Genomic DNA, 71421 nt, shown 5'->3' with positions numbered 1-71421 from the left:
ATAGACATTAAATGAGACACCGAAACATATATAATACTCCGTATCTACGGAGTACTCCATAAACGTCTAGATATTATTTCGGTCAATACCGAGTAGGTTATATTCAATAAGGAGTCCTTCACTTAATAAATCTCTATTAGGGATAAGTGATTTAGATGATGAATGGTCCAAGTTAATATATCTGAATTTTGATATAACAACCTGGATAAAACTTGCTCCGTATTAGTTATTGCTCCCTCCAATATATGTAACAATATGTGCACAATCACATAGTAACACAAAGTATATAAAGTGTACTCGTATGTGATTAGTTGTCAAAAAAAAAAATGAGGCATGAAGAGACATATTTGAAGAATCTTTTTAATTGAACGACAAAAGTAATTCTATGATTTACTCCGTAGTAAGGGTCACTATAATTTGTAACTAAAGACTACTCAATGGATGATCCAATAATTCGGTTATCTGTTATCATTAAACAGATAAAAATTCGAATTAAATGGGTAAAATCAGGTGATGGATGAAGCGGGTTATATTTTTTGGTCCATCACACCACCCATCAGTCGTTTACTATCTGATTCATCACCCATTTATTTTATATGTTATGATAATGAGAAGTAGCTATATGTACTGGAAATAAATGTTGGAATATAAGCTTCTTTTTTTGTTAAGTATTATGCATATTATTACGTGGTCACTTTTTAATAATTATAATACTTCACCCGAATATCACCTGATTAACACGTTGAATCGTTGATGATGGACAAGTTGGGTGATGGATAGAGGTAAATCAGGTGGATGTGAATGCTGCTTCACCCCACCCAAATCCGACCCATTTCCACCCTACTAAAGAATTTTTCCCATCATTGATTATGACATTTACGAGTAGGCGTAGCTTATGGAATGGAGACACAAAGCGTTGCAAGATGCATTCCTGCCTTCCTGGGTTCTTGAGCTAGGTTGATAGTGTAATTATTGGATAAGTGATGGGCTAAAATGGCCGGCCTTGATCATGCATTTTTTACAGCCAAGAATCTGTCCCATACTCTGTTCTTTTTTGTTTGATCATAAATCTGAGTCTGTTTTCTCATTTAAATATTTATGTACATGAAAAACTTTGGAACTCAGTAAATTCTCTACTTCCTAAAACCGGTATTCATATAAACATATTACATATTCCTCCAATAATAACACCCAAAAATGAACTGTATCATTTTTCTCAAGTACTCCTTATTTTTCAAGTTTTGTATTACGGGTTATTATGTTGTACTCTGTACTACTTTTCATTTAAGATATAACTCAGCTCCTATAAAATTATATTTGTCTGTCGCCTAAGTACGAAATGACTAACAACCTTACATAGAGTATGGATAAAACAGACTAAAATATTCTTTTACAAGAATCATGTGTTCGAAAACACAAATTCTTAAATGGACTTGGTCCACACTAAATTTATTGTGGACCATGCCTTAAAATAAATTCAACAACTTGTTCTTATTTTATTTTGGCATTTTATTAAGATTGTAATGAAAAAAAATATCAAATTAGTGGCGTTGATACATGTTGTGCTTGAATAATTTAATTTTAAGTCACAATTCGCGTTTAGAAACATAGGGTTACTATGCTTCAAAAAATGGTTACTATGTTTAAGAATTTTGGTGTTTAATTTATTATAGTTACTATATGAACAATAAATGTCATTATGAGTGTAAAAAAAGGTCTAGAGAAAACTATTATTTTTAAGTTCACACTAATATTATTGTGGACCAGGTCCACACAAGAATAATGCGTTCGAAAAATGGTATTTCTCCGTATTTTTTTCTTCCAAAAAAGAGTATTAGTCTTTATTTCTTTTTCTTAAGAAAATTGACTTGAGAGAAAAGAGGCAACTTAATTCGGGGTGATCACATTAGTGTTCTTGGGACTGCCAAATTGGGGACTTATGCTGACAAGGCAACATGAGAAGTCCACGTGGTGTCGCTTAGTCAAGACAGTTCACACTAGCCAAAACAAACTTGTACAATCTTTATTTTGTTGCCATATTTTTGCCAAAATTTGTCAGTAGTACGGAATATTTACGACGGAGTAATTCTTTTGAATTTTAACAATATTCATAAATTTCAATTTGTTTATCATTTGTGATTTATATGCAAGGAATAATATTGTCGCATTGGATCTTATTTAATTCGCTTGATATCTAATTTCATAATATTAACTTTTTATAATTTTTACGAACATAAAATTAAAGTTATTAATCTTCATACATTTTACATTGACAAGCGTGAAAAAAGTAAAGTGTAACCATTAAATCGAACGCGAGGTGGGAAACTACTAAGTATGATGTTGTATTGCCTTATTTGCACTAAAGAAAAAAATACGCAGTATGAAGTGATTAATGAAATATTCGGTTTGTTTCAGAATAGTTGCAACAATTTAATTTTTACACTATTTGACTATTTGTACATAACTTTGACCACATTTTCTTACTATATATAAAAATAAAATGTTATTGTATATTTTTCAAACATCAATTTTTAAAAAAGGTTTTACAATTGCCTAAATTTACGATCAAACTAGTGCATTAACAAATATATCGGTCAAACTATTGAAATTATTCTGAAACGGAGGGAATATTTCATAATATTAATAAGTAAAATAGGTCTCACTTAAGGCTCAACTTCGCAATAGCTCACCCCCAAGAGCTTAACTTTAGCCCATCATATAGCTTGATGAATAAAAAGAAGTTACAATCTTGTCAAAATGCTCCTATTTTTTTTCTTCTAAATATCGATCCGAAGTAATTGACAAATATCTTTAGAAAGATTATGGAGGAGTACTAATAATTGAAGGAATTTGAAAAACGAAACAAAATCAAAGAGAATCCAAAAGTCTTATCCAACACGTATTTACAATCTGTTGGTGGGCCTAATGTCTAGACCCAAAAGGACATGAGGGGCTAATCAAAGCTTTTCATATGATATACGAATAGCCCAAACCCATAAACAGGGGCCTCCTTGTTTGGTCAATGGTCACATCATGTGTATGTCCCACCTAACCTCATTCTTGGCCCCACCTCACTCTCCACCACCACCATTACCCGTGTATTTTTTTTTTTACCATAATAGTGGACGACTTACCAACATCTCTATTATACACTCGGATACTCCCTCCGTCTCTTAATACTCGCACTGGTTTGAATTGATTTATTAATTTAATGGATGTTTGTTGTTAGTGGGGTATTTTTTTGAGGGCGTCAAAATCGCAGCCAGGCATGTATTATGAAATACATGGCATGTGCTTGTTTGTAATTTCCCAGCCATTTTGAAATTGTTGAATAGTCAACCCCGTTTGCCAACTTGGATCCCGTTACTGAGGTGTGTTTGCCAACGTGCCATCAATAATCATTAAAATGAATACCATATAGAAAAATTGAGTATCAATTTTGTAATATGAATACCATTTTAAAATATTTAGCACCATTTTTGTGATATTAATACCACTTTATAAAATTTAGTACAAAACGAGTACCATTTAAGGAAAATGAATTTCATTTAGAAAAAGTTTAGTACCATTTTTGTAATACCAATACCATTTTACAAGGGGTTAAATGATTTGCCAAGTCAGCACCCCGTTTTACAAGTGTACAATACCGTTTTACATTTCCCCCCAAAAATCCCCAAATATATTTACCATTTATATTTACCTTTTTATTTGGGGTTGGCATGTTTTTGCAAATACATGCCTGATATGTATTTGGAATTCCTCTATTTTTTTGATATAGTTAGTGGAAAATGTATAAGGGGTAGGGAGTGGTGAGTGGGAGGTGTGGATTTTTAAATGATTTTTTTATATGGAGTAGGGGTGTAGATGGGGTAGTAGGTAAGTGTGAGGAATGCTATAATATTGGTAAAGATTTCCATTTATAGAAGCGGTGCAAGTATTAAGGGACGGCCATAAAAAGAAAGCGTGCGAGTATTAAGGGACAAAGAGAGTACATAAAAGGTTATTTATTGATTTTTTGCTCATTTCGAGATCTTCAAAAACCTAACATTTCTAAAAGAGAAAAATAAGAGTTACTATTACAGCAATAGTGAGTGATATACTGATATGTCATACTTCATATTGTATACTTCCTCCGTTCCGGAAATATTGCACCATTTGTTTTTTACACTATTCACACTACGACTTTGGCCATTTGTTGTGATTCGTACGTAAGAAAATTTTAGTCATATGAGGTCATGTTAGATTTGTATCGATAAATATTTTCTAAATATTATTTTTTTTATAATTTTTACTTGCACACGATTTGAGATATTAAGAGCCAAAGTAATAGTTAGAAGAGTAAAAGTCAACCATGGTGCGATATTTCCGCAACGGATGAAGTATATTTTACGGATCTTTCATGAAATACCACTGAATTTTAGCATAATTCACTAAACGCTCATCAAGTTTTAGAAATACATAAAATGTCCCTCACAAATGACTTAATACCCTTATTAATGACGCACCGTTAGTCCTCCGTTAGCCTACTTTCACAATTCACCAAATAGCCCTATTTTAATGCTTATTTCACCAAATACCCTTATCATGAAACATAGTTCACCACATAACCACAACTTAAAACTACCAATTTTGATGTTCAACTTATTATTTTCTCTTCTTACTACGTTTTTCATAATTAGCATTTGATATTAATTTATGATTACATTTATTCTAGGGTTGGTTTTTTTTATCGTTCTTCGACTAGAAATAGTGTTTAATTAATGTGATTAGGTTCGCAACGAAAGTTGGTTCTTGATTGATCTTAGCCACTACTACAAAAAATGGCATAGAGTACTGTTGAAATACACTTTATAGGACGCCTTAGAGGCGTTCTCCAACTCAACGCACTATAAAGTTTATAAAACGAGTTTATAAAACGGGTAAAAGAAGCGTTTTATATACCTAGTCATAAAGTACAGTGATAAGAGATAAGCGCCCTCTATTCCCTTCCTTAAATTAGAAAATGAAGAAGAAATATAGAACGATTAACGTACATAACCGTCTCCTATACTCTATAATAAAGCGCGCCTTCCGTACATAACCGTCTTCTATTCTTCCTGTTAAATAGTGAAATACAGAACATCTTCCGTACATAGGCGACCTTGTTACTTCAAATTTGAGTTCTTTCGGATAAGGTTGCTCATGATTTTGATTAGTTCAAGTGTTCTGATTAGTTAAGTTAATATGAAAAGTTCAATTGTTTTATGTTTTCCTAAACAGATTAACTGCTTCTTATCTACTACTGCTTCTGATCTAATCAGTTCAGTTCAGTTGTTCTGACAATATTGTGTTGGGGAATACAGTTAAATACATATAACATGTGCGGAAGATCCCTAAAGCCAGGAAACATGTATAAAGCACAGATTAAGCTTACTTACATTCGAAGCGTGTTTTCCCGAGTTTAGTATCAACGAACACGAACAAAGAACTCCAATTTTCGTTCCTTTATTTGGTTCACCGACACGTTCAGATCCGTCTTGATAATCGTAGCTTAGACAATCACTCAAGAGTTTGTGCTTTTGGGAAGAACACATCTATGGAGGCTAAGAGATAATTAGGGTTTCTCTCTCCTCCTTAGGGTTTGATGTGTGTAATCTGAAATGTGTGCTAGAAAAACATAAGTTTAGGTTATTAAAATAACCTAGATAATAAGCAAGCCAACCGACCAAGGCCAAAGGCCATTCGCCGGCCAGCAATCCCATGAGGGGCTTTATGCGCGCACAACAACGTGGGCCGCGGGCCGCGAGCTGCTGCTTGCTTTGAGCCTTGTCCGCGCGCGCCACACAACAGCGACACCTATGGGCCAGCGCTGCATTGCCATGCACGCTGCGCCCATGGGCCTTGCGCTTGTGCGCTCCGGCTCGTGGGTTGCTTTCGTATTGCGATTAAATTATCCTTCAACAATTTATTTATCGTTTCGTACTTGACGATCCAATGTCGTACGATACGATTATTTGTCTCGCCTAGTTTACGAATATACACAATACGATATACGATTTCACGATCCAATGTTTAATCGTATAATTATGTTTTCTCGAACTAATTTCCTGAAAATCTATTAAATGAATTTCCGATTCATTTAGTCCGGTGATCTGATAAATGCCAATGGTGTGACTTTATAGGTTTAGTCAAGAGTAAGTTGTGAGCCTAATATAGATTAAAACTCACTGATCGGAAGCATTGCTCCAGCTAGCTGTTCCGATCACTTGATCTCATTGAATTAATTGTTCGCAATTAATCTGAACCTTGGTATTAGACTTAATGCACCTTGGGTGAAGGACATATTTCCTTTATATTGCTGGTATATGCTAGCTATATAACTTGGCTTTAGATTAGTTCAGTTGTTTTGATTAGTTAAGTTAATCTGAAAAGTTTAATTGTTTTATGTTATGATTATTTCAGTTAATCTGATTAATTGTTACTTTATTCTTTTGTTTTCATTAGTTCAATTGTTATGATTAGTTTAGTTAATCTGGCCAGTTACGTTCAGTTGTTCATTTGTTCAGTTCAGTTTTTTCATTTGTTTCAGATTAGTGTCGAGTATCCGATAAGGCTAAACCAACCTATATATACATGATCAACTAACCTAATTTGCAATGTAACTGCAGGCTTGCTTGACATACACTCCGTGACCAAGTTCTCTGGAAAATTGTCAAGTTTGAAAACATTCCCAACGGTACTTGAATGGAGTATTGCATACCCAAAATCCTGTCACAACATTGACCGTGTCAACTATTACGGCTGTTGTCTATGTAGATTTCCTAGTGGAGGACGATTCTTCAATGCCTTTTGGTGGTGGAAACCCTAATTGTGCTGAATTGTCGTTTGGTGATCTGATCCCTATTTCAAATTGTAATAGAAAGCCCTGATCAGATGAATGAGGAAGGGTCTACTCTTGTGAGTGGTGCCGGTGAGTTTTGATTTCGCTTCGTTTGATCACTCTAGCTCATTTTTTGTCAGATGTGATTGTACAAATGCTACATTATTAAAAAATCTTTGGATATTTATTGCCTTTTTATTAAATTTCTTTTTTCTGGGTATTTTTTGTTTGATTTATGAGTGCAGCGATGGGTTGAGCATTTGGCAGGTGGGTAATTCAGATGAGGTACAACTGCGGATTAATGATCCTATGGACGCAAATCTTGATGACGAAATCACAGGTCTTAGATCTCATGTCCATAAGCTCAGAAATGTAATTCCCCTTTTCAATGATTTTGTCATGAATTCCTTAATTAGTTCTATCCCTAGGGATATTGTAGACACCTAAATCGTGTCTCCCCATTGGGATGATGAAGATACCATTATCCTTGCTAGGTGGTTGGAACAGCTCCATGCGGAAGTCCCAATTGCTATAATATATTCCAAAATCCAAGAGCTAAAGTCCAAACCCCGAGGTCGTTCCCATTCCGGAACTCGGTACAAAATTCAATTTTCGAAAACCAATTTCAAAATAAAAGTACATTCTCACCCAATGGACCACTCCATTGGTTTTACAAGGCCTTTTCGAGTCAAAATGACACCAAGAAATCCTAATTCGGGCGCCGACCCACAAGACCGAGCAAGTCGGGCCTCGTCCCGTAAAACCGAATTCAAAAATCGGAACGGCTAGTTTTTAGTCGCAAACTTCCTTAATCTCCAAGCTAGACTACATGCCAAACAACGTACAATTCGTACAAAGGTACGCCCACCACAAGCCAAACACAAGGAAGACATCTCCGTCCTTGTTTGGCAGCTTCTGTGCCACGTCAGCAGCGCCTGGCGCAGCTGCTGCGCTGGACGCTGGCGTCAGCTGGCGTTTAGCCCTTCATTTTCCTATTTAAACCCCTAATTTTCAGCATTTTAGGGGAGGCAATACAAAACTAGAACGTCGTAATTCAAAAATTGCTTCTCAAAATCCAAAATACAACTCTTTAAAAATCCCATACAAATCTCAAATCTCTAAGAAATTGGGAGCTCCACGAGGAATTTTAGCCTAAATCTAACTAGGTATTTCTGAATCCCAATCCTAATCTACTATGTTTCTATAATTTCTATTTCAAAATGATTAGTAAAGTTGACACTTTTATTCTTAAATGTGTCACTTACAACAATCACATAATCTTACAAAATCAACACTTTCTATGATACAAATACAAAGTTTCAAGATTCAATGATGTTTAAGGTTATTTGTAATCACTTCCTTAAACTAGAATTATTTTCAAAGCATGGATTAATCAAAGGTGAGGCCTTTTTAATGTTAAAAGGTCTAATCTTTGAGACTCAAGACTCCATTTTTCAATATTCAAGTTCAAGTTTCATTTTCAAGATTCTATGATATTTAAGGTTGTTTGTAATCACTTCCTTAAACTAGAATCATTTCAACACATGGAGCATATCAAAGATGAAATCTTTTCAACATGAAAAGATCTAATCTTTGAGATTCAAGACTCCTTATTTCAATATACAAGTTCAATGTTCAAAATTCAATATTTCAAGTTCAATTTCCATATCCAAAATCTGAGACACTTTGGGTTGAGCAACTTGACCTAAATTTGAGATTTTTAGACTTGAATCCGTGTCGGACGCACTTATTCTTAAGAAGTCGTTTGGCGTTCGGATCTCAAATTCAATAGTACAATTTCAATATCGCATCTTTCGATTATGCACGTCAATATTACAATTTTAATAATGCCTTTAAATATTGCACCTTTCAATTCCGCACTTTCTATTTATGCAACTTTACTTGCCTAGTCCTTCTAGGCAATGTGGTTTCCCACCTAGTCCCTTTCTAGGTGGTGATGTATTTTACTAATTACGCACTTATTTTCTATTGTGATGTCGCTTTACTTGTTTATCGCTTTCATCACCTCACATGCTAAATACAAAATACAAGTTACACCACGCTTGACAAAGATAACTTTTTGGACAAACCGACCTTAGGTTCCCTTAAATTAACTTTAAAACGAAGTGGTCACAATACAAAAGTAGAAATTCTATTTGTGCAAGTTCTAAATTCAAACCCACATAGTGTCATGACTAAGGTATTTTCGAAAATATTTTATGCCATGCATTTGAATATGATTTCTAAGGTTCGCGGAATAAGCATCTCGTTCCCTTTCCCGGATCTCACCTATTCGTTTCTAAGATTCAATGCCTTATCCGAATAGAGTCAATTTTGGTCTTTCCAAACGGGACCCTTAAAAATGTTTGGTGGCGACTCCTTCAAAATCCAAAAATTACAAAAGCCTTCCGTAGGGGAAATACAAACTTGTCCAAAGTAGAAGAAAACCCCCCCTACAGATATGCATAGGCAAACCAGAAAAATAATGTATGTTGGACTGACTGGAAATTCGACATGAAACATTTTCTTTTAGGTTTTTTTTTCCTTTAATTATGTTGCATGTGTGACTAATGATTTGTTTCTCATATATGTTTGGTACCATTATTTTCTCATGTATGGGAAGTCTCTGCGATTTGCAGCATTAACAAGAACTTATGTCATGAGAAAGAATGAAGCAATTTTTTTCCTTCGAACTCCTGTGCCCACAGAGATCACATTTATTCTCACCTATTAATTTTTTAGGTGATTAAATGTAATATAATACTAATACAATATTTAGTTTTTAAATACCCGTATGTATCGCGTGCATATAAGACTAGTAAGTTAATAACCAATCACTTGCATTATGCCACTATACTCAGAGAGTCAGAGTACGTATAAGCTAGCTACCACTAGCATCTATTCCCTATTCAACAACCAACTTTCTACTTAGGAGCTTATTAGTCATGAGCATATTTAATCTGAACAAATTAACTCTAAACTTATATGGCAAGTTTTGTGTAAGACGCCTTATTGAAAGACCGTTTTGATCGTTTACTAATTGGTTTTATTGCTTAACTAATTAGTTCCAGTGCTTAACTAATTAGTTCCAGTGCTTAACTTATATTACACAAATGTGATCTTTTCTGTAAGACCGCCTTATATAAAAGTTTGTAAAACTTATATTATATGGACTTGTTAGTTTTAAGCTTATGTTATTAAAACTTGTTAACACTAAAAGTATATTATCGGAATTTACTTACATTTTTCGAACTTGAAATAGGTCAAATATAAGGTGAGAATAATTAATCCTCACCTTATTTGAAAATATTTATGCCAAACTTATATCAGTGTATAGATTGATTAGCATTGAATAAACGAACATGAAAAGAAAAAAAAAATCATTTTCCTAAAACGTGTTTTTCGTCAAAATAAATAGAGTAGGTGGAGAAACTTCACTGGCCTCCAAAGTCCAAAACTCCAGCTAATCCTTTAATGGCCCGTTTGGTAGTCGACCATAAGTGGCGTCAATAAGAATGAATATATATTGTATATTTATAAGGAAAATTAATTATCCATTCCCATAGTAACGTTAGTTCACTCAAAATTATCTCTTTTTTAAAATTAATTTCAATGACCATCCATTATCATTTGGGGAGTGGTATTAGGTGCGAATGCAAATTTATGAAGAAAAACACCAAGTTTGAGACAAAATTTCTGATAGTTCAGTAGGAACACTAACAAGAGGGGGGGGTAGAATTGTTTTGAGGAACTTAGTACATTTCTTGCGGAATTTAAACGTTCAAGGAACAACGATCAATAAACAAGAAGCATGTGAAAATGAGGAACCTTCTTGACACTAATCAAGAAGGAAAACCTAAACCTTTTTATATATTGCAATCCCTCGAATACAATACACTCAACAACTCGAGTTCCACTTGAACACGAGTTCCTCACAACAATCCCCGTTGATTACTGCTTGCTCCTTTCACACTCTCTCACTGACTTGACTCTAAGTCACTTTAAGGATCACTCAACCCTTACACTCAAAACTCAAGGATCACTCAATCCTTGCACCCCACAATTCAAGGATCACTCGATCCTTAACCCCACTATTACAACTCGAATTATGAAAACTTTAGTAATTAATAAAGCTTATGAATAATAAAGGAACTTTAGGAACACGCTCTTTTGTAAACTAACTTTTATAAAAACTCTTAAGATCTTTAGAAATATTGCACGTTGTCAGTTGTGTTTTGAGAAATGAAAATTCTTTTCCTTTTATAGAGGAACTTCCTAGGTCAGTTTCCCATGTTCCCCTCAACTGCCACTAACAGTTACTGGGAGCAGTAACGTGCACGTTAATTGAGAGAAATAGGGAGACTCCTTCAAACCACTTTTAACACGTTCATTTCAGAGAAAATAGTGGGAGTAGTTTTAGGAACAAGTAAAAACCTTTTCTTGGAAAACAAGGAATTCCGAAACAGAATTTAATGTTGATTTTATTAAAACCGTTTTATTTATTTTCCAAAGATTTGTTCTTTATAAAACTTTATTTTACTTACAAAAACTATTTTCTCGAAACGTATTAAAACACACGTGTTCCTTTTGTTCCATATTATGCATAAACAATATCAAAATACTTACATAAAACCTAAACATAAACTCATATGTTGTAGCTTTCATGTTGGCACCTTTTGAAGCTTTGCTTGAACGCTTCACGCATTGTTCCTTCTTCTGGAACTTCGAGGATCCTCATAATATATGAGGTGTAACACCCCGAGAATTCTCTCTTTTCTAAAATAACATTTTAATATAAAACATAGAGAATTATCAAGGCATTATCGCCCGTGTGAAAACGTAACGGCTTATTCAGAATTTTGCAGCGGAAAACATAAAACTAACTTTAGGTTTATAAATAATCGATTACATAGTTAATCCCAAAACCAATCAACGAAAATAAGATCAATTAACAAGTTTAAAGTCCAAATAAACAAACCCAAGTCAACTTAGCAAATCAAAACTAAATACAAGCTCTCTATTCCCGATCCCAATGATGCAACATCTTCAAACCTGCAGATGGAAAATGCTTATTGATCCTTAGAGACTGCTCACCAAAGATTGGGTCATCACAGGATCAATAAGGCATAGCCATGATCAACATGCACAAGCAAAAGCACGTAATCAGCAAAGCTGAGTACCACATACTAAATCAATAATAATCCTCACATGATTCTATTAAACGAACAATCCTAACATGATACTAATAAAACATAAGCAAGGATAACCACAACATATTGACTTGAAGACTATATTAGACTGAACTAGACTTTTGTATCATTAACATTATTTTAATTGAAATAGTCAATGGACCGAGTTGCTACTAGAAACTTCTTCTTCTTCACTAAGGAAGACGAGGTACGGCGCGACTCCGTAAACCCCAATGACCTGCGATATCGAGGGACTTTTGAATAAAATAGAACCGGTGATCAATCCGGCCCCAGAAAAAGTCATAGGCTACCCATGACCCCAACTCCTGATTGTCCGTCACTTTAGACGTGCACAGTCTAAAGCTATTGCTACTCAGTTTCACTTTACATGATTTACAAATTAAACTCTGTTATGACTCAACAATCACATAAGTCATATAATCAATAATTATTCACCACTGTTTTTATCTTGGAATTAAGTATGTGATCACAAGGGCATCAAACATGACTCATTCCAATTAAATCCAACATTTCCTTTAATACTGATCAACCCCTCTATATGGGTATAAGGTTTCAACTTACTAAACAAGGTACACGGCCGTCATAAAGTAGTGAAAAACTAAAAGGGAACAACGATCAATCGATCGATCTGAATCAATATATATAACAATCTAATGTTCCCAACCAACATGTTCGCATCAATCATCTATTAACATGTTATAATTCTCATAACGAAATATATATGTTTAACATGTCCATCCAACAATAGGAAAATTTGGTAATATTAATCCAACCTTTGACCGATTTTCTTTTATTAAGCCCACCTACGACATATTTTTTAATAATCCCACATTTATTACCCAACAACTTTTATTGGGCCCAACATGTCATAAAACTGTTGTAAGAGGCATTATTTCTCTACATGGCAGTACTCTCTCTCGATATATTCAGTCATCATCATCAATTCATCACCATCTCTTTGACTTTTTCACCGATTACCGGCCACTTAAGCCCAATAAAAGTCGTCGGGTAGTAAAGGTGGGATTATTAAAAAATATGTCGTAGGTGGGATTAATAAAAGAAAATCGGGCAAAGGTTGGATTAATATTACCAAATTTTCATTAAACATGCACTTTCAACATAACCAAGTTCATCAACAATTTCAACATAACCAAGTTCATCAACACTTTCAACATGGTTTTAACAAATCACACACATTCCAAGCACACAGGTATGTACGTACCTTGTGTAAACAAACTGATAAGCCACTTTAACGAATTCAAAAGTCGCCTACAAAGAATTCTCCGCCTAATAACAACCAATAAAATTCCCCAATCAATATCCAATAATTTACAGCAATATTAAAGTACTCTAAATACATCCTAAACATATTTTGAACCATCCCCAATATCGAAACTTCACTAATTAACCTCCAAGCATAATAACTATTAAACTAATGTTCCCAAAACGTTCTAAACTCCAATAAAACATCCCTTTTAAAATTTTCAGCAATATAAAATAATTTCAAACGTTCACAAAATATAATCAACGTTCTTAAAATCATGAAAATAATAGTTTTAATAATATATAATCATTCTATTATGATTTTAGAATATTAGAACCTTACAATTCATGCTTTAAATACTAAAAACTCTTATTTCAATTCGATTATGTAATATGAAAATTAAATTATTAATTAAGCATAATATATAATCTGAAAATCTAACTTAATCATAAAAACTTATAATTTATATTCAAGAAACATGAATTAAATTAATAAAACTTCATTAAAACCCTAACTTAAACGTAATTAACAAATCTGAAAATAATTAAATTAATTTCAACAACATATAATCTGAAATTATTTTTGATTAAACCATAACGATTATAATTTTAATTCAAGAAGCATAAATTAAATTAATAAACATAATTAAAATAATTAGTTACTTAGGGTTAAGAAATAACCAAAAAGGAGAAAAAGGAGTTGCTGGCCGGCGGAGGGACGGCGGCCGCAGTGCTGGTGGTCGCGGGTTGGGCGACGGCGGCAGTAGTGTTGGTGGTTGCGGGTTGGGCGACGGCTGCAGCAGGGCTGGTGGTCGCGGGTGGTTGCAGGCCACGAAAGAGAAAGGGGGATGGATGGTTGGCCGGCGAAGCAGCGACGCTGCAGGTGGTGACGCGGCGGAGTGAACGACGAAGGTGGTTGGTTGTGGTTGGCCTAGTTGTGCGCAAAACAGAGCATAAGTAAGGGGGAAAGAAAACAAAGAATAACGAGGGAGAGAAAGAAAAAACGAAAGAGAGAGAAGAGGGAGTTACCGGACGGCGAAGGTGGTGGCTCGACGGCGGTGGTCACTGCGGTGGTGCAGTAGGTGGCTGAGAGTAAGGAACGTGAAGGAGGAAGAAGGTTTTGGGGTTTCACGTGATTGCAGGGGAGAGAATGAGGGTTTTGGTTTTCTTATATTTTTTTTGGTTTCACGTGAAAGTGAAGGAGAAGGGTGGAGGAGAGTTGTGGGTATGATATTTTGGGCTTTACCAAATTGGGCTAGACTTAGGATATTAGTTTTTAGTGTTTGAATCAAAAACCGGTTCGGATTGTTTTTCCGAATTCAATGAGTTTTCCTAATTCAAATTCTTTTCGACATAAAATTCTAAAATTATTCTTGATTGCACAAACCGTTAAAATATTTAGAATATATTTAAATTAAATTAAATATTCATTAAATATATAAATATAATAAAGTTCAAAAATCGTTAAATATTAAGAACGTACTTAAAATGAAATAAATATACGTTAATTATATATTTATTACTAAAATTCATAAATTCTATTTAAATATAAATAATATACGTTAAAATATATTAATAAAATTTATAAATTTACGGGGGATTACATGAGGAGCTCGCTTAATAACTTGTTTAGGATCAGCCATATGAGGATCAGCCGTCTGAGGATGATTGAGGATCAGCCGTCTGAGGATCACCCTGTTAAGGATTGAGGATCAACCGCCTAAGGATCAACCTCTTGGAGGATCAACCATTTTGAGGATCAACCTCTTAGAGGATCAACCTCTTTGAGGATCAACCACTTGAGGATCAACCTCTAGAGGATCAACCACTTGAGGATCAACTTCCTGAGGATCAACCTCTTGAGGATCAACTTCCTGAGGATCAACCTCTAGAGGATCAACCACACTTGAGGATCAACCTCTAGAGGATCAACTTCCTGAGGATCAACCATTAATAATATTTGCAAACTGATCGATTCTTTAGGAGCTCCTTATATTGTTTGTGCTTGTTCCACATGCTTAGTTTGTCCAACTCAGGCGCTTCCTAACTTAGCATTAAAATAACACACTTAAACAATAATTAGCAAGTTTGCGTTGTCATCGTCATAACTCAGAATCAACAATTTCATTAACAAGAACATCATAATGTTATTTTCTTGCCAAATAACACTAAGATTTATTCTCATTCCAACCATTTATAATCTGCTACTAAACGGGCCGTAATTTACTAATCCATGAAACTGATCTCAAAATTACAAAAAGATATATAAAAAAGGCCCACGGTCTGGGCTTTGGCCTTGGAAAATTTGGTAATATTAATCCAACCTTTGACCGATTTTCTTTTATTAAGCCCACCTACGACATATTTTTTAATAATCCCACATTTATTACCCAACAACTTTTATTGGGCCCAACATGTCATAAAACTGTTGTAAGCGGCATTATTTCTCTACATGGCAGTACTCTCTCTCGATATATTCAGTCATCATCATCAATTCATCACCATCTCGTTGACTTTTTCACCGATTACCGGCCACTTAAGCCCAATAAAAGTCGTCGGGTAGTAAAGGTGGGATTATTAAAAAATATGTCGTAGGTGGGATTAATAAAAGAAAATCGGCCAAAGGTTGGATTAATATTACCAAATTTTCCCTTTGGCCTTTATGTTCGCCATGATCTCATTGTTCACGTGAAGTACAGGCAACTCGTCGCTTAATTCTCCAACATGGCCTTGACCCAATCACAATAGGCGTTCTGTAGGCCCACTTAACTAACACATACTCCGTACTATTTTGATAGCTACCAGCCTACCATCTCCCTTTACTAGTAGCCTTTATCTTTGGGGTTTTTTATTCGACGTCCTATTTCACTAAAAACGCCCTCGTTTTAATGACAAAAGTACGTTATTACCCTTATAAAAATGAACCCCCTCCTTCCTCTCTCACCCCAACCCACCATTCAAGTCTGAAAAACTCCCCCCAATTTCACATACACTATTCACGCCCACCACTCCACTCATCCCCCACCACCCCATTCAACCCCCACCACCTCCAACCACCCCCACCATTCCCGCCCAACACCTCCACCAATCACGTTCACCACCAAAAAAATTAAAATTATTTATTTTTCATTAAGACATTATATAAATTATAAAGGCATTAAATAAAAAATTATAAAATAAATTCACATTATTTTTTAATCTACATTAATAAATAAACAAATAAATTTTTAAACAAATAATTATAACAATTTCATTTTTTTTAATTAGCCTACAATTCCGAAAAGAATAAAAAAAAATCAGATTATTTGGGCCGCCAGAGATGGCGGCCCAAACCATGTACGGGTCGCCCAGAGATGGCGGCCGGAACCATGTCGCGGCCGCCATCTATAGGCGGCCCGTACATGGTTTGGGCCGCTATCTCTGGGCGGCCAAGACATGGTTCCGGCCGCCCCGAGATAGCGGCCCAAACCATGTACGGGCCGCCTAGAGATGGCGGCCGCGACATGGTTCCGGCCGCCATCTCTGGGCGACCCGTACATGGTTTGGGCCGCCATCTCTGGGCAGCCCGAAAATTCAAAAAAATAAAAATAAATTCATACCTTTGGCGACGATGCGTCCATCATGGACGACGACTACGACGTTGAAGGAGCGAAGTCGTCCATGAGGTGGTTAGCTCAAGCCGGTGGATCGGTGGAGGGTGGCGGTGGTCAAGATGGTGGTTGGAGCTAAGTTGTGGTCAGCCCGCAAAGTAGAATTGGGGATGCCAGAAAGTTTGAGTGTGGCTGGCGGAAAAATAAGTGGTGCTGCCGGAAAATTGAACCGGGGTGGGAGGGGTTGCTGGAAAGTTGAGAGTGAAAAGTTGAGGTGAAAAGTGAAGAATTGAGGTTCTCTTTTATAAAGGTAACATCGTACTTTCACATTAAATTTTGCGGGCGATTTTAGTGTATGCGGACGTCGAATAGCGATACACTTATCTTTAGCACACATAATCATACTAGAAGTACAAAACATAACGCCTCACATATACTAGAAATAATACATACAAGTATACAACCACAAGTGACAGTAAATAGCAATTCAACCAGACATCACAACAATCATCATTTCAGAAGGTATCAGGAGTTCAGGACTATAAGAACTCCACAACCATCATGATTTAAGTTAAAGGTATTTGGTATATACTCTGCACACTCTAACCACCATCGCCGATGACATCAAAATCCTTCTTCGGCAATCCCATCGATGGAATCCACCATGTCCCTAAAAAAATAAAAATAAAAATAAAGGAGCGACATATTGAATATTTAGATAGCAAATATAGGTGGCTCACTCGATTTTTCTACGTATTTAAATTCTCATAACATGATGTAAATCTGCAACACCTCTTGATTAGGTGATTCGAATTTGACCCAAATAAAAAATGTTATATGAAATGGATGCTCCGTGTAACTTAAAATATGAACCCAAATGTTATCTGACTTTATTTGACCGGACCCGACTCAAACTGAATGACTTCGATTCACCCTCGAACAAGACCCATATAGTCCACTTGTCCAAAGAACAACACGTGTAGATGCCACATCAGAAATTGAAAGATCTTTTTGCTGAATCCAATTGGCGGACGGTTGCTGATGCTAAAAGCATCGCCAAGTAGACGCCAACTACCTTTTATTTCTCCTCCTCTCCCTCCCTCCTCCTAACGGATATCTCATTTCCGCAATTCCACTCTCTTTCTCTCTCCTCCGTACCACCTTCTATAGGGTTTGAAAATCTTTGAATTCGCAACAATTGATTCGTATCCGAGCTTTCTCTTTAATGGCGGATTCTCAGGTGTCGCATGCTTACTGTTTCTCTCTTTATCTTCTTCCTCCTCGTAATTCTCTTATCTATATTGTTTCAATTTTATTTGGCGCTGTTTTTCGGCAATTAGGGATTTCTAACTCGAAAATTTTGATTTCTAGGGCAACTTAACTTGCAATTTTGAAGGATCACACTATGTTTTCTCGAGGACTCAGTTAGAAGAATGCCGAATTTGGCGCGATTTTGGGTTTCCTCTAAGGTAAATGTTTAATTTTTTGCAGCAATTTGAGTTCAATTTTGGTTATTTTTTAGATTTCGCAAAAAGTTTCGAAGGTATGAATTCAAGGAAATTGCTAGTTAATATTATGCTACTAGATATTGAGGAACATTTATCTTCACATTTTTGTAATGAACTAAGCTTCTGCAGCTTCCCCTTATTTGGCTGATTCTTTTGTACAAATTGCATAATTAGTTCTTAGGGTTTGGAAAAGATTTATCGTCTTTTGAGGCCGAACTTTGTAGATTGCGTAATAGTACTAAGGAGTAAGGAGTAGTATATTTGTATATTTTTTTTACCAAAATATAGCGATGAAATACTTGGTCAAAGTTGCATTGAAGGAAATGTGAAAGGGGACACATGTTTTGTTGGACAGGAGAAGTAATTTATAGGAGTAAATTTCAACCTAAAATCAGGCATATAGTTGATTTCGGTGAGCGAAATTATAGTTGTTCATTCGGCTATGATCAAGTAAATTTATCAGGCTTGATATACCGTCTTCTTCATACTAGTATTCACGGAGTACTGTTTTAGTATGGAGTTATAGACCAATGGTGGTAGAATATAAATGGACATTTAGAGATAGCAAGATGACCTTTCCAGTGTCTCTTTCTGGAGCTAATCATAAGAATCGACTCTACTATGTCCATATCCATACCATTTAAAGTAGGTGATCCATATCTTGCTGGTTATTCTGGCATCACCATACCCTTGATCTTGATGATTTGGGTTGTATCTCGGATATTCCAGTGCAATCCTTTGATAAGAGTTAGTTTTTGAGATGAGATATGACCTGTGGTGCTATGGATCTCATAGAGATAGATGATCAAGATAGTGGTAACTCTACGAGAAGATGATTTGTTGGTTCAAGAGTGTTAGAATATATGTTAAAATATTCTCATTGATTGTAATTGATTGTAAATCATGTAACTAATGACGCCAATTATGCTAACAGAATATTGACTAATGTTTCATGATTTTCAATCAATTACCATCAATGAGAATATATTAACATATATTCTAACAAAGAGAATAGTTGTTGAAATATTACTATGAGGCCTGTACTTATGTTCTTTGTTAGGAAATGAGCATTTGAACTATATTGCTATAGTGAACTTTCCAAATTGGAATATGGAAGTCATGTAAACCGTAATAGACTAGTAATAGGGTAATTTGACAACCCTCTCCAGATTTATTCATGGATATTACAGCTAATTGTTTGGACAAGTGAGGAGTGATCAAGAAAATGAATATTGTAAATCACATGCATCACTTTATAGTTGTCTAAAACTATGTTAGAAATAGCAACCTATGACAATTCTAACTGCCAATAGCCATGCCCTCCATTGCAAGTTTCTATCTGTCATTTGTTTTGGGTTATATTACCATGATAAAAGCATCCACCGTATGGAGTCAAAATGAGTCCCATTGTTGTCTCCAACAACTTAAGGGTCTAGGCAGGCCAGTATGTAATTTTTCTACCAACCATTCAGCACTAGTAGAGAGTTAATGCAGGAGCATCCGACCAACCAACTTTTTTTTTTCTTAATATAAAATAATCTTAGTTATATCTGGGTCTGGCTAATATCACAGTGTAAGGAGGAACCAAGCAATTGATGCATTTGATGGATAACACGGGATTATTTCTCGTATTTTGGTGAGTTGTGCTTGTTTGTTTGGGTAGTTGGCTTTGGTGTTTTAAAAGAGCAGAAACAAATAAAGAGATATCTCGTGAGTTGATTATGTTTGGACTTTGGAGGATAAAATTCAGCAAAGCATTTGTTTTTGCACTGAATTATGTCGGTTAGTTAGGCAATCAAATATTTCAGGTCTTTGCTGAATATGTTGATATGGTATCTTGCTGGTTGAATGCTAGAGTTTGATTTAGCTTAAGTTTCCTGTTTGCTTTAGGAATTGATTCCACAATGTAAATTGAGCACAATAATGAAGAAGTGTTTAGTCTACTGAAGGTAACTACATCTATTTTCCACCAGAATTTGCGGGGTATGATACTAAATTATTGTAATGGGGAGTGGACAACGGCCCCGAGCTCTTCACATTAGGTTTATATCTAGCATTAGTTAGTCTGACGTACTATTTCCCTGGGTATGAAGGTGTTTACATGTGATGCTAGTTGGTTGAATAGAGAAAGAATAGGTATATGTGGTGATATTAAAAACTTACTGTTATGTTTCTGAAAAATTACATAATATGATTAATATCTATTTTTCTGCCTTCCCTTGTAGTTTGTCAAAAAAAAATTCCATGTTTTCTCATCTCAAGACAACAAGTTTTCTAATGGTATTTTGCTGTTTTGGGTAAGGTTGCTTATATCTTGATCACACCAGCTTTGAAAAGATAGGTAGCGGCTTATGTTAAACTGACAGCTATTTTAAAAAGTACAGAGTATGATCTTTAAAATTGTTGCCTTGTTGGTGCCTGTCATATCACTTTTTTCATACACTTTCTTTGATTGGATCAACTTTTTGTGTGTTAAATGTGTGTGTGCAATAAAAACTGTAACACCCTGGAAGGCAGTGTAAATAAAACTTATTTGTCATATCGAATAGTATTCTATTAGAAGAGAATTTAGAGAAGCAATAGAGTACATCTAATGTTTGCCATTAGATGATTTGGAGAGTTCAGGTCTCTTTATATCAGAACTAAGAAGACTATGTCTTTAAAGAAACCACTAGCTTCCAGAAATTATATATTGGACTTGATTATGCAAGTGTTGATATCGTTCTGACATGATATTTTAAGTTGATTAACCGTGTCCATGGTACAGTTCCAAAGTCAACTTTGTTCAGTTCCAGATTATTGGGTGGTTTTAGGAACATGGACTTAAAAACCCCTATGTTTCTTCCACTGAAAAGCCATTTATCTGATCTGTCCTTCCATTAAAAAACCCCACTTGTGCTCTTTTAATGGTGGGTTTACTAAGGACATCTTAGATTGCACGCAGAACTTGTTCATGCTTGAATAGAAGACAATAGCTCAGGTCTTATGAATGCATAATAATGTCCTAGTGTAACACCCCAACCCTTAATTAGGGTGGAGCCAATTGTCACGAAATGAACATCTTGGACCAACAACTGGCCTCACAGGCCACCACAAGTTCTTCCGGTGCATTTTGTCCTCACTTATGCATCACCCATCCTAAGACTACTCCCAGCCAAGTGCGCTTAGCACATGTGCTCCTTAAAAGAAAGGTGCACCTTGGTGGTATAAGTAGTACATTGAATCCTTTTAAAGCAAAGCAGGGGGATTACACCTAGGGTACATATTGCCTCCTCATTGATCCCACTAGTCCATCCATTTAATGTACACCTTTCCTTCTTTAATATTTTTGTCTTCTGTTCGTTCTCATTCTTCCCATGAATTATTCCTTCTTGTTTGGGGATAAAGTACATTTTAATGAACTTTAAAAAGGTATACACCAATAGAGGACTAGTCCCCAAATGGCCATGGGGATAATTGCATGCCAACCCGAGTGTTGTATAAATTTGAATAATAATCTTTGAGTAAATTCCTGTAAAAGAACATGAGCACTGTGAAAGGAGAGTTTCTCTACCCGAAATGATCCATGACTTGGGTTCTGTTCCAGATGTACCGTCCTATTTTCTTTCCAGTCACAAGAATTGTCATGTACACATCCGGTTATTCCCCTAAAGTAACAACCAGAATGCATTGATTATCATAGAAGGCAGGCACACCCATGCACGCTCAAATTCAGAAATACACCAAAGTTTTAGGATCAAATGGAGTTGGATGGAGGCTAGGGAAGTGTCTCATGGGGGTGACATCTTGGTTCTTGTTGTGAGCAGTGAGCCCCATTGTTTTCCAATTAAGGCTCCGATACTATTGTCGTGTCTCTTCACTACCATAAGGCAAACAAACATCTAGCAAAATAATCTTATTACATTATTTGTCATAAGTTTTAAGTCTTTCTAGGTAAGCTGTGCATGTAAAAGCATTGTCGTTTTTGTAAAACTCAGGTTTCCAATTGAACTTAGATAAAAGAAAAGAACAAAGATTCTGATAATTTTGTAGGGTTCTATTAGAAGAGCCATATGTCTCAGCTGGCTGGAAGGCTCAGAAGGGCACTGTGCTTTACTTTGTATTTCTTAATCTATTCAGAACATTTTTCTTGTCTCATAAAATTTAATTGTTTGTCCCTAAAAGTGTAGTTGAAATTGACTCTTGGGGCCTAATCTCTTCCAGGATGCTGAATGGAAGGAATTTGGTCTGTGGTGAACCTGAAAATCAATCTGTTTCTTCTACAGAATAAAATTAGCTTGATCTTTTGCTTGTTGTCAATTGAAACTTGAAATTATTTCTGCCAAAGTTTATCAACACTTAACAAATTTAGAATTTGTAACCATCATTGTTGATATGCCTATTATATTTTTGTGTTTGTGCAAGAGTGACCAATTTCTACTTAATTGTAGTTTAACGTAAATATTTATTAAGTGCATTGACATGTTTTCACTCGAGCTTAATTGATCAAATTTGCATCCTTGATCCGGATCGAACTGCCGTAGAGAATGATAAAAGATTGTGTAAGTGGTATCTCATCGTAGCCTCGTTCTTTTCCCAGGAGCGGGTGGAAAGAGGCTTCAAAAAAAAGTTCTTTTAGAATACAGACTTTCCGCAGGCAACCTGTGCTTTGTTACAAGTTAAACCTGTCAGTGCTGCCTGTTTCAGTAGTACTTTACGTTACTTTATGTCAGTGTTTATAAATGCGCGCTTAATTAGGTCTGAGCAAAGCGTTTGTGATTAAGCGCGCTTAAGTGCCTGAAGCGCAAAAGGCGCGCTTTTTGGCGCTTCATTTTTTTTTTTTTGTTTTTATTACGTTACGTTAAAAGCTTTTTTTATACGGAGTATGTTGTTATTGTGTTTTGGACCACGCCCTATTAATGCTTAACAATAAAAAGTTGGCCAAGAGTCCAAAAGAAAAGAAAAAAGAAGAAAAGAAGAAAAGAAGAAGACAAGTAGACAACAGTCACAATAGCCGGCCCTAGCTTCTTGATAAACACTATGTTATCTGCTTTATTTTTGTTAAAATAAAGAGTGATATATTTTTGGAAGCAAATCTGATGTTTATATATTTTTGTGATTATTTTAGTAAGATATGTATGCATAATAGTAAAAGAACCTTAACCTCTTAAAAAGTGCGCTTCACTTCGATGAAGCGCGCGCCTTGCTCTTGCGCTTTGCGCTTAGGCTCTAGGACTCATATCGCTTTAGTGCGCTTTGCGCTTTTTTATACACTGCTTTACGTGTAGGAGATTGCATGTGCTGCTAGGTTAGAGGATGCTTGGATGATTTTGCAAGTCTTATGGTTGGTGAAATTAATTTTGTCATCACCAGGCAGCAGCTGTTTTCGTGATATGTTAACATAATTCAGGTTTATGTCCGAGTGAAAAAGGGCCTGTTGTTATCACCTGCCTTTTTCCGGAAGGGGTGCATAGATTTAGTGCTGCCTGATGTAGTGTTACTATTTTTTTCATAGAATCATAGTATACTATTAAACAGTTTCATGAATATCCAGATTGACTTAAGCATTTCAGCTGGCCGACTTAGCGGCAAATGAATAGAAAAAGGATAATTAATCCGACTTCAAAAAATTTCTCGCATCATTAGGGATCTTGTCCGACCAAGGTGTTCTTTTTTATTGCACGTTTCATCATACCAATCTGTTTATTGGCTGGTCTTCTTTTTCATTCCTTGCACGATGTTGTTTGCAGGAACACAAGGACTGTTAGTTGGACAACGGCAGGTAAAATGTCTGATTGTGATTACTGATTCTGTCATTCGGTTTGTGACATCAAATACTATTGCATTTTTCCTCAGGATAACTCGCTAGAACTTGGAAGACACACAACAACAATGTGCTCATAAACAATGGACTTCAACAACTTGTTATTTTCAACGGAGGTAAGCTAGACTTTGTTGCCCATTTCTCAGTATTTTTTGTTTGATTTTTGATATTTTTCTGGTTAGCATAGGAAGTAGCTCATGATTCAAGAGTTTTTCTTTATGTCCCTCAAAAAAGAAAACGAGAAAAAAATACACAGTTTTTCTTTGTGGTGCCCCTGCCTTTTCCTTGTGGTGTCTTAACTTTCAAAAAATAATGTTCAAGAGGTACTTTGTATTTACATCAGTACAGTACATGACTCCAGCAAGTACTTCTGTTAACCTTTAAATATGTTGGTTAAATTGCTCCTTCACCAAAACATCTTTGTCCCCCTCTATCTGTTCCGTGCCCGACTAAGCCAATCCATCTATTGATGGTTCAAACATCATTTTTAAGCTTTAATTGCCAGGCGACGTTAAACTAAGTTGTTGTATTACTCAACTTAATCTATGTAATAATAATAGCTAAGTAATGAATTAAGGTGACATGGAAAAATAAGAAATGCGGGGCATAAAATGAGATATAGAAATGAGACAATGAATCCTTATTGCCTTATTGGTGTAAGGCTGTAAGCTAATGTCAATTCATCATATATCCATTTGAAAATTTGAATAGTATTCACAAAATATGTCCGAGGGATCCAAATTTGAATTATGTAGGAGTATATAATTGATAAATCTGATTATTTTATTTTATTAGAAATAATCATCAGCTCCCATTCATTGTACGAAGTACGTAGTATAAAGAAAGCCAGAAAGGAATACTTTCTCCTCCTCTTCTACGGAATACTCACTAACTGAATTTCATACTTTTTTCATTTTCTTTTGCGTTCTTTATTATTGGATTTTCTTGAATTAAAATACTTTCCAGATTTTGCATCAAAAGAATTTTATTTCAAAAGATCTTGTGCGCACAAGGTGTACAATAAATTTATTGTACACCAAAATAACTTTTACATAATTGTTTGTAACTTTTACTATGTTTTGATTAACTTTTATATTATACAAAAAAGGTTGATAGAAAAACATTTTAAACGGTTAAATAACTAATTTTATACATTATTAGTGATTTTGAAGAAATATTTTTTATTAAAATGAAAAAAAAATTAACTAAAAAATTTATACTTTTACATATATAAAGCTAACTTTTAAGTATTTTAAGTTAACTTTAATGTCGGTGTACAATATTTATTGTACACCACTCGTAAATATGACTTTGTGATTTCATTTTGTTTTTGTTGTTGTTGTGGTTAAATTCGCTTAAACTCATTCTCATCTCTTAATAAATCTCTAATTAAATCAGTGGAAACATTTGAATTCACGTGGAGTTTTATTAACTTTAAACCTCAAATTCTCACCTCTTAGTATCTTAGATAATGTTAAATGGGTAGGGTTAGAATAATCTTGTGTCCCAATCAAACAGATTGAATCCTATTGTAAGAAGTGGTGGTATTTTGTTAAATGACTAATTGTATACACTTAGCCTCACAATTCACACAAAATATGACCCTTGGCTTCGCTGTAAGCATAAAAGGATAACGATTGCGAGCAAAATAGTGCAATTGTGCAAGTAGTATATCTATCACGAAACCTTGGCTTTTTTCTAAATTCTAATCCGAAATCTCTAAGGAGCCTTTTAGTGCAACGTTAAGGGGTCATCTGCCACACATAAATTTTCACACAAAATACCAAAAAGTTGCAAATCATTTTGCTGCCGCGTTGAGGGAAATTTTTAATTTAGTTTTCCAAAAGTTCTTTTTTTATTTATTATTATTTATTTTCTCTCTCCTTTCTAGATACACGTGAAAGTGCTACCAACCTATAAAAGTATCCTCCAGGTCAGCCGTTAAAAATCTGTAGCACCCAATAGTATTTTGACACGTCAGTGGATAAGAGAACTTCCCATATAAATGGGTAATAAATGACTGAGGATTGATTACTTTAGTAGATCCGTTGGGTAGCTAATTCAGTAACTCAGAAAAAATCTGTCTAGCCCACAATACTTGCCCATGATTAGGATAGATTCATGTAGAGCCACAATCTCGAATATGCCACTCACAATTTCTGATTGCCTGTTTTTTAACTCCTACTAACAATATTATTCTTGCTCTTAAAAAATAAAAAATAAAAAATGTTACTGTATTTCTTAATATTTTCGTGACAGAAAATATTATTTTTGTTTGACTTTTTGAAGTGAACCAAGCTAAAATTTGAGTACTCAATTATTACAAAAATAAAATAAAATGAAGAACTTTACACTGTTAATATTGTATTAAGAAGTAATTTTTTTTAACATAGATTATGGTTTAGTTGACACTTTTGTAAAATTACAACATGAAACTTGCAAAGAATCATTTTAGTCCAACAAGAAAGAACCATTTTTTTTCTTTCCTTCACTGAGATGTCTGAATTCGTATTTGAAAATATCTATAGTAATTTAAAAGTTTCAGAATTCAGAATCGGTGAATAAAGACATTTGGCTTCATCTTGTGTTACTACAAAACTACTGCAACCTTATTTCTGAGAGTTGATGGGGCCACAAATGAAAAATCTTTGTAATGTTTTCTGAAATATCATCATGAAATGAGTTAAGCATCCGGTATTTATTTGCTTATAGTGAATGAATGCATTGATAAGATTATATGGGATTTGATTATATAGACGAGTGTATAGGATTCTTTTTCTGCCTCAATAATGATATAGGTTGGGTTGTCCTCGGATTAGTTCCCATAAACTCACCTAAGTTTATGTAAGTTCAGATAAAAATCGAAAATAAGATGAGGATAACCATAAACACACCATCAATATTCAATAATGTGTTGGCAATCTCCTTATGGGTGATAGTTTTTTCTGCAGTGAAAAAGAATTCTGTGATGGTAACATAGTACTTTAGAGAAATGAGAAAGTACTTTAAAATCAGGGGTATTGTAGTCAATCCCGTGGGTTAAATAATTGTAGAAGGGGGGGGGGGGGGGGGGGAAGAGAGAGAACAATAGTGGTCCAGTAACTATTGTTGGCATCTGAAGAAAAGGTTGGCTCTTGCCCTGTTTTCTTAACCATCAGTTCATTACTCATAAGAACACACACTCCCACCTCTCTGTTTCTGAGAGTCCCACTCTTCTGCTTTTGCGGTTTTGCTATCTTCAGAGCTTCTTTAACAGATATCAGATTTTTTACCTCTTATCTCTTCTCCCCTCGTGACCTGCTCAAATACACATAATCGCCCATCAACTCTCTTCTCTCTCCTTCCCCCATTCCCTTCCATCCCAACCCCCCCAGTTTTGATTGTGGGGCTAAATTTTCCCTTTTGAACTCTCATCGGGTATATTTTCATTTTGCTGACTTCTGATTCTTCACTGCAAAACCCATCCACTGTTAGATTGTGATTTTTGAGCTTTGTGCCTTTCTTTCCTGTTCTTAGTCTTTTCTCCCATCTCCTTGCGATTTCCCTTGTCCTGTATAAATAGAAAGAATATCCATTTTCTTCCTACATTTCCAATTGTAGCAATCCACATTTTAAGAATTGCTCCTTCTTGTCAATTCATATATGGGGTTTTCCAGGGTTTTAGCTTAGAGCACAAAAACTTCCCTTGTTTTTGCAAATTGGGTTTGGTAAACTCTAGATTTTCCCTCGTATACTGTTTGTTGCCTTTTGCTTTTGCTCTTTTAGGGTTCAGGGTTTTGGCCTTTTGCCAAATTTGGTACAAAGCACGAAGCTTGTTTTCCACTCTTCTTGATTGACATTCCTTTGGTGAAGTTTTGAATTCTCCTTATTGCCTCTCAAAAGCTTACTCAATTCTCAGTTTTGAATTCCCTAAGCTTCTAAAAGCTAATGAGGATCAATTCTCTCTTGTTCAGTCTCCCATTGTTGAGTTCTAATTGAATTGAGACTGTTTGATTGAATTTCAGTCAGGGATTCATTCCAACAATGAGCTCCTGCTTGAGTGGAGGTGGACGGGCAGCCTATACAATTGACCTTGATATTATTAAATCCCCCTCAACTTCAACCCGTACCTCTCATTCTTCGTCGCCTTCTTCGACTATATCAGAATCAAGCAATTCTCCACTAGCAATCTCAACTCGAAAGCCAAGGACACCTCGAAAACGCCCAAATCAGACTTACAATGAGGCAGCTGCCTTGCTTTCCACAGCTTATCCAAATATCTTCTCCGCCAAGGATATATGTAAGCCTGGCAAATTCATCAAGCCCCGTGAGTACTCTTCCTTTTCCTTTGAAGAAACCTCTGGTGAATTGCTCCTACCTTTCCCAGTTGAGAAACCTGTATTTCATATAGATTCAACTGTCTATGGCAAGTCATACTCGAATGACATGGATGAAATCGGTTGCCAAACGAATTCCTCTAATTTATCTGATGGGTACGAAGATTTCGATGCAGAATCTATCCTTGATGAGGAAATTGGAGAGGGTGCTATAGACAGCATAATGGGGGATATGAGTGAGTGTGTCGAAGGAGAATCCACGACTTGCTCTGATGGCGGTGTTGGTCCGGTTAATTTCTGTTATGGTTATCCTGTGGGATTAGGACTAGGATTAGGATTAGGATTAGGTGGGAGATTTGATTTTGGATTTGGATTGATGAGAGGAGGAGTGGCCAAGGCATTTAGACAAAGTGACGAGGGAGATTGGTGGAGATTTCCTGCTGTTGATGTTGGTGAAATTTCACCAAGGTTTAACAAGCCTTTGCCAGCTGAGAAGAAGAAAAAGTTGGATAAATTAAACACCAAGCCCTCTTCTTCAACCCCAAAGAAAGATATTTCAGTGTCCATTCCCAAATCTAGTTCAGCCCTGAGCAAGGAAAATTCATCCTCAAGTCCTAAGTCCAGTTCAACATCATCAGGCAAGGAAAATTCAGCCCCAAATCCTAAACCCATCCCTGGGGTGCTCTTGAAACTGAATTATGATGAGGTTTTGAATGCTTGGTCAAATCGGGGTTCGCCTTTCTCCGATGATGGCTCCGAGCTTTCTGGAAGTGATGCCTTGGTATGTTCTAGATTCATCTTTGTCTCTGTTGAGTTTTTCGAGGTCTCATTATTAATGTATGAACTGACTTGTGTATTCCCCGTCTATAATTAAGTTGTTTGGTAAAGGTATATTGGGAAAAAAATCAATTGATTATATAGGAAATTGTAAAAGTAAGTACATCCTTTTAGGACACCCAAAATGGAAAACAGGCACTATATTTTGGGACGGACATCATTTCTTTTTAGACTAACCAAATGGTAAAAATCTTAATTACAAAGTACTCCACATAACGGAGCGGATATAGACTGTAGTGGAGTCAAAATATAGACGCTCTCTTGTATGAACTGAAAAATTAGTTTAACAGAGTTTGGCGCCTAATGATACTTTGAGTTTGTTGTTTGGATTAAACGATAACAGACTTTTATTTCCCAATTAAAAAGTTTCAGTTTTGGAGTATTTCAAGTTTTGGTGTTTCTTCTTTGGGCCTCACTACAGTTGAAAAAGGATTAAATTTATATCAAGTGAGACAAAAAGAAGAATGGTTGTGTTTAACTCATATTATAATACACAGTCAAGTATTCCGTTACTACTTAAATAATAGTAATATTTAATTTGTGCAGTCCCCTAAATTAGGGTTTGCATAGATGTTTTTTTCCCCCTTCTAATACACTGCTTATCATTTCCAGAATATAATGTAATGCATGTGAAAGAGGCATATTGCTTGCTTTTTCTAGCCTATCTATGCTCCCTTTTATTTCACTTATGATGGAATCGTCAACAAAATTAAAGAAATTAAAAGATAGAACTGTTGAAATGGCAGGCAAGATTGGCACAGATAGATCTATTTGGTGAGTCTGGGGCCTTGAGGGAAGCAAGTGTTCAGCGGTACAAGGAGAAAAGGCGAACGCGATTCTTTTCAAAGAAGATTAGGTATCAAGTTAGAAAGGTTAATGCTGATCAACGACCGAGAATGAAGGTATGCAACAATGCCAACTTGGTCAGTGCTCAATCTCAGTCATGTCAAATTCTAATACTTCATGTGGGTTTGTATTTGTTCTTGATGCTTTGTGCTCTTCTTCCTTTGCGGCAAGGAGATATGCCTGCTTAGTTGCATATTATGCTAGTTTGGGATTGATTTCATCCATTTAATGTTTTAGTTTTCTGAGCTCATGTATATGCCTAAGTTCGTAAACAATTGGCCATATGCTTTACACCATTTAAATATTTACTTTTCATGTTTCAACGGTTCAACCATGCCATAAATTCAGGTTTTACTCTTTAAGTTTGACATATATGCTGATGTAGACTTTGATCAAACACACACTGCAGCTTTTGCTGATTGCTAGTTTCAGGAATCAGGAACATGTTCCATCCTCAATTCTCAAATATCTCCTGTCATTATGTTCTTTGTGCTGTCCTGCAATTTCGGAAACATTTCTTGTTATAAAAATTCCACTGTATTTTATCTTGCACTTATCTCTAATGTTTTGTGTTTCTCAATATGTATTAGTTTCCTTGTATTGAAATGTTTGCATCAGTATGAGCGTGCTGTACTAGCCTACGTTATTGGTTTATATACTATCTTACATTTCTTCTATCTCCTAATGTAAAATATACTTGTTTTATTGCAGGGGCGATTTGTTAGAAGGCCAAATTCATCTGGGAGTGAAGAAATAAAGTAGCAAATGGTCCTTTGGCCTCCCAGTCCTTTTAGCTTTTACCTTATAGGAGTTCACACTTTTTGTAAGAATTTTGCAAATTCCACACACTAAACTGTAGCTAAGGCTAGGTAACAGGGATGATTGAAGAGCTGTAGTGTCATTATTCCCTCAATTTTTTGTAGTCTTTAAATCAACGGTTTGTACTTAGCAGCTTCTTTCAAATAAGAAGATTTGTTGGTGAGAACTGTTAGGTTTTCTGCTTCCAAATGGTATGCCAATAATTTAAATGAGGGAGAAGGGATTCATCCCTTTATTTCTATGTCAATTTAATTTTCGCTATATTTGCCGGGAAAAAACTTGCTTTCAGCTGTACACATGTACGTGCTTAATAATTTGCATGTGCTGATATAAGGAGGGAGACTGCATTGTTGGTAACCAGCGGCACAATTACTCCATACCCGGGGTAAAATGGTAATTTCATCTCATGAGTTGAAAAGTCAAACAAAGTACTATATATGAGCAAAAATGACAGTAATTAGTACAACAATGACAGTATTTAATACAACAATGACAGTATTTATGCAAACGATAGACAAAACTTATATAACACTTGTATACATACTTTTACCCATTCATTTAATATGCAACACTTTTATCCATTCATTTAAATGGTCTCTTTACTTTTTATATTTCATTACAGCTGTATACAAAATTTCCTTTTTTTGGGTGATTGTGACAATATTTAAATACAACAATGACAGTATATATACAACAATGACAATATTTATATTAGAAATGACAGTATATCACAAGTTCACAACACTTTTACACATTTATTTGAAGGTGGGCCATGTTTCCAATTTTTTTTTTATTTTTTAAAGTGGGTATGGGGTGCTTATTTCGCTGGTTACCAGCGATGTAGACAACCTCCTGATATAAGTAATCATGCTACATTTTTACCGTGCAATATGAGACATATACTCTATAGTAAATATCTATCGATTGCAAACTTAGCAAATACTTGTCGAAATTTTGTTACAAAATACGCATTTCTTTCTTGCTCTAAAACTTTTTTTTTTTACATAAGCTTAATTTGCATAAATAAAGAAAGTTTACACACTAAAGTCTTTATAGACCATGACATAACATACAAATGAAAATTTTAAGGGATCCTTAACTTGGTTTTAATGTCGATTTTACTTTAAACGTCATATGGAATGAGTAAAGAGATTAAACTCATAAACTACGAAATCAAATTGTTAAATGAAGACAAAAATGTCTAAATCAATCCTTTAATCTTAATTGCTGACCCATGTACTTCATTATAGTAGATGAAAAGAAGTTAGCATTAAAACCATCATACCAATTGATCAATAACGGTGTAAGTAATAGGCAACATGTACATTTAGATCTAGTATGATTGTATCAGTATTATTTAATGAAAATATGGCTAATTTTTAATGAACTCTAGGGAGTAGTCCATATTACGTTGCAACGTTTTTGTATATATATATATATTTTTTAGGGATTTTTTTTTAAAAAGGGGTCAAACATGAAACATGGTTTGAACCCTGACCTTGATTGTAATATTACCCACTTTCATCACTAATTATATTTTAGAGAGTATTGGCCTATTGGGTATTATTGTTGATTGTAATTAAATGACTACTAATTATACCAAATATAATATTAGTTTTTTTTACAATTATCCATCATACATTTGGTGGATCTCAATCTATTATGTTGTTTTTAATTGATTGTATTTTTTATAATTCAATTATTTAATAAGTGATGAAAGTGGATATTTTAGACTATTATATGGGGAGGCACCAAAAAGTCATTTACTATAATAACCTCAAGAGTTCCCTAATAAAATAGAGTTTTGTGTATAACGTATACTAATGTTCATTACTTCTTTCTTTGCTAAGCAAGTGAGAATAATATTATTAAGCTTAAAACAAATACAACATAAGCTAGCTCAAAGAGAAACAAACCAACTAGGTTGGACCCTTCCACCTAAGAGCTAGCACAAACCAAACACTCAACAAGGCTTACAACCAAGCTTACAAAGCCAAAAACCAATTGTTATCTCTCCTACTAACACTGCTAGGCAAACAACCTGAATTATACCCATTACAACCTGTTTCAGACTACTAATGGTGTTCTTGACAGTAGGAATGGAATGTTCCTACAAACTAGTGTTCCTACATTTCTAAATCAAATACACAACTGTTACCAGTGCTGCAAAGTACACTTGTTTCCTGAATTTAGAGCTTTTGCTTTGACTGATACTTCTGAACAACTGCGGCAAAGTACTACCAGTGGCCTGAATTCCCATCCAAGCCTTCATTTCTGCCAAACACCTACTGATGTAAGGACAATATATAAAAGAAAAGATGCTCATGATCTTCATCACCTTGACCACAAATCAAACACCTTGCAGAGGCACTAATGCCTATTCTTGCAAGCTTGGCTGTAGTTTGTAGTCTAGATTGAACTGCAAGCCAAACAATGAACCTATGCTTTGGGGTGTTAAGCCTATTCCACACTAATCTATCCCAATGCACCTTAGGCTTGACCCAGCTAACTTTTCATACACCTGCTTCACAGAATAGTGAGTCATAGCACACATGGCTGCCTCAGTATAGACATGTTTCAATTGTTCCTTTGTAGCACACACCTTTTTCCAATACCAGCTAGCAGAGTTACTAGGCTGATATCCCCACCAGTCCCCATCCTTTAAATACACTGAAGTGACCCATTTAATCCACACATTATCTTGTTTAGTAGCCAGTTCCCACAGATATTTACCCATATTTGCAATGTTCCATAATATGACATCACTAAAACCTAAACTACATGCCTGTTTACTGCAACAAGTCTTCTCCCATGCTATGTTTCTAGGCTTTGAGCTGTAAGCCTGACTACTCCACATGAAATCCGTGCATATCTTAGTGATCTCTTGCAAGACATTCTTGGGTAGAATGTATATCTGTGCCCAGTACATATGCAAGCTAAGAAGCACATAGTTCACAAGCTGCATTCTAGTTGTATAAGATAGATTTCTGGAACTCCATAGCTTGATTCTAGCAGTCATTTTATTCACCAATACTCCACATTGAGCCATAGAGATTTTCTTGGAGCAAATAGGAACTCCCAGGTATTTGAAGGGTAATATACTTCTAGTGAACCAGAAGCCTCAACAACTCTTTGAATGTCACTATCAGACCTTCCATGACAGAAGATAGATGACTTCTATTGATTATCCTGTAAACCAGAGGAGTTTGAAAATAATTAGAAGGCTTGCAGTAGAAGGTAAATAGAAGAGAATTCACCTTTACAATAGAGGATCAAGTCATTAGCAAAACACAAGTGAGTCAGTCTAAGCTCCTTACACCTTGGATGAAACTGGAATTGAGTTATTCCACTCGTCTTGTGAAGGATTTTTGACAAGTATGCCATACAAACAAAAAATAGGAGGGGGAAAATTGGATCTCCCTGCCTTAGACCCTTCTGAGATTTGAAAAAACCATGCATGGAACTACTAAGCATTAATGAGAACATTGGTGTTGTAACACATCCCACGATTAGATCAACAAAGTGAGTAGTGAAATCCAGATGAGTCAACATTTCCTTAAGAAACAACCAATCAATTGTATCATAGGATTTTTGCAAATCAATCTTCATTAGGCAGCTAGGTTTAACCTCTTTTCTTCCATACTGCCTCACAAGATCCTGAACCACCATGATATTGTGAACAATGTATCTTCCTTGGACGAACCCCCCTTGGTTCTCTAGAATTAAATCAGGAAGAACATGTCTAAGCCTCCCACACAACACCTTAGTACTCCCTCCGTCCCAGAATACTCGCAACGGTTTGACTAGACACACTTGCCAATGCACAACTCTGACCATCAAGATGTTCAATTATATATTATAAAAACTTATAAAATATTATTTTGAAAATATATATTAAGATGAAGCCAACAATATATTATATGCTAACACTTATTTTCATATACTATAAATAAAATAGGGTCAAAGTGAATTATGTGAATAGTGCAAAAAGTCAAACCGTTGCGAGTATTCCGGGACGGAGGGAGTAATACATTTATACAATGTATTACATCAAGAGATAGGTCCGAAGTCATTGACATACTTTGGACACAACTTTAGGGATTAAAGTGACCACAATATGACTTATTTCTTTTAACAACTTGTCATGCTGGAGGACATCAAACATTGCCGCTATAACTTCATCCCCCACTATGTGCCAAACATCCTTATAGAAATAAGAGCCAAAACCATCTGGTCCTGGAGCCTTAGCACTTGGAATTGAGAAGAGAGCAGCCTTGACTTCCTCTGCTGTGTAAGGAGCATTTAAGATAGCTTTGTGGTGATGTTGACAAACAGTCCCAGTCTGAACCACATGTCGAATAACATGTGTTCTATGTACGTACATGAACACTCCCCAAAAGAGCATTGTAATATGATAAGAATGCCTATGACACCTTAGCAGGATTGGTTTTCCATACACCTTCCTTATCAAAGATATTGTATACTTGATTCTGTAGATTTATACTTTTAATGCTCTGATGAAATTGAAGGAAATAATGCCCTTGGTCCAAGTATGCATTCTATGTTAAGTCTAATAAATGCGGTTCAGTATTAATTAACAAGTTAATAATTCAGTGAGATCAAGTGAGCTGAATGCCTAGCTAGAGGCCGCTTCAGTTCAAGTGGAATTAATGATATTAATCCACAGCTTACTCTTGACTGAACCCGTAGGGTCACACAAATAGTACGTAAACGGATCAAGTATTTAATGGCATTAAATACTCCATCTATGAATATTCGGAACCGACGGATCTTGGTTTCAGTGGGAGCTAAGATCGTCACATGCAAGAAATGAATACTCCGGAAACGATGATATTGCCGGAAACGGAAATATGGATCGTATCGGAAAAATAAATATTATCCAAGTCGTAGATGTTGCCGGAAACGGAAACATGGTACGTATCGGAAAATATTATCGGAAATGGAAATATTGCCAGAATCGGAAATATTGCCGGAAACGGAAATATTGTCAGAATCGGAAATATTACCGGAATCGGAAAATAATTCCGGAAACGGAAATATTAAATATTTGTTCGAAACGGAAATTAATTCCGGAATCGGAAATATTAAATATTGTTCGTATCGGAAATGAATTCCGGAATCGGAAAATTTAATCGGAAGCGCATCGTACGAATAAGCATCGGACGAGGCCTGCCGGACGAGGCCCAGCACGAAGCCAGGCCATCGCCCAGCAAGCCAAGCGCGCCGCACAAACAGCCACGCCAGGCCCAGCGCAAGGCCAGGCCCAGCAGGCTGCGCAGCGCGCACAGCGCGCACAGCACGCGCAGCGCGCAGCGCGCGCGGGCGCTGCGTGGGCTGCTGCTCGCGCGCACGCATGGGGGCCCATCGTGGCTGCCGTGCGTGTGTGTGCAAGTGTTTGTGTTCGTGCACGTTTCCTAAAACATGCAGAGTTCGGTTAATGATTAAATTCCTAATTCTATTTGATAAATTAATTAAATTAGAGTTCTTGTAGGATTTTAGGTTTAATTAATTTGTATCTGAATAGGATTTCGATTCCCTTTCCATACCCCTATAAATATGAGGCTAGGGCTCACAATTTATAACAAGTTTCAAAGTATTCAAAAGTGAGTTTTTGAGAGAAAAATTCAGCCACACATCTTGCTCAAAAGTGCCGAAAATTCTAGTACCTTAAGGGCGATTCTAGTTGGTCAATCTTAAGGCGGATCCGGACGTGCCGTGGACTATCTACGGAGGGACGACACTTGGAGTCCTAAAGACTTGTTCTTGTTCGGTTCGGGCGCAGCTAGGGAGGGCACGCAACAAAGAGTATGCATCTAAATTATGCTATATGATTATGTGTAAATAATATGTTGTCCTGGGTTAATGGTTGTTTCCGCATGATCTATGTAATGTCATATGTATCAAAGCCTAACAGTGGTATCAGAGCCCCTTATTATTTTCATAATCTAAATTGCATAAACATGGTTAAATATTACAAATTTGCAAAAATTAAAAGGGGTGATTAATTTTCGTAATTATTAATTAATTGCAAATTGCGTTTATTTAATTATACGTACGCAGTTTTTCGGCAGTTTCTTCGTTACTCATCCAAATCGAGTGATTTTTGTGTCAATTTCGCATGTAAAAGGCATTCTAAAATTTTGACAAAAATAGTATTTTTCTGCCGAACCCATAATTCTCAAATTCGAAGCCTAACTATGACTTTTCGAAGGTTTTAGTTTTTCGAATGCAAAATTTCGTAAATTTAAGATGTTAAATTAAATATTTGCGATTCTTGTTGATAAATCTTGAATTTTTGATTGACCTACTGCATATGTTTAACAAGTTTGAATGCCTAGTCTTGTTAATTATGCAATCTAATTTGTAATTATGATTAATTTGTTGAAAATTAGAATAATTTAGAATTAATTTGATTTTCATAATTAATTGTAATTTAATTAGAAACCTATGATTAAAAACCACCATAAAAATTGTAAATTTATGATAAATTTTAAATTTTTATGACCTAGACTTGAATCCATAACAATCGGAAATCAATTGGATAATAAATTTTCGATTTTTCGCCATAAAATTATGAAATTAATATTATTTATTAATTTGTCATTAATTTTAAATATAAATTTTAAATTTTTATGCGATTCGTTCATATAACTTGCACGCACAAAGCAATGGACGCTTCGTGTTACCCTTAGGGGGTGTTGTATAATGCGGGCATGCGACGACGAGCAAGGGAGCTCGTCGCCCGTGCGGCACGAATGCAATGAGCAAGGCATGGTGCACGTGCACAAGGCAGCAGCCCTGCCTTGTGTCGTGTGCCACGAGCAATGGACGAATGGGCATGGGCGAAGGGCGAGCCAAGGCAGTCGCGTGTGGGCAGCAAGTGAGCTGCGCCACAACGCGCGCTGCCTCGCACAAGAGCGCGCAGCCTCGCGCGCAGCGAGCGCAAGCTCGCGTGCCACGAGCGCTGCGCCCACCATTGCTCGCGCGCACAGCGAGCGATGTCGCCCGCCCAGCGAGCGATGTTGCGCGCCCAGCGAGCGATGGCTCGCGCGCCCAGCGAGCGATGTCGCGCGCCCAGCGAGCGATGTCGCGCCCGCACTGCGAGCGATAGCTCGCGTGCGATGAGCGCTGGCGCGCGCAGCGAGCACCAATGCGTGCGGAGGCTTGCGATGGGGATGCAGCAGCTATGCGACGAGCGCATGGGCTGCGCGCACATGGCCAGCAATGGCTGTGTGCGTGCGGCCCATGGGCATGCAATGCGTAGGGTGTTTGCGTTACGATTAGATCGTTTTGAATGTTTAATTTGAAAATTTCAGTTCACGTAATTTTAATTAATTTTAAAATTAATAATTTAAATTATTTTCTTGGATTTTAATTTTGAATATTGTAATTATAATAAATGTTATTTATTCTAATTATTTTACTAAAATTAAAATCATGAATTAATTTAAATACGACTGAAATTAAATTAAACTTTTTGGATTCAATTATAAATTTATATGAGCTTTAAATTTTAATTAAATTTGTATGTTTCCGGTTAGACTAGAAATACATTTTTATGTTTAAAATTAGTAAAGCATATGAATTTATTGGTTTAAGTGGGAGCGCTTTTTAGTCATAAACTCTTGATTAGGTCTACAAATCCTTAAGGTTAAAACAACTTGATTAGAATTAATAAGGACTGAATAATTGGTAGATTATTGGTGCCCTTGATTAATTGCTGCAAATGTTTACGTGATGCATAATGTGTTTTACTAACCAGCTATGTGGGCCATTCATGATAATGAATGGGTGAATGGTATATATTGTATATGTACTGTTTTGCAGGTTATGAAGTGACTAGTATGGCCCAAATAGGATAGAAAATATGGTCTGCGTACCATTAATTTGAATGTAATTGGTCTAAAGTACCAAAGTTATTTTTCAATTCAAATATGGTCTGCGTACCATCAAATAGTTGTAATTAGTTATAGCTTATCCTATTTGAAGAAAATGGTGCCTCCCACGGAGATTTTCAAGACGGACTTTGAAGTTAAAGCTTCAAGATGAAGTCGGGCCATACTAGATCACAAATATCTTATGCATGTTTTAAGTTATTTATTGCTTTAAATATGTCTTAAAATGCATGAGATCAAAAGCTTGATTATGTTGCATGATTAAGGATTTTAGTTCACTTAAAATCTAACCAACATAGTAAGAGCCTTAAGTTCCAAACTTAAAAATTGAGTTAAAAGGTGCCATGCCAAAATATACACTTGCTTGGATATCCTTTACATCAATCTAGTAATAGTTTTCGCTCAGCGAGGTGTTACTTATTGGTCCTAAAGGGGCAAGGTACACAAATAATTGTGAGTACATGTTAGTTTTGGTGAAACTCAACGATATAAGTAAGGAGTCCTTTTATGTCGTGGCAAAATCGATAGGTTTACCTAATAAGTTCTTAGACGTACCTATCAACCAAGAGTAGTTTCTAGACTATTAGCAAAAGGCTTTTTCTTACCTAAAATGTTTTAGGATTAAGTCGACAAACTGTGCTTAGTTCTTCAATGGTTTTAGGGTCTTGGAATCATTTTATTCACACCTGCCGGAACACATAATTCGAATAAAATGCTAATAACTTGTTTGAATTGCATGGTTGCTTTAATTTCAAGTTATTATTCATGATAAATGTTTAGACTTTGCATGCTTCAATGTATGTTTTAATTATTGTTTATAATTAAATATCTTGCACTGCAATAAATCCTTTTAGAAAGGTAACAGTAAATTTCCTCGATTGGTAGTGAATCCAAGAACGATTCACGGAAAAGAGAGAAAGTGAGCAATTTAAAATGTACGTTTCTTATATCGACCTTTATGGTTGTTTTCGAATATCAAAATCGAATGGCAAACCAATTGGTGCTTGTGAATTCAAAATACAATGTAGTTTTGAGATCATAAAGCATTGAGTTTAAACGCTCAGCCTTACCAATGGTTAACAACCTAATATCTTTGTCCATTTAATTCTCGAATGAGTCTAGTCACTAGACATTCGAATAGATCGATACTTAGAGAACTTTAGAAGCTTCTGGTAAGATCATCTGGTTGAACCAAAATATTCAACATAAATTAAAATGGAAAAGAACCTTGTTGGTGACATTGGACATGTCTAACAAAGTATAAAAGTCAACACTAAAGAATTCAATTCTTAAGACTATAAGAAAGGGTACAAGAAATAGGAAAACAAAGGAACATATGAAAGGAATTTACGATTCCGTTTCTACCTATAAGTTTATGTTTAAAGAGGAGTGACCTAGCAATCAAACTTCCTTGGTATCATATACCGCTTGAGGTTCTTACTTCGGTAATAAACTCAAACAATGGAAGCTAGGATACACTAATGACCTACAAGTGGGAAATGAAGCATGGCAATGCTACATTAGTTGTAGGGTCATCTAGTTTGTTTTAAGTCCTTTCAAAGGCTGGAACTAAAAGGCTATGTTGTTCCATAATCAGCATACCTAAATTTCTGCTTCAAACACAGAAAGACTCACATTCAGAAGAACAAAAACAATGCTTGTTTGTTTGTTTATTTGAATGAAATGGTCATTTACGGAATGAGTCAATATGCTTGATTAAAACAAACAACTCTTTAAAAAACTTTACTAGGTTCAAATCAAACCCTTGATTTGAGTTCCACTAATCTTTGGCATTGTTGCTTAGACCATATCAACAAGTTAACATTCACAAGCTCTATTTTAAATGGACTTTTGAAAGTTGGTTGATTTCTAGATCAACTTAAGACAAGCTAGTCTTACTTGTTGAAAGTAACAAAGAATATGAACTATTGTTAGAACGCCTAGACGATAGAGTTCAAAGCTAAAGAAAGGTTTTATGACTTTATTATTTCACATGGATTTGAGTGAATATAGGTTTATTTACTCAAATGTGATATAAGTTGAATCTGTTTGGCTAGTTCAAAGATTCAGAAGTATAAAATCCACTTGGCAAGAAATCATAAAGATCTAGGTTAGATTATGTTGATGATTACTTGAGACCAAATATGATCATCAATGATTGTGTGGTGTAATTTCACAATCTAGGTCCATAAGATATGGCATATCTTAGTTGGAATAATCGAAGTCAATTAGTACTTGATTCGATTAATGATGAATCATAAAGACTTTTCCTATAATTTCTAAAACAAAATGCTCAACTACCACCAAACTAAACCAAAATTCGTCAAAGCTATTGAAAAGTAAATTCAGAATAACTTTTCATAAAATATATCTAGAGAGTTGCAAAACTCAGTGGGAGTTTAGTGTTTGTCATTCGACAAACTAAGGCCCAAGTATAGATATATGTTTCATTGTGATTTATTCAAATGAGACACAAGGGTATTGTTTCTACCACGAATTTTTGAGAACATAATGTTTGTTTGCTCGAAATGATGTCCTTTTGGAGATTCGTTTCCAAAATGACAAGTGGGAGAAAATAGACCTCGAAAGTTTTCGAGGCGAACAACAAACATAATCGGACATTCCGGAGGCTTTTCGAAGTGCTTCAGAAAATCCGAACTTATTCTTTAAGGACTTTAGAAGTGGTTTTAAAGAATAGACATCTCTTAGAAGACTTTACAAATGCTTCAAAGAGAACAGAATATTCAAAGGACTTTCAAGTGGCTATTGATATTCTATTTGTTTGATGTTCTATACCCAAGTAGGCATAGAATTCAAGTCACTGAAACTATGAGATTCTTCTATTAGATAGTGAAGAAACATAGAGATCAGGTCAATGAAACTATGAGATTCTTCTATTAAATAGTGAAGAAACCTACAACTTGCAGTCAAACTATTATCCTGTAGATTAATGGGTTTGTGACTTGTAAGAAAGCTATGACGAAACCTAGATTCCCTAAAATGGTTAGAGGCCATATATAGACTCAAATGTTTTAAATGGTTAGAGGCCATAAAACATACTCAATGTTTTGATGACAAAATTGAAATTTTGTTGATTTGCAAGAATAGGTTCACACCTATTGGTTGCAAGTTTGTTTTAAAGATAAAAACCATCAAACATGGAATTGTGTTCACACACAAAGCTAGATTAGTTGCTAAAGGTTACAAGCAAATTCATGGCATGGATTGTGTTGAAACCTCATGCAAAATCGTAATGCTTAAGTCTATAATTCAAGCAATGATTGCATATTGGTACATATGGCAATTGGATGACAAAAGATATCCCTCAATCAAATGTTGGAATATAATATGTACATGGTATGTCATAGAATTTGTGGATCCAAATAAATTCTTGAAAAGAAAAGCTAGCTTATAAAATCTAAGTACAGATTTAAGCAAGCAATTGGGAATTGGAACTGTATTTTAAGTGAAGCTAATAAGCATTTTAGTTTCATAAAATATACATGATTCTTATAGATATATAAGAAGTTTAGTGGGAGTACTTAAAACTTAATTGGTCCTATGTGTATTACACACATATCTCTCTATTGTGAAATAACATTCAAATGCTAATGACTTAGATTTGAAATTATTCATCAATGATGGACCATGGCGAAACTTAGTACATATTGGGTATTAAGATCTATTTACAAAGATCTTATAATATTGTTTTAGATTAAGTAATGGCATTTACTAAATCAAACACGAAAGTCTCCATTGGAGATATTCGACCCATGTGAATAAATCTAAGTAAAGGATGTTTGAACTATGTATAAGCATTTACTAAGTTAAACATCAAAGAGTCTAAATGAGATTCCTAACCTATATTATATGTCAAAGAATTTAGCTGAATTTAGTATCTACTGAAACTAGATAAGCTAAAGTTACATGAATAGAATTCAATTGGGAAATATTCTGCAAAAGAATTTATCATGTATGATATAATATGAGGATCGCCAAAAACGTATCGTATGACTTTAGGCATGACGAACATATACCAATCTCTATTGATCTAAGTGAAGATCAACTAGATTGAGATCAAGAATACTTATGGTGCTTGAAAAGGTACATAGGAATAGTTCTTGATTCAAGGAAATAAAGATATGCTAAATATTGATGCTACACGCATAAACACTGGCAAAGGATCAAGCAAGATTCCCTTGGAGTTAACCATTGATAAGGACGAGCTATAGAGCATCGTGTTTCGAAATGGCAACATGGATTGGAGACCATGAGTTGTTGCGTGGGAAATTAAAATATTAATTTCTATGTTCTAAGATACAGCTGGAAAGTCTTCCACGTGTCTGTGAACTGCTTGGATAATAAATCCAAACAAAGCATCACTAGCAACCTAAACAGTTGAAGTAAAAGTAATTATTGCCTAAGAAGCAATAAAACAGGGTTGTTTAAAGTTCTTCACTGAACTTGGGTAGATCACCTATCTGCTGGCTTGATGGTTCTTCATTGAAAATGCGTAGAACCACTCTTGAAGCAAGAAAAACGTCTGCTAACTTAATGGTTCTTCATTGCAAAATGAGTAAAACCACCATCGAAGTAAGAAGGACTAGATCACATAATAAACAAACTCGAAAAGATCTTATCATCATATCTCGAAGAACATTCGATGAAAAGGATATTAAGATTGGCAAAGCATGATAACTAAACCTATGCAACAAGTGAGAAGCAACACTCACGTTGTAGCACTGGAAATCAAGCATAGCTTTGAATTCCATGAACTGTTTTAAAGATGAGTTTGAGGCCCATGGTTGTAAAACAATGGGGTTAAACATTTATCATATATGAAATGTATTTTCATATTCCATTTAATCTTGGTTTAGTATTAAATGATGAGTCCCTTCAATTTGACGATATATTCAAGATAGACTGTCAGGACCAGTCCTGTGACTAAGAAATGTCTATCAAGTGAACTTGAATGTCAAAGGTTGAAAATGGTCCCTAGTCGGAGTTTTCTATAAAATTGGACGCATAGAAAACGTTAGACGACTAGAATGCAAGATGACTAGTAGTTCTGTTTCTTGAACTATGTGGACATGGCAATGTCATAATCATTTACATAGATACTTACTTTGGGAAGACTAGTATCGGACAAGACCTATGAAACTTTACTGTAAGAGATGAAAATCTGTCATGAGTAAATTTCATTAAATTATTAGACACTAAATCCTCAATACCTGAGTGATTTGAGATTACTTGTTTGAGAACTGGTTGCTTTGACGTTGACCAACCGTCGCACCGTAAAAGGAGGCTATAAAGGCAACGCTCAGGTAATCACCTATCAAACGAAGTCTAATCTCAAGATCGCAAGATTGGGATTGTCCTCCCATAAATCGGGATGAGATGCTTAAAAGTTGTACAAGGCCACTCGGAGAGCTAGAAACTGTGAAATGCATGGCCGTGCTCGGATGAATCATAGGCTATGATTATCTGTTTATTTGATCAGTTGAACTCTGAAACCGAGGAACACCTCTGGACGTAATAAGGATGACAACTCTTACCTTATGTTCAAGAGCAAGCATCGAGCGACAAAGGAATTAGGAAATGCACACTTGTCCCTAAGGACAAGTGGGAGACTGAAGGAAATAATGCCCTTGGTCCAAGTATGCATTCTATGTTAAGTCTAATAAATGCGGTTCAGTATTAATTAACAAGTTAATAATTCAGTGAGATCAAGTGAGCTGAATGCCTAGCTAGAGGCCGCTTCAGTTCAAGTGGAATTAATGATATTAATCCACAGCTTACTCTTGACTGAACCCGTAGGGTCACACAAATAGTACGTAAACGGATCAAGTATTTAATGGCATTAAATACTCCATCTATGAATATTCGGAACCGACGGATCTTGGTTTCAGTGGGAGCTAAGATCGTCACAGGCAAGAAATGAATACTCCGGAAACGATGATATTGCCGGAAACGGAAATATGGATCGTATCGGAAAAATAAATATTATCCAAGTCGTAGATGTTGCCGGAAACGGAAACATGGTACGTATCGGAAAATATTATCGGAAATGGAAATATTGCCAGAATCGGAAATATTGCCGGAAACGGAAATATTGTCAGAATCGGAAATATTACCGGAATCGGAAAATAATTCCGGAAACGGAAATATTAAATATTTGTTCGAAACGGAAATTAATTCCGGAATCGGAAATATTAAATATTGTTCGTATCGGAAATGAATTCCGGAATCGGAAAATTTAATCGGAAGCGCATCGTACGAATAAGCATCGGACGAGGCCTGCCGGACGAGGCCCAGCACGAAGCCAGGCCATCGCCCAGCAAGCCAAGCGCGCCGCACAAACAGCCACGCCAGGCCCAGCGCAAGGCCAGGCCCAGCAGGCTGCGCAGCGCGCACAGCGCGCACAGCACGCGCAGCGCGCAGCGCGCGCGGGCGCTGCGTGGGCTGCTGCTCGCGCGCACGCATGGGGGCCCATCGTGGCTGCCGTGCGTGTGTGTGCAAGTGTTTGTGTTCGTGCACGTTTCCTAAAACATGCAGAGTTCGGTTAATGATTAAATTCCTAATTCTATTTGATAAATTAATTAAATTAGAGTTCTTGTAGGATTCTAGGTTTAATTAATTTGTATCTGAATAGGATTTCGATTCCCTTTCCATACCCCTATAAATATGAGGCTAGGGCTCACAATTTATAACACAAGTTTCAAAGTATTCAAAGTGAGTTTTTGAGAGAAAAATTCAGTCACACATTTGCCTATAAAGTGCCGAAAATAATAGTACCTTAAGGGCGATTCTAGTTGGTCAATCTTAAGGCGGATCCGGACGTGCTGTGGACTATCTACGGAGGGACGACACTTGGAGTCCTAAAGACTTGTTCTTGTTCGGTTCGGGCGCAGCTAGGGAAGGCACGCAACAAAGAGTATGCATCTAATCTATGCTAAATGATTATGTGTAAATAATATGTTTTCCTGGGTTTATGGTTTTTCCGCATGATTTATGAATTGTCATATGTATCATAACCTAACATTTCCTCCCACCATCCACATTAGGATAGACAGTAAGCAGGACAGGAGAGCGATCAAACTGACCTTCAGGCATAAAACAAGCCTCAACAGCTGGATAACACCTTTGTCAAGCAAGATTAGCTAGGATTATATCCAACTTTGAGAAAACTTTGTCCACACCTTGTTGCTTATTGTTCTAGGTAAACAGAGTACCCAAAATTTTTATATCTTCCATACCACAAACATGCATACAACTATTGCCACCAATAATATCAGCATGTCTAACAAGCATACCTATTTTCTCCTCAACAGATCGACATAACACGATTAAAGTCACCACATAAAACCCAGGATTCTTGAGTATTAAGAACCTGCAAATCCCTCAATAACTCCTGCCTCATATCACTATCATTAAATGCATAAATAAAAGTACAATAGAAACTGGGCATACCACTCATAGGAGTAATGTGACAGTGAAGAAACTGACTTGATGCGGCTACAATGTTAACTGCAAAACTGCCAGATTTCCAAGCAACCACAATTCTACCACCACTATGTTAACTAGCATTTCTTGCGAAACACCAATTCTGAAAGACCTTCTGATAAATCTTGTCAAGATTAGGAAGATTCACCTTGTGTTCCAAGAGGTCCACCAATCCCACCTCACATTTCTGAATGAATCTTTTAATTTCATCCTGTTTATGAGACAAATTGAGCCCCCTAACATTCTATGCTAGAATTCTATCCATTAGGAGAAGAAGGGTCCCCCCTTCCATCTACTGGTCTCCCACGTTCATCACCCTGACTCACACCAATTACACACATTGTACCTCCCAAATCATTTTGTACTGATTCTCCAAAATATGGAAAGCATTAGTTGTCTGAGTTGGGTGCACAAGTGTACTTCTTACTTTTATTGGTCTAAGAGCTCTATGAAATCTCTTTGGATCCATGAATGGAACATTTTCAGCAGGGGAAACTCTCTCATTCCGAATTCCCCGGGTTTGGCTCTGCAGTTGTGTTCTTCCTAACCCAGACCCTCTTAGACTTGCCTTGTCTACACTCAGAAGACACATGACCAATCATTGTGCACTTTCCACACACAGTTGGCCTCCATTCATAGTGTAGGCTAACTTTGGTCATTACTCCATTCTCATTCCTAATTATGATCATCTCATGGAGCTTCTGTGATAATGGCACATCAACCATTACCCTTGCATACTGAAGCTTATCCCTACAGCAGGTGGCATTGTCCTTCTTAATAGGTTTTCCTAACTGGATCACTATCTTAAACAAAGACTTTTCACCCCAATATTTGAAGTTCAGTTTTAACTTTACCCAAATGGGAACTAATTGCACATCCTCCTTCTCCATATCCATCTCAGCACTCCATGCCTTCAATATCAAAGGTTTACTATCAAAGAAGTAGCGCCCTGATAATACCTTATCCCTTGAATCCATGGTTAAGAAACGGACTAAGAACACACCCTTCTTCGTCATTACAACCTTATCAACATTGAGGTTCCTCCAAATCCTTCTAATAAAACCATTAACAGGGAGATTTTCTCCAACAATGTAGCAAACAATTGCTGAATTGCAGAAATCTACCTCCTAGTGTATATCATCAAAATCAATACAATATCTACAGGCCTAACATCATCATTCAAAGGCATCAACTCATCCAATTCATTCTCAGAATCTAAAGTGTGCACAGATTCAACATCAAATTCAGTTTCTACATCTACCTCATCAAATTGTTGCAAAATAGGGATTGTTCCTACATCAACATTGGCTCTAGTGTGGGTATTTGTTACATTTCCAGTCTAATTATGAATAACGTGCATAAATTCATTGAAAGAATGACGCACTTCTGATCGTACCCGAAGATGCTGAAGACCCGATTTCGGGGTGAAAACCTCATTTTCAATTCCAAAATCCAATGCTTCTACCCCAAGAACTTCGTCAATTGATCGCGTTCTCAGAGCTTGAGAGTCCGAAGAAGGTCCACGTGGTTTTGATTTCACATTTCCATGCTTGTTCCCATGAGATTTCGAACCAGATTTCCTTGCCATGGCGATGGTGCACGGTAGTTACCATACACCCAAGAGAAAACTTGGAGAGAAAGTTTTCAGGGTATAATTCAATTTTTTTACATGTTAACATTACTTTTAACTAATTAATATTCACACCAATTTTTTATAGTAATTTAACGTAATTATAAGAGAGTGATTTTCAACTTAAATACTCCCTTTTGCGCGCCTTTTATATTGCATTTTATAATAAATATAGTAGTACTTTAAAAACTTTGTAATTAGTAGAGGCATTAATTAATTAAATTGTGAATTAATTGAGGGTATCATGGACTTTTCCATAGGGAACACCAAAAGGCCAATTACTAAAATGGCCTCATGGGTTCCCTTATAGAATAGAGATTTTTTGATGATTTATACTTAAAAAAAACATTTTAATTAAATTTTCCGGAGATCATATTTTATAATTTTTAAACAAGCAAAGTGGTACTTCCTCCGATTCTTTATTGTTGCAACATACCCCGTACACGGTATTTAAGAAAGTGGTATTTAAGTGGGGCAACAACCACTTTAGTTACATTACTTACTTTATTTTAGGTGTAAAATTATAACTTTGGGTAAAAAATGTTTCTATTTTAGATGTGTTGCAACTATTGTGACATTTCTATTTTAGGGTAATGTTGCAACTATATAGAAATGGAGGAAGTACAAGTTTGTAACTTAAAATAGAACGGGAGATATTGTAACTATATAGAAATGGAGTAAGTACAAGTTTGTAATTTAAAATACAACTGAGGAAGTACATACCTGAGCAAGTATATATAGGCCCTTTTTTAAAAAATAGATCCCTCACTTAACTGAGCACTCTGTTACGCTCAGATAAATCGTGTTCTCAACCAATCTCTGGGCTCTTATTATTTATCCGCCACCATCGCTGCCGCCAAATCCACCGCTTACTCCGATATCTCTCTTCGCCGCACTCTTCTCTACGTTACCAGTAAGCTCTCTCTCTTTATCTCTCCTCTTATACTCAAGTCTGTCAAAATTGTGAAAGTATGGCCTCAATTTTAATATGTTTAACCTAATTTACCTTCACTTTTTTGTCAATATGAAATTAATTGATTTTAACATTACAATAGGCATGAAATTTTGGTCATAGCTATTCCAATTTGAACCTTGTATTTTGCGTTTCTCCTCTGTCAATTTGTAATTGTACTCCATGTTTGTGATATTAATTGCATATTTGTTTTCAGTTCGCATCTTAGTTGACAATAAAAATTAATTGTTCATGGACTTTGTCAATTTATGATTGTACATTTGAATGGTTAGTTCAATGTAATCCAATAAATTTTTAGTCTAAATTAACTATTGCATGGTTATGTGATATTTTGTTTATCTTTGTTGCAAACTGTGAATAAGATTAGGAGTATGCTAGGTTTCTTTTAAATTTTTTATTTCTTTGCGTTTGGCTCAGTTGGTGACATGTTGTGGTGGTTGGAGGTGCAAAGAGTTGTACATGACCACTGTCACTAATTCAGTAATTCGCTAGTATAAGATTGGGTACTGTGAGACAATTCTATGGCCAAAATGTACCATTTTCATGTCTTAATTCGCCTTTTCTGGTTCATGGGGATTAGCGAATTAAGTAGCACTGTGAATGCCAGGCAGGAGGCGTCATGGTTTTCGAAAATGGAAGCTTTATTGACTTTTATTATTCGAACATTTTTCAGTTTTCCGGATTTGCTGCTGAGTTGTAGAATCAGATGCAGCAAACTTCTCAAGACTTGAAGCCTCTCTTGATTTGCTACATCAGTTTCAAATTTCAACGGAATTTCTTAATTTCTGCTACAAAAATGGAGAATAGTACTTCCAATAAAATTGAGTCTTCTTCCCTTAAATTAAATTCCCAATCAAGAGGTGCCTTGGTGGTATTAGAAGGGTTAGATCGAAGTGGAAAAAGCTCACAGTGCAGTGAGCTTCTATGTCACTTGAAAAAATGAAAAGTCTTGGGTATCCTGTTGAGTTATGGCGGTTTCCAGATCGAAATACCGCAGTAGGGCAGATGATTTCCTCTTATCTTTCTAATCAATCTAACTTGGACGATCATACCATTCATCTCTTATTTAGTGCTAATCCATGGGAAAAAAAGGTTGTTCCTATTTTTCTTCAGTTTGGTTTAGTTTCTACATTGACATTTTTTGTTGGGTATAGCATTTCAAGTGTTTGATGTTATGTTAAGCTGAATCTAATTCCTCTTCTTGTTGGTTTGGGTTAGACACTCTCAGACAATTATTGTTGGTAGTATCATTAAGACCATCTCTCTTTGCTATTGTATATTTCGTATGTAAAACAAGCTTTTATAATATTTTGTTTTAGGTAGCATGCATTTTGACAACCTCAAAACCATATCCTCGCGAGTTGAACATTTTGTACATAGTGATGTTAAGTTGTTAACACTTGTAGAATTTTTATGATAAAAATTTGCACTTCTCTAAATATTCTTTTGGTTCATAATTGATGTGAAGTAGCATTTCTAGCTGGCTCTTTCCATACAAGGGTCTGAACTCTGAAGGAAACAACCTCCCTCCATCCTGGAGTAGGTGGGAATTTAGTCAATAGGTTAATCACTTAATGTACTTTGGTTTGATTTTTCAAAAAAAGGCTTAATGTTGTGTTTTAGTGTTGCATAGTTTAGCCTACATTTATTCATAGATTTATGTGCTTTGCATTCTTGCTAGGGTATAGATTTATGTGATTTATGTGTTTTCGTACTTTTTTTTCCCCCTTTTTTTTAAAAAAAGGTATCTACTTGAAACGAGGGAGATTTTGTTAATGTATTGTGCCTATTTTCACCATGATTGTGAGGATTTTGACTTGTACATGCCTTTATTGGTTGTAGATTAAAATTTTCTCTATATATATGAGGTGTAGTGGTGCAGCTATTAACTAATGAGTCAATCCGATTTTCTGACTTTGGGCAATAAAACTGAAGAAAGTTTACTGTCACGTAATGTTTCCTTGTTGAGACGTTTTTGATGTTCCTACCCTAAATAGGTATTCCTCTTGTTGTTCTGGGATCATAAGACTCTAGGGGCAGAAGTTCAGTACGAGATTTAAACTTTATTGTTTCCTGCATCTTATTTGTGGGATTTTTGCTTGGTTGTTGACTTTGTCGTGTACGATTGCAGATCATTGATGGAAGAGAAGTTGAAAGCTGGGACCACTCTCATCGTTGATCGTTATTCCTACTCTGGTGTGGCTTTCTCATCAGCCAAAGGCCTCAGTTTTGATTGGTGTAAGGTAAATTTGTTGTTACCACTGTCTGTGATTTAGTCACAGACGAATTTTCCATAAAATTAGTTGCTATCCCATGATACACTTTCACATTTCCATATTTGGATGTCTCAACTTCTACTATCCTTTTTGAGTTAGCAAATTCAAGAATAAAAGTGCTTCAGTATGCCTTTATCCAAATTTCTCATAATTGTACGACATTCTGTTCGGTGTTCATCACGTGTTCAAAGGTTAGTCTATCATGTAGACACCCTTGTTCTCCCAGCTGCGGTCAACGAGGGAAATCAGAAATATGGAAGTCTCAGGCTTTGATTCTTGTTTAATTGTATCTTGAACTCTGGCCATCTCTTTCTTTTTTTCTTTTTTTTTTGTCTCTGATATGAAAATATAAAGGTTGTGAACTTCTGATACTTCATATCAGGTTCACCTGCCTTACCCTCGTATCCCAAATTTCTAGTTTTCCTTTCCCATTCACAGAAAAGTTCAAAGATGTTGTCGTGAAACTGTGAAAGGACAAAAAATTTAGACAATGTGAAGCGTTGCAACTAAAACATTAAAAATGGTGGACTGGTGGTTAAGTAGTACAAAGTAGGGTTGTACTCGGGTATATATTCCAGTGCTATCCTAAACAGTTAAACCATTTAATTAGATAATTAAAAATGTAATTCCTTTTAATCTAATAGTATGAAACTGTAAACCTAAAGACATCTGTTTTACGTCCTGTTTTTGCTATTTGTTTGGGTTATTTTTTGTTATTTGTTTTGGGTTATTTTTTGTTAGCTTCCCAAGGAGTTCACAAGTAGGTCATATGCTGTTTTTGAAAACGGAAAAGGTGGAGAGGATGATAGAATGGACATGATGTAGAGAGTTTATTTAATCAATGGTTGTTGAGGAAAAATTGAAAACGTGGCTAGAAGATGTGGGAAGGAAGATTATGTTCAATGCCGCTAGAGTTAATATTTAGCGCATTTTTCTTTTAAGTTATAATCTTATAATCGACTGAGTCAAATGTTAATCAATTCCTGTCTGATTGATGGTCTGTTAATCAAGACAAACCCTATGTTGTGATAGTGGCATATTGACATGCAGCTAGGTTTACGCCCAACTCCTGGTTACCCCTCCAAAAAACTTAAGAACTCCGTGTCTCCGTAGAATAAAAGAGAAAACATCAAGGAATGATGAATATAAAAGGAACATAATTATCTATCACCATTTCAAATTACAAGTATATCTGAACTGGAGATTTAAATATATATTATCTCATTTGGTTACCTGTGGTCTGTTGGCATTAGTTGCAAGAGGACCTGGAAAATGCAAGTGCAACCAAGGATTAGAGTTTAGAGGAGAAGTAGAAGAAATGGCTTGGGATATAAGGTTCTTTTTGGCAAATAAGGCTTAGGTACTGCTTCTGAGGACATTATATTAGCTGTTCTGGTGACGATGGCATCCTGTAAAGAACTATGCAAAGAGAAAACATGACTTATCTGAGGTAACGAGGAAGAGAAGAATACCTTTGTAATTACCCATCTTCACTCAGTCGAGTGTGTTATATGTTGAGTTTGTGTACTTCGAAGGTTCCAACTGCTACCAATGAACCAGACTACACAAGTACTTTTATATTTATTTGCAACATGACTATTTTTCTTTCTTTGCAGGTACCCGAGATGGGATTGCTGGCTCCGGACATGGTCTTGTACCTTGATATATCACCAGAGGTATATTTCCAGAAAGCAAGCTTCAGAATTTCGAACTTATTTTAAAAAATTACACTAGTTGTTAGACCTGACAGGATTTCAGCCTTTTATGAAGTAACTATCCCATGGATGCATCCCTTTCCATGTAGATTATGGAAAGTGACATTTGTTTGGTTAGATACGTGCAGCCTTTGAGACACAAGTTCTTTCATATAACTTGCCTGGGACTAATACAATTTTAATACAATAAACTGAAAAACTTTGCTGGTTATCTTACTGTTCCATCTTATCTGCTTATCACGTTACTTAATCACGAGAAGGTAATGCAAAGTTACAACTTACAACAATCCAATATTTTACCTGAACAAAAATTAAGCACGTCTTTTTTTCACCTTTAGTGCAAGTTCCATTCTGGCAAATCTTATATGTCCGTTCAAACTATATCCTAATCTCTTTTTCAAATCGCAGAAAGCTGCAGAAAGAGGTGGCTATGGTGATGAAAGATACGAGTGTGTTGATTTTCAGGGGAAGGTCAGAGAAAATTATCGAGCTCTTCATGATGCCTCATGGAAGGTATATTTTCTTTCATACGAAGTATATGCTGTGATAAATGTCACTTATTTGATAATATGGTTTGCCATTCTGTAAATTTTAGCTTGCAATGTATGATGATGCCATTTTGGTGGTGTAAAAATGTAAAATTATCTTCATCACAACTGTAATGTTATCTTGTTTTCTTCTTTTAAAATCTATTCCAGGTTCTTTCAAACATTGGTATCTGAAATTGAATCTTGTGGGAACTCAAATTTGCTGAAGCTTTCTCTTCTGTCTCAGTCTTTCCTTTGCTTTCTTGTGCTTGTATGTGTGTTTTCCCCCTGTTGAAATATCTGTCGACTAGTTTCGATGAGTTTGTTGCGTTACTATTCTAGTTTTGTCTTCCATCAATTTCATTTCTGTCAAGATTTTTACACAATGCTAACTGGTACCAGATTGTTGATGCCTGCTTGCCCATGGACGAAATCCAGAAGCAGCTCAGAGAATATGTGCTCGAGTGTGTCGCGGCATGCCAAAATGGAAAGGATCTCTCTCACCTCTGGTAACCAGAGTCTGGTTACATTAGGCATGATTCCCTGCTTGATTATGTTGAAGCGCTATGCTATACTATGATGCTACTCGTATCTGCTTGCTTAGGAAACATGGGATACCGTCTAAACTGAAGTATTCGAGACCTGCCATCGAAGACAGTAGCCAAGAAACAATAAGTACATCTCAGGAGATCTGTTTCCAATCTTAATTGCATCTGAACAAATAAAATACTTTGGAAAATGTATTTTTTTTCTCAATATGATGATCTTCGTAATTTAAATGACACACACTGAATGACATAAATAAGATTACACATATCATAATTTTGTTGGGAATACATGACAAGGTTCAATACGACAAAAAGGTAAGTTGACTAAAGCGTGTAAGATGAATATGTTTGGTGTCGTGCTTGAGTCACCCCTTTGAACTTATGGCATGACATGGGTTGTGTTATTAAGCCAAAATCCCTATCGTTTACAGTGGAATGAGAAGTTCTTTTGCCAAGAAGAGGAGAACCGGACTCAGGTCACTGAGTCACTCCAACCAAGTGACCCAAATAGTCAACCAATGAGCCAGTTTAGTCAACAGTGATTGCCCTCCTTTAAATATTTAATAAACCACTTTGACTTTGAGATAAGATAATGCCTTTTTAAAATTTATTCCCACTTTTAAAAACAGAGCACTCAAAAGCCCTCACATAAATCGTGTTCTTTCTACTGCTATGGCCAACCAGTTCCTCGGCTCATCCCTTTTCTCTCTACCTGTTTTCTCCGCCACCATCGCCGCCGCCGCCGTTACTCCAGACGTATCTCTTCGTCACCCTCTTTACTACTTTATCGGTTAGTTCTCTCTCTTCTCTGATACTTCAGTCTATCAAAACTTGATTTTAAATTGTTTAACCTAATTTATCCTCGCACTTGTAAAATTGCTCGTTTCTACTTTGAATTGCTCGTCCCTGTATTCTCTTATTGTTGAATTTTTCGGCTGAGATGAATTTCAGGTATTTTAGATGATTTTTTTATGATTGATTGAAATTAACAAACAATTTTGGATTCTTTTTTCTCGATTCGTAAGTTTCAGTATTTTAGGTGAATTGTGATGCTTGATTGAAATTAACAACCAATTGTTGATATTGTTTCTCGATACGAAAGTTTCAGTATTTTAGGTGGAATTTCGATCATTGATTGAAATTAACAATTTTGGTTTGTTTTTCTCAATACGAAAGTTTTGGCAATGTTAGATTTTGTTCTAGTAATGGTGATGTCCATGAGTATGTCGTAAAGAAAATCTATTCATTCTATGTATTTGGATCATAATGAATTACTATATTTGCTCCTCAGGTAATTAAAACAACGGGTGCAATGGGGGATGTAATTGACTTGTCCGGTGATGGTGGTGTTTTGAAGACTATTTTAAGGCGGCCAAAGGATAATGCTGTCGGCCCGACAGAGGAATTTCCTTTAGTGGATGGTACATATTCTTAGAAAAAAAACTCAATACTTTTCTGAATGACTCTTTGTCTTTATAGTCCTTGAGCGGCCGCCTTTAGAAAAATTAAATATGTTATGAGCTATAGAAGATAACTTGAGATTTAATGTGTTAAGTTGTGGAAAGCTTGATAATTATGGAATCTATCATATATTTGTCTATTTAAAGATGTCAAAGTCACTACTAGTATTATGGAAGATTCGAGTTTATTTCTTTTGAATGGAAAACCATCGTACTCACACTTTTCTGAAGGAGAGATCTTTTTCTTTTGTTTTTTCTTAATTGTATTAAGAAGAAACTCTCGCTTATTTTTCCTTCCGTTACAGAGGAGCTTGATAATCTGGCTTACTCAATCTTCCAGTATAGGACATTAGGACCATGTTATAGTTATAATTTGGACTTTGAAGAAACTGAAGGATGGGTATAATGTATTAAGGGTAATGGTAATGAACCAGCTTCCTTGCCTGATGCATGTGCTGTACAAAATGTATATTCAGTGATGAAATTTGGTAGCTGTTACTTTGATCTTTGACATTTTACTGGGTGTGGCAGTTCATTATGAGGGCATTCTGGCTGAAACGGAGGAAGTCTTTGATAGTACACATGAAGACAATACTATCTTCTCATTTGAGTTAGGAAAGGGCAGTGTGATCAAGGCATGGGATATTGCAGTCAAAACTATGAGGGTGAATATTACTGATTTGCTTCTTTCTGAGCTCTTCTACCCCATAAGCCCATAAATAGTATCGTTTTCTTGAAATGTGGAATTTGTTTTTTACAGGTTGGGGAAATAGCTAAGATTACTTGCAAGCCCGAGTATGCATATGGAAGTGCAGGTTCTCCTCCGGATATTCCTCCAGAGTATGTCGCTGCTCATTTCAACTTTCCTGATTTCTGTCAGTCTTTTTGTCAAAAAAAAAGTGACTTGTGATGCTAATCGCTAAGTTCATTTGTTACTGAATTTCAGTCTGTATTTCAATTTTTTTTGAAGGGGAGGGGGGGGGGGGGGGGGGGGGGGGAATCTAGAATAAGTCCTCTGAAATTCATCATTATTGTCTCCTCTCTTCAACTTCATCTACCTGCATGAATATATAAGGCCAATGATGTACAATGTAGGGCAACATTAATATTTGAGGTGGAGTTGGTGGCCTGCCGACCACGCAAGGGCATGAGTGCCGGTGGTGCTGCGGATGAGAGAGCTAGGCTTGAGTAAGTTACTTCTCCATTTCTATTCTTGAATTTTATCCTTAACCAGTGTTTTATTATTCATTACTTTCCTTTGTATGAATACAAAACTAGGGAGTTGAAAAAACAGAGAGAGATGGCAGCTGCGGTGAAGGAAGAAGAGAAGAAGAAGCGGGAGGAAGCTAAAGCAGCAGCAGCTGCTCGTATCCAGGCAAAGATGGATGCCAAGAAAGGCCAGGGGAAGGGAAAGGGGAAAGCAAAATAGGTACTATTTCTGGCCTTTTATAGCCCTACTGCAGGCATGTAGAAAGTAGAACATATTACTGCCTTTGAGCCTCCCTTAGGTACAATAATGGGATGCTTTTGAACCAGCATTTGTTCCATTAGGACCATATTCTGTTTGCAAGTATATGGATTTAGTGTGAGATAATGTAATAAACACCTTTTTTGGTCTTGAAGTTGGATATTTGTTCAACACTGCCTAAGAATGCAAGCAATTCATATTACATCCATGACATGGTGACTAAACAAGGAAAATTTAATGGAAAAACAATGCAGAATGGGAAAATTTGAAAAGAAAACTTTCTACAGCAAATTGACCACTCTTTCCTCTATAGGTCTGACAAAAAGAAAATTAGTGGCACTAGAATTATTGAACAGAAATCAGGAGGGGGACAATTCTCTGCTAGAGGAGTCGTAGAAAAATTCTCAGATGAATGATGAATCACTTTCAGCATTTTGGGTAATCAGATGGGGGCGCTGGCAGCTTCTGGTTAGGCAGTTTTCCATCCTCAATTACCCAGGCCATCTTCAAGCCCCAGCTCGTGTGAACTTCCAAATGGCAATGCATGAACCACACTCCTATATAGATTAGTCAATCACATAAAAATGTTAGTCTTAGTTACCCGCAAATATTTGAAAATTACTTATCATATATCCTGAAAAATGTTAGCTTACCTGGATTGTCTGCAAAGAAGCGAATGACAACCCACCCTCCAGCTGGCACACCGACAGTATTCCTCTCAACAGGGTCAGCAAGGTTATACTTAACAGGGTCTTTTTTAGGATCAAAGTTTCCAAAGCCTTGTCCCACCACAAAGAAGTTGAACCCATGCAAATGAAGGGGGTGGCTTTCTAACCCAATTATGCTAGTGTCTTGCATCACTAGCTCCACACTGGTATTAAATGGAAGCATAACCACTTTTGTCCCGTCTATCACATTTGTGTTGTTAGGTGGAGTACCGGTGTAGTTGAAGGGAATTAGCGGGGACGACGGTAAATTGGTGGTGTAAACCCCGTTTGATTGGCGGAGGAAGTGTGCTTGTAGGAGAGCTTTTGTAGGCATGACAAAGGAGACGTTGTTAATAGATGCTGCAAACATGGTGGTATTTGTTGGGCCTTGACATGTATGGTTTTTAGGGCATGGGTTGGTTCCTAACCCTACTGTGAAGAAGAAGTGTTTATCAACATTCTTTGGTACATTTGCCGGGTATTGGGCATTTGCTAGGCTTCTAAGTTTGTTGGTGAAGTTGGTAACAAAAGATGTGTCTCTTAGAGCTGGCAGGGTGGGCTTGAAGAGAGGAAGCTTCTTGATTGAAGTCGATGGTTTTGGATGGTGGTATTCAAGGATACCAGCAACAGTAGAATTGTCAAAGGTGCCGTTTCCTGTAACATAAGGCCGGGCCATCATGAGGAAGGTGGCATTAGGGTGATAGGGCTTTGTCTTGAGGAGGACATTGGTGGTTTGCCCGGGAGTTATGATAATTGTGTCTGTCTCAAAAGGTTTTACATAGACGGCATCAACATCCACTGTTATGAGAGTGTGGTTGGCTATGCTAAAGAAAAGTTCATCATTGAGTGCAGCATTTATTATCCTTAGGAGATAAGTTTTGCCTGGTTTTACGCTCAATTTGAATGTGTCTGCATATACACTTGATTTATTAGTCACAATTTGTATTCAGTTAAAATAATTTTATAACTTGCTTCCAAATACCTTTAGCTGAGCAGTTGTATAAAAGTCCAGGAAGGCCGTTGATGGTGTAGGCATCCGATACATTTGGGCCACCTCCCGTTTGCAATGCTTGGGCAATGACTGCCTCAGGATCTGCATTCCACCACTCTCCTGCAATCCCTCATACAATGTCATTTTTAGGTTGGATGCCCTAAATGGCTAAATAAAGTACAAACGTCCAGAAAAAAGTATAGCATAGAGTAGTACAATTAGAGCTGGATGCATTACCAAAGATAAGAGGAACTTCCTTATAGGGGTGGGGAAAAGGGTAAGGAACACCGCTCTTAGGGAGGATAATAATAGGTCCATAAAGGGTTGATCTGAGCCAAGAAATATGGGCATGCCACCAAAGCGTGCCTCTCTGACCAACAATGGTGAAGTTGTATGTATAAGTCTGACCAGTTTGTATGGGGCACTGTGCTATATATGCTGGCCCATCTGCCCATCCACTTCGTAGCTGCCTGATCCCATGCCTGTGTATATAGTCGCACGTATCAGTTTAAATTTGTTTTGATGTCATTTGTTGGAAATAAATGAAACTTGAAGGCAGAAGGATACCAATGGATGGTAATATTGTTCTGTACATGGTTGACGACTTTGATAATGAGTCGATCACCCTCTCTAGCAACTATACGAGGCCCTGGAAATTCCCCATTAACTGTCACAATGCTCTTGGTGTGGCATAGTCTTGTCACATTTTGCAGCTTGATCTACAAACATTATATTGTAACAAGAATGGTTAGTGTAACATAAAGCTGCATATAATATAAGGTCAAAAGTAATGATAAATTGAATTCTTCATGCAACTTTTAAAAGTTATTTCATGTACATCAAACTTGTAGTGCCTAGTGATTCCAGTGTAAGTTGCATCCGCGACATTGGTGGAAAGCGTGAAACAGGCAATGCTAAAAAGGGCAATAAGTATTCTGTTGAAAGTTGCCATGTTTAGCGAACAGGGAAGTTAGGAAATTATCTTTAGGAGTTATACTACTAACTTGTAAATGATGATTGAACTTGATAGAGATGAACTTATATAGGGTATATCTTAGATGATTAGGTAGGGGGGAAAAATGGATTGATTTTCCAGCACATTGGACCAATTTGTTTGTTACACTGTTGGTTTTAGAGTGATCCTAAAGTCTGTTGTTACTCTTTGAGTTCTTGGATTAATGTTAATGTCTTGCTTCTGAATGTTAATACTACAAGAGAACAGGATAAAGTTAGATATATACATATATATATATATATATATGTATTATATATATATATAATCTTCTCTGTTTTACGGAGTACTAGTATTAGTTATCAGAAGCTTAGCAAAGTCCTCCGACATCCCTGTTCCTGTTTTAAAAAAAGCCCCGAGACATTGCTTAGTCCAACATTTTAGTTATGTTTGACAATATTCTGAATACTATGATAATCACACTAATGAAGTTCCATTTGCTTATTGAAGTTCTAGCAAGAGGCATAGAGCGACGGAAGGCACTAGGATGTCAATGGCTTTCGGAACTTGTGCTTTACTAGCTAATTTAGTCGACTTGTTAGTAATGGTCAAAAAATAATGTAAGCCGTTTTCAGTTAATAGATTAATTTTTCCGAAATCAAAATTAAATTTTGTAATTTATGTGAGAACTTTGTAAGAAAGCGACACCAAGCCTAATCTTCTTCTACAAGTTTAGCTGGTAAATTTGGAACGATTAGCTGGTAATACTGTTTTAACAGATGGTTAGTGGAAATATGGATAGAACAATAGAAGCAAATAGCTGTTTAGAATGTACCTTAATAAGCTGTCACTTAAAGGGTACTCTTGTTCCTAGGCTTTCCTTGTAAACGTATGCATACATAGTTGCAAAGTCCATCTCCACACTAGAGTGCATTACAAAATACGGAGTACTAGTACTTCTTGAGCAAGGCGGTATTTTAAGACTAGTAGGCCAAAGATAAATTGCATGTTAGAATATTAGAAATTCATTTTGATGGGATCGCCGTAGAAATGTGAAACAAGAGATGTTGATGTGTAAGGATGTTTGTGGGCTGGGGCGGGCTTTGTGCCGAGCCTGTAGGTCGTGGGCCTGAATGGATCGGAAATTGCAAAATGCAGCCCGAGCTTTTGTGTCGGGCCGTCGTGTCTAAACATAATTTTACTAAATTTAATGTGCTTTGTTGTGCCGAGCTGGTTCGTATCATGCTTTATCCAATCAAGTACGGCCACAGCCCGGCCCACAGCCCATGATTTCGAGTCTGTACTGGGCTGTATTATTTTCATGCCCGTGCCAAGCTTTTTTAGTGTCGGTAAAGGGCCGTCCTGCAACCATCTTTATTATCAATCCCTTTCCCTCGTTACGTTTTTTCAGGAAATTCAACATAACGGTCTTATTTTTATTAGCATTTTCGATTTGGAGGATGACAAAACTAAAAAAGTACAAAAGGTCTTGCGCGCACTAGGTGTACAATAAATTTATTGTACACCAAGATAACTTTTACCCAATTTTTTGTAACTTTAACCTAGTTTTGATTAACTTTTATATTAATAATAAAAAAGTTGATAGATAAACTTTTTAAAGGGTTAAATGATTAATTTTATACATTATTTGTCATTTTAAATAAATAAGTTTTACTAAAATTAAAAAATTTATCACTAAAAAATACATAACTTTTACATATATAAGCTTAACTTTTAAGCATTTTGAGTTAACTTTTACTCCGGTATACAATATTTATTGTACACCCATTGTAAATAAGAATTTGTGAAAAAAGTAAAATTCCATCAATTTTACCTTTTGTTAAACTTTTCGTAACGTCAAATCGCAAAAGCTTTTAAGTTTAACATACGAAGTACTTCCTCCATTTATTTTAATTGCACCATCTGAGATTTCATGTTTATCAATCCACTACTTTAACACTAATATTTCTCATTATATATTTGAATAAATTATAAAATTTGATAATTTAAAAGTATATTTTGAGACGAATTAAACAAGTTTCACTTGTGTATATATTTTTTTCCTTATATATACAAAAATTAACTATACTTTTTCCGTTCTGAAAATATCGCATCATTTGCTTTTTACACTTTTCTCACTACTACTTTGGCCATTTTTTGTAATTCGTATGTAAGGAAATTTTAGTATGTGGAGTCATGTTAGATTCGTATCGGTATATATTTTTTAAATATTAATTTTTATAATTTTACTTGCACACGATTTGAGATATTAAGAGTCAAAGTAATAGTTAGAGGAGTAAAAATCAACCATGATACGATATTTTCGGAACGGAAGAAGTATAAGAATATGAGAATAGTGCTAAAACCTAGATGGTGCAATTATAAAAAAAAAATGGAGGAAGTATAAAATTTTGTTTGAAAAAAACTTATTACAAATATCCAAGTTATCCAACCCTTTTACCCGTTGACTATTCTTGGCTCTATTGATTGACCACGAGGGGAAGGCGACAAGGCGTGGCAGAACAATTTCAAACAGTAGTAATGAGTTTGCTCTCAAACAATTGCTATACCGCTCATCCTTCGATATATTCGCACTCATGCCCCACTATATTAGCCAAAATCATTTATAGATTTTAAGTTCCATTGTATGTTTGTCTTCGTTCTTTTTTACTTTGATAATGTTCAATTTATACGAATTTGTTATTGTAGTTTAGACACTGAGAAGATAATGTAATGAATATCTTTTCCCATTTGAATATTTTTCCCGTTTGAGGAGTTGTACCTTTTAAAGATACACGAAATATGAAATACATTCATAAGTTTGCTATTAACTTGATCATCAAACGAAATTTAGAAGAACGAATATTATTAAGTCGAAAATTTTCAAATGAAATTCTTCTACAGCCAAGAAGCTGCTTTTCCTTCGTAGGGTTGACAAGCTAAGGAAGAAAAATGAACGGCTATGTAATTCATGAAACAGAATGTCACACAAAAAATTCCTAGAAAAAACTCAGAATCAATCTCTGTTAGAGTCATTGCAGAAAATTTTGTGAGTGAATCAGTTTCAGCATTTTGGATAATCAGACGGTGGTGGTGGCAGCTTCTGATTAGGCAAATTTCCGTCTTGTACAACCCATGCCGTCTTTAAACCCCAGCTAGTGTGAACTTCCAAATGGCAGTGCATGAACCATACTCCTACATATATATAATTACATCCGATTTTCTATAGTTAGATAATTAAGTCGATCAAAGAAATAATATATGGTCTTAATTTAGTTATATTAGTATGCATACCTGGATTGTCTGCAAGGAAACGAATGGCAACCCAACCTCCTGCTGGCACACCAACAGTGTTTCTCTCAACAGGGTCAACAAGGTTGTACTTTGCGGGGTCTTTTTTAGGATTGAAATTCCCAGAACCTTGTCCAACCACAAAGAAGTTGAACCCATGTAGGTGAAGTGGGTGACTTTCTGCACCAAGTATGCTCGTGCTTTGCATAACTAGTTCCACACTTGTGTTATATTGAAGTACCACCACCTTTGTCCCATCTATCACATTCGTGTTGTTAGGTGGTGTTCCGGTGTAGTTGAATGCCATTAGTGGTGAGGAGGGAAGTTCGGATGTCAAAACCCCATTTGAATTGCTGAGGAAATGTGCTTGCAGGAGAGCTTTTGTAGGCATGACAAAGGAGACATTGTTAATAGATGCTGCAAACATGGTGGTATTTGTTGGGCCTTGACATGTATGGTTTTTAGGGCATGGGTTTGTTCCTAACCCTACTGTGAAGAAGAAGTGTTTATCAACTTTCTTTGGTACATTTGCTGGGTATTGGGCATTTGCTAGGCTTTTAAGTTTGTTGGTGAAGTTGGTAACAAAAGAAGAGTCTCTTAGAGCTGGAAGTGTAGGCTTCAAAAGAGGAAGCTTCTTGATTGAAGTAGATGGTTTAGGATGGTGGTATTCAAGGATTCCAGCAACAGTAGAATTGTCAAAGGTGCCGTTTCCTGTAACATAAGGTCGAGCCATCATAAGGAAGGTAGCATCAGGGTGATAAGGCTTAGTCTTGAGAAGGACATTCGTAGTTTGGCCAGGAGTAATGATAATTGTATCTGTTTCAAAGGGCTTAACATAAAGAGCATCAACATCTACTGTTGTAAGAGTGTGATTGGCAATGCTAAAGAAGAGTTCATCATTGAGTGCAGCATTTATCAGCCTAAGGAGATATGTTTTTCCTGGTTTTACGCTCAATTTGAACGTGTCTGCACATAATTAAATACATACTGGTGATTAGTCATAGTTTTTACATTCGATCAGTTAAACTAACTAATACGAAAACTTGGTTGCATATACCTTTAGCCGAGCAATTGTATAATAGTCCGGGAAGGCCGTTGATGGTGTATGCATCTGATACATTTGGACCACCTCCAGTTTGCAGTGCTTGGGAAATGACTGCCTCAGTATCAGCATTCCACCACTCTCCTGCAATTCCACACATCACATAATGTTTATTTTCTGACATCCTAAAACAAATAAAATGAAGCATAGAATACAGTTGTATAATTAGAGGTGGAAGAATGCATTACCAAAGATAAGAGGAACTTCCTTATAGGGTTGGGGAAAAGGGTAAGGAACACCCCGTTTAGGAAGAATAATGATTGGTCCATAAAGAGTTGATCGGAGCCAAGAAATGTGTGCGTGCCACCAAAGTGTGCCTCTCTGACCAACAATGGTGAAGTTGTATGCATAAGTTTGACCACTTTGTATGGGGCACTGTGCTATATATGCCGGTCCATCTGCCCATCCACTTTGTAGTTGTCTGATCCCATGCCTGCTCAAACATTCACAAACATATATCAGTGAATTGTTTTGATGCTAAAAAGTAAAAACAAATGAAATTACAAGACAGAATTATTGAAGGATACCAATGGATGGTAATATTGTTCTGTACATGGTTGACAACATTGATAACGAGTCGATCACCCTCTCGAGCAACAATGGGAGGCCCTGGAAACTGCCCATTAACTGTGACAATGCTCTTGGTGTGGCATAATCTTGTCACATTTTGCATGTTAATCTACAATTAAACCCATAATATTGTAACAAGAATGGTGGTTAATATAACGCATTGGTGTACGTAAATTAAGGTCAAAACTTAATTAGAAAGTGATTTCATGTACGAACATTGAATCGGTAGTGCCTGGTGATGCCAGTATCAGCTGCATCGGCGAAATTGTAGGAAAGCATTGAGCACACAATGCTGTAAAGGGCAATGATGAGCAATCTGTGGAAAGTTGCCATATCTGACAAACTGATGTCTTAAGAGGGTGTGGTAGTTAAGATAGATATAAACACCTGAGAAGTGAGAATGATGATGCTACTTCAAAGATTGGAGCTTATTATATATATAGGACGTGTATATCAGGTTATTAGGTAAGGATTAAAAATGGATATACAAATTCCAGCACATTGGACCAAATTGTTTGTTACATTGTTGGTTTTAGAGTGATCCTAAAGTCTGACTAATTTTTGATTTTCTGGTTTAATGAATAATGTTTTACAATGTTAATTTAGAGATGATCAGTAACTATAGAATAATGTCTTCTCCTTTGTTTTGTTATTGTTCTGTTTACTGCTTAGTAAAGAGAATTGAAGCTAGCTGTTTCAAAATGTTACATTAAGAAAAAAAGCTTGACTTAAGGGGTACTCCTGTTCACAGAAGGGTTTCCTTGTAAACTTATGCATGCATGGTTGTGAGGTCTACCTCCACTCAAGAGTGCATTACAAAATACTGCTATTTCTGTAGCAACTAAGGTGTTTTAGACAAGATTGGATAAAATTATAGTTAAAAATATGATTAAGTGTAGGATAAGTGTACTTAACACTAGCTAGGTTGTTTAGTACGATAATAAGCATTGTTATCGTTATTTATTGACACCTATAAGAAAGATAATTGCAATGTCCATCGTGACCATCACAAGAAAAGGACTTGCATTAGTTGGATATCTTCTGTTCCGGGTCTGGAAACGGGAGACGTTCTGAGTGAAGGTCTTGTCCTGTCAGGCAGAACAAACGTAAGCTAACCTCGGGGGTTTCACCGAGGAAAATCTCTCTGATGCCTAAGTCAGCAATTAGATTTATATTCTTAGAGAGAGAAAGTAGAGAGGGTTAAGAATTTTACTTTAGTTGAACGTGTCCACAAATGAATGGGGAGGACGGTATTTATAGGCGTACTATTCAGTACTTTGGCCTATTCAGATGCTGCCGCGTGTACGCTGGCGATGTACTTGTTATTTGTCTTTTTGCTTAACGACACATCTCTATTGTCGTCTAGCAGGACCTTACTCCGCAGACCTCTAGTACTGCATGGTTCTTTAAGCATTGTGTTACTTTTGCTAATTATCTTTGCGGCTGTTCTGTTAGAGGATTCTCTTTGAGGCCGACTTGCTCTGCTATGACCAAGATGGTCTGGTAGGTCGCATATATCCCCGTACAACTAGTCTCCCAAGAATAGGGCTAACTGCTTGGAGTTAGGCTTGCTCTTCTAGCCTCGGGTTTTACCCCGTACATCTTCATAAAGATTTTTTTTGATATAAAAAGTTAACTTTTTGTGTTGAGATTAATTTTTACTTTAAGATATTTAAATTTGTCTTTAATTTTATTTCCGATCCGATTATTCTATAAGGACTGTTTTTTTTAAGGGTAACAAAGACTAATTAACTATATTTAGTATATCCAAAACTAGTTCAGGGCCCGTGCAACGCACGTCTACTATTAACTAAAAGACTTGTGATATTAGAAAAACATGAAAGTAAAAAAGATATATGAAAAAGTATAAATTCAAAGTTGTGTAAAAAAAATATGCAAATGAACTAAATTTGCATATTACTATACAAAGTTCAAAATTATAGTCGTTTACTTGTATGTAGAGCGATCTAACAACGTTAACCAAACCCGAATGCATGACTCAAGACTAATTTTCGAAAAGACCCGAGCATAACCGAGTTAGACCCGAGCATAACCGAGCATATCGATATGAATCTAACAAGATCTCATATGACTACAATTTTTCTTAGGTGCGAATACAAAAGATGATCAAATGTATAATTTGAATAGTGTAAAAAACAAGATGGTGCGATATTTATGGAATGGAGGAAGTATATTATAAGATGTTTTATTTTATCTTTTTAAAAAAGGCGTTAAACAATAACTTTTCTATTATTTTTCTCTTATTTACCGTATTTTGCAGAAAAATAATAATTAGAAATAGGTCTTCAACCGGTCTATTTTGGGCGTTGGACCGATTTTTCGGTCAGGGTCCGGTCTAAGCATAATCAGTTCAGTTTTCAAGTCTTAAATTATCAAAATTCCGGTCATCAATTCGGACCGACCGAGTTTGTCTCAGTGAACACCCCTGGAAATAAGATCTTTTTCCAACCCTTTTTCCTTGTTTAATTAAACCATTGTTTCTTAAATTCAATAAAATCTTCATAATATGGGTCGAGACCGTCTTTGTTAGTTTGTCTATGGTGAAGTTAGCTTTACTATGTTTGGTTTATCGTCCCTTTATACTGGATATTTGTGGAAGTGGTTCTTTGATAATGTTTTATACAGGATCACAACATACATCAATTTTTCAAGTACACTAGAATAAATCAAATAGAAACCATCCCAACGGCTACAACATATCGTTAAATCCTCTCTCTGTAAAGGTTGTATATTCCAGCGTTATATATGGAAGACGTTCTATGATTCAAAATTTATTCAACTACCGTAATTTTGATGATGGAAACCTTTATTTGATTCAATTTGTTATGTATTTGTTAGATGTAGACTTCTTTTGCAGATGTCGTATGACTCCTTATTACTCCTTCCGTCTAATATTACTTGTTACACTTGTCTTTTTCATCAGTTCCACATTACTTGTTACACTTCCAAAATAGGAATGAACCACAATTCTTATATTGTGTCTCTCTTCCCACTAACAAAAGTTTGGCCCCCACATCTTCTCTCATTCAATTAAAAAAATAATCTCACTATCTCTTACCACATCTATTTTTGCAATCAAAAAATAATTGATAACCAACCCGTCACTTACCAAAATTTTGTGGAAATGTGAGTCTAACGAGTATTGTGGGACATAAGGAAGTAATGAATAAATTTTACTTTTTAGTCGATGAATACGTTCGCTGGTTTGCAATGTTGGTTTACATTGATTTGTTAATATATTTATACATGTGTGATGGAGGCAATAAGGGGAGTATTTTGAAATAATATCTCTTATATATTAATTCTCAATGGAACCTTTATCCCATTTTCCCGAACCATTCCCTTATTCTTCCTTTATTCCCCCCTATTTATCACATTTTATTCAACAATAATAATGATTGTTTTTAGGTAAGAAATATAAGTTTGGAATAATACATATACATTGCCCCTCTCTTTCCCATCACCCCAAAATTTTATATAATAAATAAGTCATGCATGTAATTCTCCGAAATCTTTTCAAAAATAGAACTTTGGTGCCAAACGAAGACCTATTTCTCGTTAGGAATCCTCGGTAAGGGGTTGTTTGATTTGAGAAAGGAAATCAAGGATAATGGATTGAAAATCCTTTGATATAAAATATTTTTTGGGTTTTCATTCTATTTTGTCACTTCACTCTTTGCTGCCAACAACACCCCTCCCCCTCTCTCACTACTACAAAACAGGCCTATAGCAACGCCCTTTTATGCAACAGTTTCACTGGCGTTACTATATCATAGTTATTGCAACAGTTAAATAATTATTAATTCCAGGAGAGTTCGACTTTGAAAAAATGTTGCTATAGAAAAACTATGGCAACAATTGTATATTAAGGTTGTTTTATTGCAACACTTTTTTAAAAAAAAAATATTTTGACGAAAAATTGCAATGGGTTAGTAATTAGTATCTTAAAAAAATAAGAAAAAAAATGAAAACCTACGTAAGTATCGAAAGTTTTCATAGATCTGGTTTCCCTCCTTCCCAAATCCCAACCCTTCAGTTTCACCCCCGAAGTCCCGAACCCTAGTTTTTTTTCTTTCATCTGTTTTTTTTCTTCTTCTCTTTCATCTACTTCCTTCTTTTCGATCCTCTCCATCATCGTTTCTGAAGCAAAGGTGAATTGGAGATTGGCTTTTATGAATTGGAAATTGGGTCTAAGAATTGGAGATAAAGAGACATTGGCCAATTGCGTTTCTTAATTGGCGAGAAGAAACAGGTTAGTTGGTATGTATATCTTTGAATTAGGTCTTAAATTTCACAATTATGTTGTTTAATTAACTAGTTACGAATTGAATTTTTTGTGTGGTTTTGAGGCCTAAATTAGGGTTTTCTAAGTTACAAATTGTGTTGATTTTATTCATGTGTGTATTTTTTACTTAAGGATATCGTATGATTCAGTTAATTAGGGATGAAGCACCGTATGCTTTAGTTACAGATTCTTTTGGTTTATTCCACAATATCAATCAATTTTGTGATCGATTGATGGATTATTTTAGATGATTTTAATTCTAAATATTGGTACTTTCCGTTGCAATTTATGTGCTGCTAGTTTTTTTTGGGTGTTCGGGTGTTGGTGATTCTTGGCTGCTGGTTTCGTTCTGTCCAAGTGTTGGGTGTTGGCCCTGTTTTAATCAGTTGTTGTTGGTGTATATGGTCTCATTGAAAGTAGGTAATTGCTTCGTTTTGTGTAGTTGTTGCGGTTCTGCTGCAGGTCTAGTGTGTTCCTTTCTCACCAGATAGATCATTCCAGTAATTGATGATGTTCCTCTCACTATGTATCCAACATAGGTTTTAGAAAATCATTTAAAAGTTAAACCAATAATAAGGTGTCTTTTTATGTCGATTTAGGTAGTTTTGTTAGTTGTTAATGGATAGATTGAAAAATGGAAATGCATTTGCATTCAATTCTGGATATTCTTGTAGGAGACTAACAATGCACCTGCTTCAATGCTACTTATATTATGCTAAAACAATAATACTTTTGTATATTACATAAACTTCTTACAAACTCAAGACTTTACACTTAATACATAAAAACTTATCAGGATCCTCAGTTCATGTTACAAGGAGAGATAAGTGGCCAATGAAAAAAATTCTCTGATTATTTCTTAATCCATCCCTTATCAACCTATATGAAAAATAATACTACTAATACAGTAGGGCTTGGGAATACAAGCAGTCTAGCATATAATACTATATTATGCAGCTCATGAAAATTAGATGACGAGCTTCATTTTATTCCCTCAATCAATTTGGTGGCATTCGCAGCTTAGCTGATTTGAATTTCTTCTGAAACTCAGAGAAGAGAGCTAGGTTTTCTTGTCAAAGGCGAATAACCATTTGCCTTAGCTTTTAATTCTCTTCCAAAATACTTTTTTTGTAAGTACAACTTCAGGTTCGTTAGCTCTATGTTTCCTTTTTGGTTCCTTTAAACTTCCTCTTCTTCGACCAAATCACACGTTAAAACCCCGTAAACTGGAGGACCTTAGCAAAAGAGTATCGAAAAATAGTGCAGAAAGTGAAAAGTCCTACAAGATTGTTTAGAATTAGTACAAGTACTTCTACGATAAGGCAATGAACTCAAACTTTTGATTTACTACAAAAGGAGGAGGGGATAGCCATATTGCATAGGAAATTAAAAGAAGTGTTTGTTGAATAGCGAGTTGTTCATATTTATAAAATAATTCCTGAGTAGCCTTCAAGGAAAGTCCTCTGATGGTTATGTTTCAGATTCAACCAGGCCTAAAAAACAACTAGATCACTAACAAATAGAGAATTGCCAACTGATTTCAACGTACTATATATACACAAACAAGGGACGCATATGAAAACATACAAAACAGAATAAATAACTAGATCGTTACCGTATATCAATCGCTGCATTCAACCAGCCGAAGGATTTGGTTAGCAACTTCATATCTTATACATAGAACTTAAATTGCATCTCAACATTATTAAAAAATGAATCTGAAAAGCAATCAATCACTATCTGAATGTAGCATGTTTTTCTGAAAAAAAAACAGAGTTCATATATCCAGCTACATGGGTCGCCGACCAAACATTACTTTACCGGGCAGCAGAACGAGCAGAGCAAGAGAGATCGCTCGATCCACTTCCACTTGATTCTGGTAAACGTCGCAAAAGGAATGTGAATGAACCAGTCATAGCTTTTGGTCCTCCTGGCTCAACTGGTGAGCTTAACATCAGTGTGATTGTTTCATCAGTCTCACTATAATTCAGGTAATCAAGTTTGAAGCACGACTATTACTCTCAACTCTCAGGTAATCAGTGTGATTTGTAGCAATGATGCGTAACCCGTCTTCAATATTAAAGATTTGTGTTGCCTTTGATCTTCTCCAGGTAAAAGAGATTGCTATTTGTCTCCTTTTGATATGCATATCCAGTATCATATGATACTTCTTCTATCGTAGATACTCTTGTTTAATATATCAAGAAAATAGGGTTCATGTTTCCTATAACAGAGAATCGTGCTTTGCTTTAACCTTCATTTGATTTATCTACCCTCCCATCCTCTTTTGAGGTGGGTAAATGTCACAAGTTTGATTATTTATGATGTTCTGCAAGTTTCCATAGGAATTAGGGTTGTGCAAGTGTATATGTGAAAAAGAATTTGAATGGAAGTGGATAGCATTGTTTCCATTTGTACTAAAATTGATAGTTGTA

At 35.9% G+C, this 71421-nt stretch overlaps 5 protein-coding genes across 11 annotated transcripts; 3 read left to right on the top strand and 2 right to left on the bottom strand.

The window, feature by feature from the left end:
- Positions 1–18010: 18010 nt before the first annotated feature.
- LOC110794809 (protein CHLOROPLAST IMPORT APPARATUS 2) lies at positions 18011–31217 on the top strand. Of its 5 annotated transcripts, none has more exons than XM_056840334.1 (7): positions 18011–18162; positions 18294–18391; positions 24160–24191; positions 24266–24349; positions 28238–29330; positions 30133–30309; positions 30944–31217. In XM_056840334.1, exons 5-7 carry the CDS (start codon positions 28257–28259, stop codon positions 30992–30994), a joined length of 1302 nt encoding a protein of 433 aa, XP_056696312.1. In that variant the 5' UTR covers positions 18011–18162; positions 18294–18391; positions 24160–24191; positions 24266–24349; positions 28238–28256; the 3' UTR covers positions 30995–31217. The 5 variants fall into 5 exon arrangements, with proteins under 5 accessions (XP_056696312.1, XP_056696316.1, XP_021855460.1 ...); XM_056840338.1 differs by having other exon boundaries at positions 18074–18205; XM_021999766.2 differs by lacking the exons at positions 18011–18162; positions 18294–18391; positions 24160–24191; positions 24266–24349 and having other exon boundaries at positions 27323–29330.
- A 17637-nt stretch (positions 31218–48854) lies between these two features.
- LOC110794806 (thymidylate kinase) lies at positions 48855–54347 on the top strand. 3 transcript variants are annotated; one of them, XM_056840326.1, is made up of 6 exons: positions 48855–49013; positions 49747–49879; positions 51205–51316; positions 52966–53025; positions 53473–53577; positions 53994–54347. In XM_056840326.1, exons 3-6 carry the CDS (start codon positions 51212–51214, stop codon positions 54102–54104), a joined length of 381 nt encoding a protein of 126 aa, XP_056696304.1. In that variant the 5' UTR covers positions 48855–49013; positions 49747–49879; positions 51205–51211; the 3' UTR covers positions 54105–54347. The 3 variants fall into 3 exon arrangements, with proteins under 3 accessions (XP_056696304.1, XP_021855457.1, XP_056696307.1); XM_021999765.2 differs by lacking the exon at positions 49747–49879 and having other exon boundaries at positions 48857–49013; XM_056840329.1 differs by lacking the exons at positions 48855–49013; positions 49747–49879 and adding an exon at positions 49886–50165.
- Positions 54348–54778: 431 nt separating this feature from the next.
- On the top strand, positions 54779–60482 carry LOC110794805 (peptidyl-prolyl cis-trans isomerase FKBP20-1). Its single transcript, XM_021999764.2, has 7 exons — positions 54779–54929; positions 55431–55560; positions 56131–56264; positions 56360–56439; positions 56695–56787; positions 56878–57028; positions 60228–60482. Exons 2-6 carry the CDS (start codon positions 55452–55454, stop codon positions 57026–57028), a joined length of 567 nt encoding a protein of 188 aa, XP_021855456.1. The 5' UTR covers positions 54779–54929; positions 55431–55451; the 3' UTR covers positions 60228–60482.
- Positions 57289–59776, bottom strand: LOC110794804 (laccase-17-like). The gene is made up of 6 exons (XM_021999763.2): positions 59604–59776; positions 59333–59484; positions 59003–59247; positions 58757–58885; positions 57721–58683; positions 57289–57624 (listed from the first exon to the last, which is right to left on the bottom strand). Exons 1-6 carry the CDS (start codon positions 59715–59717, stop codon positions 57494–57496), a joined length of 1734 nt encoding a protein of 577 aa, XP_021855455.2. The 5' UTR covers positions 59718–59776; the 3' UTR covers positions 57289–57493.
- Positions 60483–62556: 2074 nt separating the features above from the next.
- On the bottom strand, positions 62557–65094 carry LOC110794803 (laccase-17-like). The gene is made up of 6 exons (XM_021999762.2): positions 64897–65094; positions 64638–64789; positions 64299–64543; positions 64066–64194; positions 63012–63974; positions 62557–62912 (listed from the first exon to the last, which is right to left on the bottom strand). Exons 1-6 carry the CDS (start codon positions 65011–65013, stop codon positions 62782–62784), a joined length of 1737 nt encoding a protein of 578 aa, XP_021855454.1. The 5' UTR covers positions 65014–65094; the 3' UTR covers positions 62557–62781.
- Positions 65095–71421: the final 6327 nt, after the last annotated feature.

The sequence above is a fragment of the Spinacia oleracea genome, chromosome 1, assembly GCF_020520425.1.
Source record: "Spinacia oleracea cultivar Varoflay chromosome 1, BTI_SOV_V1, whole genome shotgun sequence".
Lineage (NCBI taxonomy): Eukaryota > Viridiplantae > Streptophyta > Magnoliopsida > Caryophyllales > Amaranthaceae > Spinacia > Spinacia oleracea.
Note: the sequence above shows the minus strand (reverse complement) of the source record. Positions and strands in the feature narration are given on the sequence as shown.

Coding starts and splice junctions, on each gene's coding strand:
- LOC110794804 (XM_021999763.2), bottom strand. CDS start 59,717: ATGGCAACTTTCAACAGAATACTTATTGCCCTTTTTAGCATTGCCTGT. Junction 58,684..58,756: donor ATACAACTGCTCAGCTAAAG/GTATTTGGAAGC, acceptor GTGTATATGCAG/ACACATTCAAATTGAGCGTA. Junction 57,625..57,720: donor CTTCTTTGCAGACAATCCAG/GTAAGCTAACAT, acceptor TAATCTATATAG/GAGTGTGGTTCATGCATTGC.
- LOC110794806 (XM_056840326.1), top strand. CDS start 51,212: ATGGAAGAGAAGTTGAAAGCTGGGACCACTCTCATCGTTGATCGTTAT. Junction 51,317..52,965: donor TCAGTTTTGATTGGTGTAAG/GTAAATTTGTTG, acceptor CTTTCTTTGCAG/GTACCCGAGATGGGATTGCT. Junction 53,026..53,472: donor ACCTTGATATATCACCAGAG/GTATATTTCCAG, acceptor TTCAAATCGCAG/AAAGCTGCAGAAAGAGGTGG.
- LOC110794803 (XM_021999762.2), bottom strand. CDS start 65,013: ATGGCAACTTTCCACAGATTGCTCATCATTGCCCTTTACAGCATTGTG. Junction 63,975..64,065: donor ATACAATTGCTCGGCTAAAG/GTATATGCAACC, acceptor AATTATGTGCAG/ACACGTTCAAATTGAGCGTA. Junction 62,913..63,011: donor TTTCCTTGCAGACAATCCAG/GTATGCATACTA, acceptor ATATATATGTAG/GAGTATGGTTCATGCACTGC.
- LOC110794805 (XM_021999764.2), top strand. CDS start 55,452: ATGGGGGATGTAATTGACTTGTCCGGTGATGGTGGTGTTTTGAAGACT. Junction 56,265..56,359: donor TTGCAGTCAAAACTATGAGG/GTGAATATTACT, acceptor TGTTTTTTACAG/GTTGGGGAAATAGCTAAGAT. Junction 56,788..56,877: donor GATGAGAGAGCTAGGCTTGA/GTAAGTTACTTC, acceptor ATACAAAACTAG/GGAGTTGAAAAAACAGAGAG.
- LOC110794809 (XM_056840334.1), top strand. CDS start 28,257: ATGAGCTCCTGCTTGAGTGGAGGTGGACGGGCAGCCTATACAATTGAC. Junction 29,331..30,132: donor TTTCTGGAAGTGATGCCTTG/GTATGTTCTAGA, acceptor TTGAAATGGCAG/GCAAGATTGGCACAGATAGA. Junction 30,310..30,943: donor TATGCAACAATGCCAACTTG/GTCAGTGCTCAA, acceptor GTTTTATTGCAG/GGGCGATTTGTTAGAAGGCC.